The sequence below is a fragment of the Rattus rattus genome, chromosome 6 (assembly GCF_011064425.1).
Source record: "Rattus rattus isolate New Zealand chromosome 6, Rrattus_CSIRO_v1, whole genome shotgun sequence".
In the NCBI taxonomy this organism is placed as follows: domain Eukaryota; kingdom Metazoa; phylum Chordata; class Mammalia; order Rodentia; family Muridae; genus Rattus; species Rattus rattus.
The window spans coordinates 58,478,442-58,542,132 of record NC_046159.1 but is presented as its reverse complement, the minus strand read 5'-3'; the positions used below and the strand labels follow the sequence as shown (position 1 = coordinate 58,542,132).

At 48.0% G+C, this 63,691-nt stretch overlaps 3 protein-coding genes across 3 annotated transcripts; 1 reads left to right on the top strand and 2 right to left on the bottom strand.

The window, feature by feature from the left end:
• Window positions 1-1,282: 1,282 nt before the first annotated feature.
• Window positions 1,283-2,626, top strand: Gp9 (glycoprotein IX platelet). The gene is made up of 2 exons (XM_032905084.1): window positions 1,283-1,306; window positions 2,061-2,626. The coding sequence occupies exons 1-2, from the start codon at window positions 1,283-1,285 to the stop codon at window positions 2,604-2,606; spliced, it is 570 nt and encodes a 189-aa protein (XP_032760975.1). The 3' UTR covers window positions 2,607-2,626.
• Window positions 2,627-13,425: 10,799 nt separating this feature from the next.
• On the bottom strand, window positions 13,426-36,282 carry Rab43 (RAB43, member RAS oncogene family). Its single transcript, XM_032906150.1, has 3 exons — window positions 35,824-36,282; window positions 19,108-19,291; window positions 13,426-17,340 (listed from the first exon to the last, which is right to left on the bottom strand). Exons 1-3 carry the CDS (start codon window positions 36,019-36,021, stop codon window positions 17,090-17,092), a joined length of 633 nt encoding a protein of 210 aa, XP_032762041.1. The 5' UTR covers window positions 36,022-36,282; the 3' UTR covers window positions 13,426-17,089.
• A 6,736-nt stretch (window positions 36,283-43,018) lies between these two features.
• On the bottom strand, window positions 43,019-63,444 carry LOC116903535 (pre-mRNA-splicing factor ISY1 homolog). The gene is made up of 11 exons (XM_032906148.1): window positions 63,235-63,444; window positions 59,790-59,812; window positions 59,222-59,273; window positions 58,721-58,786; window positions 57,925-57,967; window positions 51,229-51,341; window positions 49,447-49,564; window positions 46,328-46,450; window positions 45,464-45,588; window positions 44,136-44,222; window positions 43,019-43,766 (listed from the first exon to the last, which is right to left on the bottom strand). Exons 1-11 carry the CDS (start codon window positions 63,235-63,237, stop codon window positions 43,659-43,661), a joined length of 861 nt encoding a protein of 286 aa, XP_032762039.1. The 5' UTR covers window positions 63,238-63,444; the 3' UTR covers window positions 43,019-43,658.
• Window positions 63,445-63,691: the final 247 nt, after the last annotated feature.

The window sequence follows — 63,691 nt, the reverse complement described above, 5'->3', positions numbered from 1 at the left end:
CAGGCCTTCCACAGGCCCAGATGGAGACCCAGTCGCCAGCCTCGTCCAAAGACCTATACAGGGAGGGCAGCAGCCGGTCTGCAGAGGTGCGAGAGGCCTGTGTAAGAGTAAGAGGAGACGCTGTCAGCCTCTGCCCTGATTCTGGCCAGCGTGACTTCTGCTCCTGAAGAGTGCATAGGATCCAGCAGCAGGCCATATTGGCGGTCTCTGTCCTGCTGACAAGATGTCAGCCTCTGTCCCTGCTGACAGGATCCAGTGAGCCTTGGATGGTGGCACTGCTGCTCCCTGCAACCCTATACCCATCTGAATCTCTCCAGACCAAGGAGCCAGGATCAACATCTTGGCCAACCCCAGCCATGACCACAGGGTTGGTCAGGGGTCCCTTACTCCCCCCAGTGGTCCATCCTTCCTCCCATAGTCCCAGGAGCTCCAGCAAATGTTACTCCAGCCCGGACTTCACCACTTCTGTGCCCAAGAACTCTGTCATCTGTTAAGTATCAATTGACTTGGTTAATATTCACAACTGTGGGGTTTTTGTGGTTTGTTGTAAGAACACACAGATTTAACTTTTAATTGCATGATGACTCTATTTCACCATTAAGCCCAATTTTTATTAATATCTTGTAATGCCAAAAGCATTCTTTAAACTGAAAAGAGAGGTTTCTTGAGTTTCCACGCTCAAGTGGAAGAGACTAGAAAAGTAAACGTGAGATAAATATTGGTCTTCTGTTGCAGTTGGGACCATGTCTCCGAGAGGCTCAGCCCTGCAAACTTGCGACTCTATGAGGAACAGGACCGAGAAGGGCCCAATAGGTGCGAAAGACGCCATAGAGTGAGAGGAGCCTCCCTCACCACCTTCAGAGAGAAGGAGGACTGGCTATAAATAGACATCCATACCACACCTCAGGAAGGTAAGCACCAGGACCATCACCCACATCTATAAAGGAAAACTTACAGCCAGACATCACTCTCCTCCTCCTCCAGGAAGCCCTTCCTTGCCAGCTACTAGCACCAGGCAAGGGGCACCTTGATTGGCCCACAGACTGATCACGCAAGACCACAGGCTGCTTGTGGTACAGAGGCACCCCTCCCTTAAAGTGAGGTTGGTCTGCAGTTCTGTGTCCAAGGCCCTAGGACCCTGGGTGCCTCCTGGCCCTGACAGGCCCTCGGGGCTGTCCTTAGGGGATAAGCCGGGCTATTTTCATCATTTCCTTCCTCCTGTCAGGCAACACTGCCAGCTCACACAGCTCGTACACACACCACCACCGCTGCCTTGACCAGGATGGCACCAGCCCAGGCCTCACAGGTAAGCAGTCCTCCTTTCAGCTGACCTCCTGCCTGGCGTCCACTCCCGCTGAGCTGGCAGAAAGAGAGGGGCACTTCTGTCTCTCCCTGGACTCTGCTAAAAGACGGAAAGTGGACGATCGTTTGCTCTAAGTTGTCAACCAGCAACTTGTCTGAATCGAGTTCACGAGTCATTCAGTGATCACTCCCAGAGACCTGTTGTGAGTTGGGCCTGGCGGGAGAGCAAATGGAAGAAACAAAAAGGCTGCAAACCAGGCAGAACCAGGTGGTCATGAGGCATTTTCCTGACTCTGGACTTTGCCATGGCTGACCCTGGGCAGGTGCTTTCCCTCTCTGAGCCTCCCTTTCCCAGTTCTGGGCATTAGCCTACATGAGTGACAGGTCTATGAGCTCCCCTCTGAGCTGCCACCCTGGGAGCCCTGCAGGTTTTTTGAATCATGGGAGAGTGGCCATGGTATTGAACGCATTCCCTGGCCTGACTCCTGGCCCAGGCAAAGGACTGGGTACAATCCAGAAAGACAGTTCCTGTTCTCTGTGGCCAGAGACTAAGACTGGAGTCTCTTAGCAGTCATTTGCTTCCCTTCCTGAGCAGAGACTCGAATCTCTGCCAGAGACCAGGAAGACCCTGCTCCTCTCTACCACATTTCCCCGGCTGAACCCAACACTCTGCAGAGGCCCAGAGAGAAGGTGCACACCCTGCCCGGCACAGGTATCCTGGTACACGCTGACAGGCACTAATCTTGTTCTACCCACAGTCCGTCTGCTGGACGCCTACCTGGGGGCTCCTGTTGCTGCTCTGGCCTGTGACCACAGCTACTCAGGATTGCCCCAGACCCTGTACCTGCCAGTCCTTGGAAACCATGGGGTTAAAGGTAAACTGTGAGGGGCGAGGCCTCACAGCCCTGCCCGTGCTGCCAGCTAACACTCGCCAGCTCCTGCTGACCAACAACAGCCTACGTTCAGTGCCACCGGGTGCCTTCGACCACATGCCTCAGCTGTGGGAACTCAAGGTGGCACACAACCCCTGGCACTGTGACTGCAGCCTCACCTACCTACGCCTCTGGCTGGAGGACCACATGCCCGAGGCCCTGTCACATGTGTACTGTGCCAGCCCGGACTTGGCTACCCAGCGCCCACTGGGCCAGCTCACAGGCTATGAGCTGGGTAACTGTGGCTGGAAGCTGCCACCATCCTGGGCCTATTCAGGGATCTGGTGGGATGTGTCACTGGTGGCTGTGGCTGTGCTAGGCCTGATTCTGCTGGCTGGTCTACTGAACATGTTTACAGAGTCCCGGAACTGAACCTAGCCCCAAAACCAGGGAGAGCCCAGACCTAAGCCAGGTCCCCAGAGGCATCAGCCCCAGTCAGCCCATGCCATCAAAAGCCCACAAGGGGTAGGCTGAGGCCACCTCATGGATAAAGGCACATGCTGCCCAGTCTAAAGACCTGGATTCGATCCTCAGAAGAGAACGGAATCTCACCTCCTCAGCCTTGCCATGCCCGCACGACAAATAAATAAATGTAATTTTAAAAGACAGCAATAAACCCTCTGCGCAGCCTTTTTTGTATGAGCCCAAAATAGTCATTTTCTTAAGTCTTGCTTCTTCTAGAAACCTGAGTACATTTTGTTTTAACTTAGCACCGAGGCTACTCTCTCCCGGAGGCTTTCCATCCAGTTAAACCAATTCCATAATCTCCAGACATCCTGAGCCAGGTCCTGGGACCAACTCTCATGGCCTCTGCGAACAGCCTCTTCACGCAGGCCTTCAGCTCCCACCCAGGCTCCACAGAAGTTCACTGGGCACAGCAGTGAGGGGGGCAGAGTGAACTGAAGATCCAGGGGAGGGGAGAGGAGAGGAGAGAGGAGAAGGCCTCTTCATGGCGCTTTACCCAGCTGGTGTTTGAGCTTCTTTCCAGCATGGGGGATGTAGGGGCTCCCTGCTTCTTCCATGACTTCTTTCCTCTTCTTCCTCCCTGCCTGCTTCTTTATTCGAAAGAGAAAACAATTCTTCCCAAAGTGCTGGCACCAGCAGCCCAAAGTCTGGGTCCCATCCTGCCTTAAGCAGTAATCATCAGATCTCTCTCTCTCTCTCTCTCTCTCTCTCTCTCTCTCTCTCTCTCTCTCTCTCTCTCTCTCTCTCTCTCTGAACTTGTAGAAGTTCCATAGTTACCTACGAGCTAAGAACTGTGCCAGCCAGGGTGGGCACGTGAGTCAGAAGTTCTGCCAGGAAGGCCAAGAGGACAAAGTGTACAGCAAGACCCTGGCTCACAGGACTCAGTAAAGAGCTTGAGCCAGACGCTCAGGGAGGAGACAATGGGGAGCGGTGGGGACTGTGACAACCAGACAACCTGAGCTTCACTCAGTGCCACTGAGTAGAAAGTGTCCCCTAAGCTCCAGAGGTCCTGACCATGTGTTCTTTAAGTGTTGGCAATCAAACCAGACTTTAAAAAGAGCAGGGAGTGGATCTATACCTGTAATCTCAGCACTATGGAAACCAAGTAAGACAATCATAAATTCAGGGCCAGCCTGGGCTACAACACAGTGAGTACCAGCCTAGCCCAGAGCACAGTGTGAGACCTTGCCTATGTTAGAAATTAACCGTTACACGGATACATATAACAACAACGAACTGTGGCATCTACTGCTGGGGCTAAGAAACTCCTCACGTGTTCTCAGGTATCTTGTCAGCAAGGTGTCTCCCCTAGCATAGAGGGGGATATGGACCCCAAGCCATTGATAGGTGGACCACCATGACCCTTTCGGTAACCAGAAGTGGTTCATCAAGAGCTCCCAGCATTCAGAAGGCTGAGGCAGGTGGTTTCCTGCAAGTACTGGACAGTCAGGGATACATGGTAAGACTCTGTTTCAGTGAAGATCTGAGCACGTGCAGATCCAAGGAACTTTCAGTTTCTGGCCCTATCATGGCGGGGACAATCCTCCTGCCCCTCCTGGTATTCTGATATGCACTTATAGGCCTTCACCCTACTAGCCAAGCTGGCTCTATCCAGTGAGAGCCTGCCTGCTACCCTCAGCCTTGTGAGGTAGGAGTTGGGGTTTGATTCTCCAGGAGTCCCAGAGACAAGACTCGAATTTCACCATAGACCAGGTGCTATGGTGAATCTTAAAAGTCTCCCAAAGGCTGGTGAACTGGGGGCTTGGGCCCCAGCGCGAGGCACTCTAGAGAGGGTTGGAACATTCAGGAAGAGGAGTCTGATGAGAGGAATGTAAGCACTGCGGGTATGTGGAGAAGGTATTGGAGCCCACACCCTGTCTCTGCTTCCCCAACCAAGAAAGGAGTAGTAACCACCTCAGGCTCTTCCAGAGGACCTAGGTTCAATTCCCAGCTGCCCTGTGTCAGCTCACAAGCATCTATAACTCTAGTTGAAGGGAATCTGACACCTTCCACTAGGCACACATATGTGTGCACAGACATACATGTAGCAAAAAATACCCACACACATAAAATACTTTTTATGTATAATGTTTTAAATAAATAAAAACAGCAGGGGCTGAGAATGCAGGTCAGCAGTAGAGAGGCTTGCCTAGTGAGGGAGTTTGAAAGAAAATAGCCCCCGTAGGCTTATAGGAAGTGACATTATTAGGAGGTGTGACCTTGTTGGAGGAAGTGTGTCACTAGGTTTTGGGGTCTTAGAAGTGCAAGCCAGACCTAGTGGCTTGCTGTCTCTCCCTGCTGCCTGCCTATCCTGATGTAGAACTCTCAGCTCCTTCTCCAGACATGGTGATGTCTGCCTGTGCGCCACCATGCTTCCCGCCATGACAAGAAGTGATTAAACCTATAACCTGTAAGCCAGCCCCAATGAAATGTCTTCCTTTATAAGAGTTACCGTGGCCATGCTGTCTCTTCACAGCCATAGAAATCCTAAGACACCTAGAATGTATAAGGCATTGGGTTCAAACTCTAGCACCAGGAAAAATTGTTTAAAAAACAATGTATCTCTTTAAGCTCCTGCTGTGGCGTTAATATCTGTCCCTCCAGTTTGTCTTCATATCAGCTTGAGCAGCATCTCTTCTGAGATGTGATCTGCTCAGTTCCTCTCTTATCATGTAGTGCCCTCCACCATCTCAGGCCACAGCACCGGGCCCTAACCAGACGCCAGAATTGCGGAACCTCTATCATTTGAACGATCCAACTTGTAGAATGGAGATGCACAAATGATGGCACTCCTCTAGTCAAAGACAAGCACAGCTGACAGCTTTCTAAGCCTTTTCTTTTCCAAATGTATTCTACAAAGATTTCCTCTAAAAATAAGCTAGTACCAAGTGACAGGAGAATCCCTGGGCACAGTGCTGTGGAGTTTCCTCTGAGAGGAGGCACCAGCACAGGGCTGCAGGGTTTCTTCTGGGAGGAGTCACGGGCACAGGACTGCGGGGTTTCCTCTGGAAGGAGTCACAGGCACAGTCCGGGGGTGTTTCTTCTAGTATTCTTTCTGAACTGTGTTGCTGAGACCATAACCACCTTTATTCCTATTTGCTTTCTAAAAGGGAATAGCTCTATCAGCTTTCTGACTTATATGTACTAAAGATCATTATCATAATCAATAGGTCAGAAAATAGAGAAAACTAAAGGGAAAAATACTACCCTCCTCCACACCCCAAACATTTATCACTCATCCAGGCTGAATACCCTGCCAAGCTCTCTCCCAAAAATGCATTTAATTATAATTTATAACACTTCAATCTTTTCCTTGATGGTATAATTGGAAACATGTTTTTATAGCTCACATGTATTTGATTATTCTTTCATTCTTTGAGACTAGATCTCCAGTAGCCAAGGTTGGCCTCAAACTTACTATGTGGTTCACGCTGGCTTTGAAATTTTCACCTTTCTGCCTGCTTCAGTGGTGGAGTTAGAGGTGAGTACCACCACATTTTTCTCAGTTATTATGATTTATAATATAATATATAATTTTGTAGTCATTTCAGTTTTATTCTTTTTTAAGATCTATTAATTTATGTATGAATGCTCTGTCTGCATATACACCTGCATACCAGAAGAGGACGTCAGATCCCATTATAGCTGGTTGTAAGCCACAACCATGTGGTTGCTGGGAATTGAACTTAGGACCTCTGGAAAAACACCAATGCTCTTAATCACTGAGCCATCTCACCAGCCCCTCGGTTTTATTCTTAAGGAACGCCTCATTGCATCACATCTGCCCCCCGATTTTATACATTCATCTATTAAAGATGAGCATTCAGGTCTGAAAGAAAGATTCAGTCATGTGCTTCCAAGCACGACACATTCCAGTGTTTGGATGAAATACTTCATGGAGGTCATTTCTACAGCATGCCTTTCCTGGGACACTCAGATAATTTCTAAGCCCCTCCTCTCACCTAAGAAAAAACACTAGAATTGAAACATCCATGCAATAAATAACATAAAAATGTAAAAGAAATAAAATAAAATAAAATTCTGGCTGACTGGAGAACCTGGGGTGAATGTGGATTGATGCTCTCAACCTTGGTTAGAGAAGTTTCCCTTCGCAATGAACGGCAGTCAGTGCGCAGACTCACAGCAGGTCCAAACAGCAGTCAATGCGCAGACTCATAGCAGGTCCGAATGCTGAAAATGAGCGTCTGTGAATGCTCAGCCCTAACTACACATAAGCAATCCTCCTGGGACTTAGGAACATTACAAAGAAGGGTGGGAATGACGTAAGAGCCAGAGGATCCGGAGGTATCGAGGACCGTGTAGGAGGAGTGACAGATAGTTTTAGAACTCAAGGAATTACCACAGCCATATGGGTGAGCCTCGGTGTGGCAAGGCCTGGGGACCATGTGTCCTGAGGACCTCATGCTGTTGTGGAGTTCTGCTCTGCTTGCTGCCCTCACTCCTCTTATCTAAGAATCCTATGAAAACTCTAAGGGGGGCTTCGAGGCTCTCACTGGGCAGTATCTCTGTCACTCACAGTAATAATACCTGACCTCTTTCAGGCATTGCTGCTGGAGCAGATTCATGATTCAATCACCACCCTAGGAAAGAACTTAGAGAAAGGGATTGTCAACAATGACCACCACCACCCTTAGAAAACATTTGGAAAGGGCTGGAGAGACGGCTCAGTGGTTAAGAACACTGACTGCTCTTCCAGAGGTCCTGAGTTCAATTCCCAGCAACCACATGGTGGCTCACAGCCATCTGTAATGGGATCCCGTGCCCTCTTCTGGTGTCTGAAGACAGCTACAGTGTACTCAGGTACATAAAATAAATAAATCTTTAAAAAAAGAAAGAAAAGAAAAAGAAAGCATTTGGAAAAATAAAATTGTTAGTAAAGCTAGGTTGAGATGTTTTCATTACTGGCTCTGAGGTAGAAAATCTTAGGAAACAATTTGAAGTTTATAAAGGCACAGTGTTAATAGTTAAGCTAGGGTCAAGAACAATGGCAGCGCTGGCTGACGTGACTCTCACTGAGGCTGGCCTGGTGAGGAGTGATTTCTCATACCCGTTTTTGCCCTCAGCTCCCTGATATGATTTAATAAGGATTGCTGGTGAGTCGATATGCGTTCTGAGTACTTAAGGTAGATATGACTGATTTTTACATAAAAGTGTAGATTTGTGATTCTTTTAAGACTCTTACGAGATTACTTTTAAAAATAAATAGCAAAATAATTACTTCTTTCTTTGTAACGGCAAACTGCTGCCTGCCAGTAAGAGGAGCTGGCTGAGAAAACTACCTTGCTGGCTTACACTTTGTTAATCTATAACAAGTTGCTTAGTTATGAATGTACGTGGGATTTGGAGAATAATTTGTTTTCTTTACCTGTACGACGTAATGTTTCTTGTAAAGGTCCATCAACTCTGTGTGTGTGTGTGTGTGTGTGTGTGTGTGTGTGTGTGTGTGTGTGTGTGTAAAGCTTGTCTGAGTGTGTTTGGAGCTGGCTCCATCTACCAATTGTGTATCTGTGTATGTAGATGTGAAATGTTTGGACCCTGCTTGTTGGATCTTTGCTCTAACGATTTTATGTGTGAATGTGTGTACGTCTGTAGATCTGTCTGTCTGTGTGTATGTGTATCAAGTTATTGGACTCTCTCTTGTTTTATCAACTTAGTGTGTGTGTGTGTGTGTGTGTGTGTGTGTGTTAATTTTTTTCTTTTTCTTTTTCGTTGGCCCCAAGGAGTTAAAAGAGTTTATTGTTTTTCCGCTGGCTACAGGGAGTGCCAGCCCCAGTAATTTAATCTTTATTCCCTCAGAAAAAAGTCTTTGAGTAACCTCTAATCGCTGGCTGCTATTGGCAGCAACCCCTGTAGGTATCTGGATCCACCCCCATCAGCAGCTCTCAACACTGACCCTTCGTCGGCTGCCTGCCTCAGTTTACCCACCACACAGATAACAAAGCTAGTCATCGGCAAAGAGGGATTCTATGAAAAGCTACTGTAGGGTATGATGTAGTCTTCGTGCTCATGCACTTCGGGCATCTGGAGTTATCCCACAAGATCAAGGCAGTCAGTGATTCTATTACGGATAAGTGAAGAGCTCATAAGCTAGGAGCTACTGACAACTGCTGAGGGAATCATTTTTCTTCAGTGTGGTTTCTGGCTGCCAATGCTCTTGCACACAGCAGTGTTTGGGCTCAGAGAATTATTAAACACACACATACACACAAATACACACACACACACACACAAAACGAAGACAGAAGGGGCACATGTTGGTAGGCTCTATAGAGAAGGAGAATTTAGGAAGGATATGATCAAAATATAATATACATAACATGAATATAACAAAGGAAAAATAAAAATAATCTCTAAAAAAAATCTGAGGAGCTAAGGGTAGTGGTACATGCCTTTGATCCCAGCACTCAGGAGGCAGAGGAAGTGGATCTCTGTGAGTTTAAGGCCAACCCAGTCTACATAGTGAGTTTCAGGACAGCCAAGGCTATGTCTCAAAAGAAACAAAAATCTGAGGGTCTAGACAAGTTGGCTTAGTGGTTAAGAGTACTCGTGGGACGAGGAGGGAGGAAAGACTCTCCCTGGAAAGGGAAAATAAAATGAATAGTTACAGATGGGTGGGAGGGGATGGGGCTGGAACAGTAGGATCAAGTGGAGAGGGGGTAAAGAGAGTGAGAGAGGGACTATGGGGAGGGACAGCTAAAACTAATGGCCATTTGAGGGGTCTCAAGGAAACCTAATATAGGTTCTTATATACGTGAAAGAAAGTAAATTGGAACCACCAAATAATGGGGAGACAAAGCTCCCACAAGACATCTCTGGCCATCAAAGGAACCTCCAGGGCTGGGAATGGGTTACATCTAATTGAGTTGTTGGCAAAGGGAGCATCAAGGAAACTCCCAAACAACCCAAGCTATTGCCAGGCTACTGGTCGCTCTCCACCAACCAGTGGCAAGGCCCTATTGGTGAAGACATCATCTGTGTTCTCACTGAACACAGAGAAACCCAGTGGGTACCTTCCTCCTGCCTGCACCCCTACTGACTAGTGTTGAGGATACTGATGGCTCTCTGCTCACTATCAAACGAGAAACACAAAATCAACCCAACTTCAAACCCTTTGATTTGCATTGCTGTCCTACTTGCAAGATATGCTAGTGCAAGCTTGTGGGAGTAGCCAATCAATATCTGACTGGAATTATAGTCATCCCACAGAGATGGAACCTATACACAGCATTGCCACAGTGGTCAAGAACCCAAGACTAAGGCAGCCATGGACTGGAGGAGAAACCAAAACTGTTCTAAAAGAAAAGTAGCAGTAAGAATTCTACAGAAGAGAAGGTAGAGATTGTAAGAGTCAGAGGGGATGGGAGACACAGAAGGAAGAGGACCTTGTAGACACAACAGGACAATGCACATACGAGCTCACAGGGACTGTGGTACATGCACAGCATCTGCACAGGTCCCCACAGCGTCTGCACAGGTCCCAGTTCTAAGATGGCGAGTGGACACGAGCTCCCATCCCATCAGAAGCCATCTCCAACTTATAACTACTCAAAAAGGAAACAATCAGGTTTTTCCCAGTGGAGACCCCTGGGTACACAAAGCACACTTAAGGGCACATCCCAGGCACAGCAGTAGATGGCCAATACAACATGAACTCCAAAATATCTTTGGAGCATTTTTTGTTTCTCAATGCTTTGTCTAGACATCTCTCTTTTTTAACCTTACAGGGTTTTGTTTTGTTTTGTTTTTTGCCTATATATTGTTTCCTGTTTTGTTTTTCTGGGGTTTTCTGTGTGTCTCTCAGCATCTGTATGATTCCTGTGCTTTTTCTTTGGCTTTTTTTTTTTTTCTGTTTGTCTTGTCCTATTCTAGTTTTGGTTTTCGGTGGATGGGGAAATGAGGAGGGTCTGGAGGAGGTGGGGGAGGAGAACTGTAATCAGAATATATTGTATGAAAAAATATATTCAATGAGAGAGAGAGAGAGAGGGAGGGAGGGAGGGAGGGAGGGAGGGAGGAGGAGGGAGGGAGGGAGCTTACCAGCTGCTCTTCCAGAAGACCCAAAGTCACAACCGTCTGTAACTCCAGTGCCAGGAGATCCTATGCCCTCTTTGGCCTCCCGGGACACTCCATGTTCATGGTGTATGGATATACATGAAGACAAAACACTCAAATAATAAAGGTAGATGTCAAGAGTTGAGTCAGCATGTTTGAGTACTTGTTGCTCTTGAAGAGGATCTGGATTCAATTCCCTGTACAACATGGATGCTTACAACATACAAATAAAATAAACCTTTTAAAAGTAATTAAATTGAAATGAAGAAAAGTTAGAAAAGAATCTGAGGTGGAGACTCAGAGTCCACATTTTGAACAAGTGCCTGGCTGACTGCCGCTACAAGCCTTAGGCCTGAGGCCACATGAGCAAGGTTGAAGCAAATTAGTCCCACTCCTGTCTCACAGCCAGCTATGGCCCCTCTTCTACCAACCGTCTCTCTCATGACTTCCTGATACACAGGTCCCTGGCACTTCCTCAAATTCAGCAAACATTTGTGATCATAAGAAACAAACTTATTCCTGGCGTAGCAGCACATGCTTTTAATCCCAGCATCTGGGAGATAGAGACAGGTAGATCTCTGTCAGTTCGAGGCCAGCCTGGCCTACATAGTGAGTTCCAGGCCAGCCAGAGCTATACAGTGAGATCCTATCATAGAGACAGAGACACAGACACAGACACAGAGACACACAGAGAGATTAAATGATTCTTCTTTGAATCTACTATGGAAACTCTTTGTGTGAGAACAGTCACAGAAGGGCACCATGTGCAAAGAGAGCTCTCTAAGCACCAGACAGGGTGTGGCAGGAACCAGACAGATCCATCTGGAGTGGAGGTGGGGCAAAGCACCCTGCCAGGGTCACAGCTGAGGACAGTTATCAAGGGCCTGTGTGGACTTAGTGACTGAGTCCAAAGCACCACTCTAGGTTTGGGTCTTTGCTACATATTGGGAACATCCTGAGACTACAACCTGGGCAACATGGGACCTGGGCCTCCTACCCTGAAGCTAGTGGGAACATCTGAAAGGTCAGTGTCAGGACAAGCAGTTATGCCTTGGGCACAGGGATCCAGCTGAGGCTTGGAACAGGAGCTCCTGCTTGGAGAAGCCCATCCCACATCAAGAGCAATGAGCTGTTCAGCAGTTGGGAGGGCATGTTGGGGCAACGTCATGGTGAATGGCAGAGCCCCATGGCTGCAGATGGCAGCCATGTCAGAGGACACAGAGCCAGCAGCTGTGTCGACCACTTGTCTAAAGCACCTGATGTCTAGTGAGATCTAGTCAATGTCTAACATGCTCTTGGACGCGCTCTAAGAGAAGGCTGGCAGGACCCACTGTGCCAAGGCCACTGTTGGAAAGGACAAGTCCCAAGTGGACCTTTGGTGGCCATTAGAGGTTGGCAGGTGCATACTCTGGGCCCAGAACTCAGCCCAGACCTAGCTCAAGTCATGATCAGGAGAGAACTCAGAGATTAGAAAAAGTCCTTGGGGTTGGGGATTTAGCTCAGTGGTAGAGCGCTTGCCTAGCAAGCGCAAGGCCCTGGTTCGGTCCCCAGCTCGAAAAAAAAAAAAAAAAAAAAAAAAAAAAAAAAAAAAAAAAAAAAAGTCCTTATGGGCTCCAGACTGTTTCCCTGCTCCAAGTCCAGGACTGCATCCACTATTCTTCAAGTTTGTCCCATAATCTTAGTGTCCCTGTGGTGTGGACAGAGGTATCAGAGAATCCTGAGGACAGACAAGTTTACATCTGAGCCCTGGGGGGTGAGGGGGGTATTGAAGTGGCCAATCTCAGGCAGGTCTAATTCTGGGTTTGGCATCTAGTGGGTACAGCGGGTTACGTCACTTCTTGCCCTAAGCAGGTATTACTTCTCCCTGAAATGTGTCCCTTCTGAAAGCCAAGGACTCTTGGCCTCCAGGGCCATGTTCTGCCTCGTGGGGTTTCCGTAGGGCTCCTGGGGAAACCACTGGACCAATCAGATCCTATACTTGTGGAAACTGGAGCCTTGCGAAAAGTACTAACTATCAGGTAGACTGTCCCACAGCTGGGTTTGGAAGGACAAGTGGGTCCTCTCAGCCTCTTGGTCCTTGGAGGACAGACTAACAGCCAGACATGTGAAAACTCCATCAGTGAAGAATCCCCGTAGTGACTACAAATGACCCCAGGTCATCTGGGCGGATACCAGCTATGGGCGTGTGGTCAGGCAGCTGATTCGGATACTCCTCACCTGGGCATCTGCCACGTCAGGGGCCAGCAAGCAATCTGGGCCCACTGAGAACCACAGCGCTGCTTCTTCCTGTCTTCCTCCAGCAAGAATGGAAACCCTGAGGCCTTCCATGTCCGGTGAAAGGCAGGGTAACTCCTCCCTCGTGGACTGGCCCCCACCCTCCAGGAACCCTCCCTGACATGACCCCATCTGTGGGGTCCAGGACAGAGTCACTGTTGCCCTTGGCAGAGATGTGGCCCTATCTCCGACTGCTTCTCCTTCAGAGGGCCCAGAACCAGAGGAAAGGTTAGTCAGGATCCTTTCTCCAGACCAGGCTGGGCAGTGAGATGCACCCACCACCCATCCTGAAACCCAGTCTAGAGACTCCACAAGGCATTGCAGGTAAGACCACTACACAGGCTCTATGCCCGGAGGTAATAGGACCAAGCTTGAGCACAGAGTCAGTACAGAAATGTTTAATGGTTGAATTGTACACTGGCTCTGACATATCCAGAAAGGCAACTTTTCATGTTCCAAAAATAGATTTTATAGAAAGACTTACATATTCATAAATAGGTAATGTGAAAATTTCCCCAATGTGCATGGCATCCTTGGGCTGGCAATTCTGCCCCTGCCCAGGCCCTGCAGGGGTGAGTTTGGCTAGAGGCCCACTGCTGGCAGTATCCTGGGGTAGGATAATCTATTCAGTGTGAACCAGGGGCTTCCAGTAGATCCCCTCCAGCTGGGGTCTGTGTCCTTGGGAACAGACTTCCACCCAAAGAGACATGAAGCCCCTCCTCTAGTACCTTTAGTGGGCAAGACCTCTACAACCGCTGTGCCCCCTGGCCCTACCAGCTCTTCTGTGGGAACTTCCTCACCAACAGCATCAACCTCCACCGCGCCTGCTGTTCAGTAACTGTTCAAAGGGAAGAGATTAAACTCCTGTTGCCGTTGCCCCAGAGGCCCTGGGCTGCTGCTGGCAGCCAGCCAAGCCTGCCCAGGGGATGGGAAGCAGCTGGCTTTGTTTCTTGCTTATTTTCTGGTCCTCAAGCCCTGGGCACCTTCTGACAAAGGCCCAAAGGTCTCTCTGAGCACTTTGGTGGGGCAGGTGCCTCAGCAGAGGGCCAGAGGCTTGGCACTACCGTAAGAAGGGACGGCTGCAGCTTCTCCATAGAAACCAGCTTCAGTCCAGAACTCAGGGCCCTCCCAGGCCACAGAATCAGGGGTCAAGGGAGGAACTGATCCTTGCCAGGATACTGGGCGTAAGGCCTGTAGCTGGGGAGGGGCTATACAGCCCCTCAAAGATGGTGCTTTGGGTCACGTGTGGGATTCTGTGCTGTAAGAAGGCAGGTTGGCTGAGAGATCTGGGAGAGGGGGGTCACGTTAGCCCCAGACGTGACAGTGAGCAGAGAGGTGGGCAGGTTGTGGAGGCCATGGTCATCCAGTGGCTGAGGGCCCTGGGCCTGGCCTTCCAGACCTGCACCTGGCAGTGGAACTGGAACCCGGAATGTGAGACAACAGGGTGGTTACAGGGCAGGGGTGGGGGAGTGCAGGGCTCAAGGAGACTGCTGTTTGGGCTAAACTCTTAGAGCAGGCCGCTCCTACGTAAGGGTACAGGGCAGGGCCTCCTCCACACTCTGCACCCAGCGACTGTAAAAGGGAAGTAAGGTTCACTTCCTGTGAATGGAGAAAGAATCTTCCTGGTCTCCAGGTGAGCCAAGGGGCCACGGGCGAAGAAGCCTCCCTGGCCAAGCAGGGCTTGCTGAATTTCGTTCCATTCCAGGGTAGGCCTACAGCCTCCTCCTCAACTTCCCTAGTGCCCCCACTTCATACAGTCCTCGTGGTGTGGTGACCCCCAACCATAAGATGATTTTCGTACCTACTTAACTGTAATTTGCTAGTTATGAATCATAATGTAAGTTTGTGTTTTCTGATAGGTGACCCCTGTGATAAGGTCATCTGAACCCCCTAAAGAGGTCATGACTCATGAGTTAAGACACATCGCCTTATGGGCTTCATGGCCTCCAGGCCTTGGAGGCTGGGAAGTAGGCTCATGGCCCAGGGGGGTGGGGGTGGGGCAAGTGAGCCCCATCACTATCGGTTGCCGTCTTGTGAATTCTGGGTAGAGCTCTGTTTAGAGCAAAAGGCCTCTGGCCTCCCTCCTCTAGCCCTAAGTACAGAAGAACCCTAGTGTCCTGCTAGGCTCAGCACTGGTAAAGAGCAAGGCTTGCTGGGTAGTAGTGGGTAGCTATGGCAGGGTCCGTCTATACTCAGACAGACAGACACATCCTAAAAATGGGACTTCCATTTGAACACCAGACATGGACCAAATGCCTGGCAAACTCCTCACCACCCAGCAAAAGAGCAGGGCTGTAAGAAGCCAGGGCTGCCTTCCTTATCGGCTCTGGAAACATCAACCCCACAGGTTCTACTCACAGAACACAGATGCCACACGGCTCCGAAGACCATGTGCAGTGCAAAGAGCCCTCTCAGTGTAGGGCATTCTCCACCCATGGGTGGGCCAGGCTCTGCAGTGCAGGGGTCAGGGAAGGAACCAGCTCTCCCCAGGAGGAGTTTACGCCAATGAAACCAGCAAGTAGGACCCTCTCAACTGCATCAAGCCCAGGAAAGGCACTCAGTCAGCTGTTTTCTGATAGGTGACCTCTGTGAAAAGGTTATTGCCTCCCATCAAAAGGATCATGACTTATGGGCTTCATGGCCTCCAGCCCTTGAAGCCATGCAGCCCCAACCTAGTACAGCCACAGTGAGCCCCACCTGAGCACTCAGAGCAGGCCCTGGCTCACGCAGGCCACCTTCTATGCTATCAGAGCCAGGCTCATCCACAGGCTGCCTCCTACCTCAAAAGGGCCCAGGAGTATTGCCCGTCTATCTAGTTACCCCAGCTCCATCTCCCTGGGTTGCAATGTAGCTGTTGCAAAGCCCTGCTCCTAGCCCTGTAGCCAGATCTCTCTAAGGAAGGTGCTGACAGGCCAGAATACTTGAGGTGGGAGGCAAGGGTAGGATGCCAGTGGGAAGGGAGACGCAGGGAACAACTCCTCCTGAGCCCAGCAGGAAGCACCCGATAAGGCAGGCAGAGAACCAGTGAGGTCCAAGATGGCCGGGTCTCAGGCCAGTGGGCACTCATCTTTTTTGCTTTGAAACTGTAACCCAGACCAGGACCACAGGGAACTAAAAGCTCTGGACAGTGGCAGAGACAGCTTCTCCACATGGGGCAAGGCTGGTGCCCACAGGGCCCTCAACCTCAGGGACACAGCAGAGGCTGCTGTTGTGTGGTTTTGGTGCTGAGGACTGAACTCCGGGCCTGGCACGTGCTCTACCCACGAGCTGCCCCTTGCGAGCCGCTCCTTTTCCTTAAATCTTCACTTTCCTATCTCACCCCTCAACCACACTGAAAGATTAGCTGCTTTTGCAACCTGAATGGCAACATTTTGGGCCTTAAGCCCACGGACAGTTCCCAGTTGGCCCTTGGCCATGACCCTACAATTGGGTCGGTGAAAATGAGATGCTACACAGGAAAGCAGAAACCTCTGAGAGGTCTTGGTAAGGCAACGAGTCAGGCCCAGGGAGCCAAGAGCTCCAAGCTGGCAGTGAGGACAGAGGCGCCTCAGGCTTCCCCGGGACAAGGCTCGGCACCAGTCTGTTGGTCTAATTGATGTGCTTTTTATGCTTTGGTAAGAGGCAGGAGGATGACCTGGAAGAAAGAACCTGGGGTACCAGCCACATCCCTGGAGAGCAGCAACCTGCGGCAGGCCTGCAGCAGTCAAGGCAGGAGAAGGTCAAAACCAGCACGTGGGGGCTGGGCCCCGCAGCCAGCCCATTTCCCACCACAGTCTGCTGGAAGGCTCAGGCTAGCCCTGGAATGTGACAAACACGGAGGCAGCAGATGCTGGCTGGTGGGATGGTCCACATTCGGCCCTGGGCCAATAGCCTTCTGCACAGGATACCCTCCCTGCATTTCCCTTCCTACCCAGCATCCAGGCTAGGGGTGCAGAATCCCTCTAGAGAAGCCAGTGCCCTGGAGGGCTGACTCTGAAGGGTGGGGCTTGACAGGCTGCAGACAAAGGAGGAGGGGAGGTCTTAGCCGGCCTGCCCTGCCCCCCCAGTCAGCACCCACAGCCCCAGCTCTCCGCAATGTCCTTGCTGTCCAGCTGAATGTGGTCAGTGTTCTTCTCACTGAACATGGGGCCTCCGTGCCTCATGATGAGTTCAGTGGCCACTCTGGTGAAGGCCTCCTCCACATTGCTGGAGTCCTTGGCAGAGGTCTCGATGGCACAGAGGATGTCATAGTGCTCAGCCAGGCTCTGCGCCTCCGCCAGCGGGACCTCCCGGAGATCAGCAAGGTCTGACTTGTTCCCTGTGGAGAAAGGCCAAGTAAAGCATGGTCGGACCCGCAGGAACCAGACCTATACAGTCCTATCCAGCAAAGCCACACAAAAAGTCCCCAGGAATGCCCCCTCCACCAGCTCCAGGGTAACACTGCTAGGTGTGGAGACTGACTTACAATAGTCCTTTTTAGTTTAACCTTTTGAAGAATGTTATGCATGGACGTTTTGCCTGAGTGTATGTCTATGAACCACATGTGTGTCTGGCAGCCACAAAGACCAGAAGAAATATCATATCCCCGTAAGTGGAGTTATAAATGGTTTGCGCCAAAATGTAGGTGCTGTCGGGGGAACTCAGGACATAAGGGAGTGAGTGCTCAAAACCACTGAGCCATCTCTCCAGCTACTACTTTAAGCTTTTTTAAATTTATTTTTTGACACAGGTATAGCTGTGGCTGATTAGAACACCCTCTGTAGACCCTGTCTGGCCTTGAACTCAGAGAGATCTGCTTGCTTCTGCCGCCTGAATGCTAGGATTAAAGGACAGCACCACCACACCCAGCACACTGTAACCAGTCTTAACAAGAGTTCTCAGCCAGGCTGGGGTGGCAAGCGCCTTTAATCCCAGCACTCAAGGAGGATTAAAGAGGCAGGTGGGTCTCTGAGTTTGAGGCCAACCTGGTCAACTGAGCAAGTTCCAGGACATCCAAGGTTACACAGAGAAGCCTTGTCTTGAAAACACCTAAAATAAATAAATAGATTAATTAATTAAGAGTTCTCATAGGTTGCCTAGGTTAGATTTGAAATTGTTGACTAGAACAACCCTCCTTCCTCTCAGCCTCTTGAGAGCTAAGACAAGTGTAACCACCAAGTCAGGCTGCCTTCATTTTTAAACTCTTACTTTCGACTGGCAAGATGGCTCAGTGGGTTGTGGTGCTGGCTGTTAGGCTAAGTAACCCGATCCAATCCCCAGTACCTACACGGTGGAAAACAGACTGTAAGTTGTCCTTTGGCCTCGCACATGTGCTTTGGCATGTGTATGCCCACATACATACACCAGATAGATGACAGGCAGACAGACAGACAGATAGACAGACAGACGTGAGTAGGCAGGCAGGCAGACTGAGATTTTTTTTTAAATGTTTAAAACTCTTATTCTAGGCCAACAAAATGGCTCAGCAGGTACAGGCACTGTTGCCAAGTCAAGTGATCTGGTTTCAGTTCCCAGGACCCACTTAGCCAAAAGGGGAGAACTGACTCCAGCAAGTCATCCTCTGATTCTACACGAGCACTGCAGTACAGCCTGCATGCTCAGGCTACACTCTAAATGCAATTGTAAAATCCAGATAAACAAGTAAAGCTCCTACTCTATGGCATCCTGATTTCTTTTTATTGCTTTTTCCCCTCTGCACTGCTGGGGATAGAACCTGTAGCCTCTCATGCACTAGCGAAGTGACCTCAACCTCTGAGCAGCCAACCAGCCACCTGGCTTCCTCTGAGCACTGAGAAGCTGCGTTTGCGCTGTCTGCAGACACACCACGCCTTACAGCTAGACGATCTGGAGCAGGGACAGCAGAGCCAACCCCAGCACCCTTCACGCCTTCCGATCTCAACCCTGAGTCTAACTTTGAAACTGACAAGGGGATGAGGGCTTGAAAGCTCCTGGTTCAACTTGCAGCTCCTTTCCTATTCGAGCTTAGCCCCTCTCTAGGCAGGCTTACCCTGTACTGGAAAAGAAAAAAGGGAAAGGCAGAGATAGGGCTTGCCCCAGACCCTTCCAGCCACCATCCCTAGCTCACCGATCAGCAACTGCACGATGTTGGAGCCCGCGTACTTCCTCACATCCTCGATCCAGTGAGGCACCGACAAGAAGGTGCTCCTCTTGCTGATGTCGTACGCGAGGATGGCCCCATTGGCACTTCGGTAGTAGCTCTGGGTGATGGTCCGGAACCGCTCCTGGCCGGCTGTGTCCCAAATCTGGAGCTGAAGGGGTTGACCCAACGACATGTGTCAAAGGGACAGGAAGGGCAGCCCCACAGACCCATGCCCAGAACATGTGTTCACAAGCCTAAAGATGGCTCACGGCGCAGTCCTGCCAGCCTTAGACAGTGACCCAGACTAGGGAGATGGCGCAGAGGGCTCAGAGCCATTGCTGTGCAATCCCACAGAGCAGAGCTCAGCCCCAGCTCTCACGTACAAACCAGACCTCCCACACACAGCCAGAACCTCAGCTCTAAGTGAGCCCAGAGTCACTAAAGCTTGCTGGCTTCTAGCCTCGTCTAGAAAACGTAAGCTCCGGGTTCAGGGAAAAGACCCATTCCACAAAAGGAGTCGATGGGAAGTGATGGGAGGACACCCAACTCTCTCTTCTGCCTCTGGATGTGCAGACAAATTAAAAAAAAATAAAGGGAAAGAAAGCAACTCAGAGATCAATATGAAGAAGGAGAGCGAATGGGTCGGGGACAAGGAGCCTGCCTTGAAACTCTCGGGTCCCTCAAGGCCAGGCAATCCTGACCTGCGTCTTCCATGGACTCTCCCTTAACCCTGATTACAGCTGCAGATGTTGACCGCCAGAGGCTGGAGGTGAGGAACTGGTTCCAAGGCTGCACTGAGGCTATGCATCTGGGTCTTTTCTCCTGCAAGCTCACTGGGTCCTGGTCGTACAGCAGGGCCTGATTATTCTACCGTCGGTGGTGAGGAAGCTGACTGGGCAGTGGGTGCCTGCTGATCCACCCTGACCAAAGCACAGGGTGAAGGGCCTTTCTCCACCATTTACTTCTTCACTTAACAAATGCCAGAGCCCTACAGTAGGCACCTTGCTGGACGGGCAATGGAGAGGGTGTGTGCATGTGATGATCCCTGCCAGGGATAGCTAAAGAACAAATGACCAAGGAGACCGACAAATCCCAAGCTGAAGAAACACAACAAATTATAGTGGATCATAGTCAAACGATGGGGGTGGGGGAGACCACAGAAAACAGAAAACAAAATAATAAAATATATGCTTCTTCCTGAGTTCCTGGGTCACAGCAGCAAGGCTTTTGTCCTAGATGGTCACTTCCTTTTTCATTGTAATAAACGCTCAGTCAACACCTCCACGGAATAGCCCCATCTACTCCCTCACCCCAGTTTCTTTTTCTTTCCTTTTGGACAGGATTGGGAACTCAGGATCATGCACACGCAGGCAAGTACTCTATCACTGAGTTGTAGTTCCAACTCAGACCCAAGTAAATACCCTTCGCTGTACTTTACAGTCTGACGTAGACACACAAACTCACAGACACACACATGGACACGCACAGACACACACACACTGACAGACACACAAACATACAGACACACAGAGACACACACATGGACACAGACACATCACACACTGATGGACACACACACACACAGAGAGACACACACACACGGACACATCACACACAGACACATGCACACACACACATACACACACACATACACAGACACAGACACACACACACACACACAGACACACACACACACAGACACACACATACACCACAGACACAAACACACACACACACACACGGACACACATACAGACAGACACACAGACATAGACACACACACACATACAGACACACAGACATACAGACACACACACAGACACACATTCTCTCTCTCTCTCTCTCTCTCTCTCTCTCTCTCTCTCTCTCTCTCTCACTGCCCCACCCTTCACATGAGTCCTCTAAGGACAGGCCTATGTCTATCTGGTTTTCTATTCTCAGCCCCTAGCACAGTGCCTAGCATGAGAAGGGGTCCAATGCCAATAAAAATGGGAGGATGGATACTGTGTCTGTCCCAGGAGCCTGACCTGTGATCAGGCTCAAAGCCACAGTTTCTGACAGCTAACTGCTGATCAATTTGAGTGTTATGAAAGCTGAGAACCCTTTTCACTGCCAAGATCAGCCTCAAACTGCCAAGAATACCTATCAAACTGACACCACCCCAGTCCCTATCGCCACATGGAGGCCGGCGGGGCTTGGTTCTGCACCCTCTCACCTGCCACACCTGCTTCTCAATCCTTCCCAGCCGAGCCTTCTCAGCCTGCATTTAACCTTTAGGAGAAATTCTCCAGGCTGCTGATATCTAGAGTTGTACCCATGAGCAACTGTAGGGCAGAGCACTTCTGAGTCCCAGTAAGGACAAAAATGGACTCCCAGAACACAAATGCTCATTTTTTTCCTTTTTTTTTTTTTTTTTTCCGGAGCGGGGGACCGAACCCAGGGCCTTGCGCTTCCTGGGCAAGCGCTCTACCACTGAGCTAAATCCCCAACCCCACAAATGCTCATTTTTAAAAAAGAAAAAAACTTGCCTCTCCACTGCCACTAAGTACGGTTGGTTGGGCGAGTGAGGCTCAATCCCTTCGTTGGCCCTGTAATGGAAAGACTGGGAATCATCCTCCTCCATGGGGGTGGGGCTCCTAATCACTTTCAAGTTCCACCCTTAATGACTCTCAGCCAATGCTGGCCCACAAGTCTCCATGAGCCCCAGATGAAGCAATGGTATCTGTATCGTTTGGTTCTACCTTAGTATTACTCTTCTACCCACCCCTTACCACCCTGGGGTAGGTCTCCCTGACACTCATGCTCCAGCCCTAAGCAGAAGGAACTCCTCTTCCCTTCATGTTCCTGTCTCCCTAACAACTCATGCCATAGAAAGCATTATCTATTTACCAAGTATCCATCAGGATGACTTTAGGAGCTAAGCCAGGAATATCAGCCACAGCAACGGGCGCGCACACACACACACACACACACACACACACACACACACACACACACACACACACACACACACACGCACACGCACGCACACAGGGGCTGCGAGTTGCTTTCCAGGGATTCATGGCTCAGTCCCACTGAGTAAGTCACATGGCTGCAGTAAATCAAGCCTGTTTATTAGGTTAAAAACACTGCTGGAAGTTCAGTTCCAAGACCTGTGTCCTGTCCCGCCCACCCGATGGAAAGGGAGCCTGCCCTGAGCAAGCAGACTGTGGAAAGTTCCAGCCTTCTTCTCCTTAGAAGAGAACCTTGGAAAAGTCAGTTCTCAGGGCAAAAATTGAGATGGTCAGGCTGACCCAAATACAAGTTCCTGAGCTATTTTTTATGATGTCTTGGGACGTGAGTCAAACCAGGAGGTAGCGTCTGAGGGCTCCTCCTCCAGCCGGCCTCCTCTGCTGTGCTCTGTCCTCCAGGGAAGAGCTTGGGTGCAGCAGAACCCAGTGTGTTATACTAGCTGTCAAAAGGCAAGAGCACTTTTGACAAAGGGAAGTGCAGTAGGTGGGCAGGTTCAACCTGCTGTCTGGCCTCCTGCTTTGGAAAAAGAAGTGAGTAGGTGATGAACGCTCCCCTGGGGCTGGCACTGCAGCCTCACAGCTCAAGCTAGTGACCTGTTGCTCCAACTTCAGTCGCCAAAGGCTTGTGTCTCCAGGTCCTGAGGCTGGAGGCTCACTGCTCTGGGTTTTAGTTGGCAGCCACTGTAACCCTCGTCTCCCACAGCTTGCTTTGCACTCCTTAATGAACCTCAGTATTGGGAGCCTTAGCTCCTGCAGTGGTTGGTGTCACAGCTCTCAGGCTTAATGTGTCTAGAACCCCTGGCAGCTCAGGCTGGAGAGATGGCTCAGGGGTTATGAGCACTGACTGCTCTTCCAGAGGTCCTGAGCTCAAATCCCAGCAACCACATGGTGGCTCACAACCATCTGTGATGGGATCTGCTGCCCTCTTCTGATGTGTCTGAAGATAGCTACAGCGTACTCACATATAATAAATAAATAAATCTTTTTAAAAAGAAAGACCTGGCAGCTCCTTGAAACTCTTCAAGCAGCTGAAGCTAGCAGTTTCTCGTCCCTGCTTCTTCAAAGCTTTCTATCTCTCTTCTCCTTTGACTCTCGGAAGGTTTTGTCTGCCGTCTCTATTCCCATGTTTCCAACCAAAAGAAGGCAAAAGAAGGCAAGAAAAGCACCTTCAGGAGAAGCCTTGCATTTGACCTAATGCTGCAACCCCAGGTTCAGTACAAGAGAGTGTCCTGCAGCTGAGTGTAAAGTGAACTGAACTGACTTCCTACATAGCCAGAAAGGTGCTGTGCCCAGAATATCTGCACCATCACAGTGTGGTCCTTCAAACAAGCCAAGGGCCATGCGTGCCTCAATCACAGGTCTTCTGCTGAGCCACCAGTGGAGGGTTCCCCACTTCTGTCCTGTGGGGAAATGGCTGCTAGAGTTCACCAAGCTTGTGATGGCAAAAGTCTAGTGCAAGCTGTTCGAACAGTCAAGATGGGGGTGATGACTTTGGAGCTGGAGGTCTGCTTGGGCAGCCAGCAGCCATGGCTGCTGTATGGCTTCTTCAAGAAATCCATGAGTCCAATCAGAGCCAGCTACTTGCTGATAATCCTCTTCTCAAAGGCAGACAGGGTACCAGGGAAAGTTTAAAAGCTATCAACTCATGTTGGCCCCCACGGTGGTTTGAATAGGTTTGGCCTCCATACGCTCATGTGTTTGAATGCCTGGCCCATAGGGAGTGGCCTTGTTGGAGTGTGTGTGTGGTCACTGTAGGGCTGGGATCTAAGGTCTCCTATGCTCAAGCTACGCCCAGTGTAACACACAGTCTCCTTCTACTGCCTGTGGATCAAGATATAGAACTCTCAGCCCCTCCAGCACCATGTGGCCTGCACGCTGCCATGCTTCCCACTATGACAATAACGGACTTAACCTCTGAACTGTAAGCCAGCCCCAATTCAGTGTTGTCTTTTGTAAGAGCTGCTGTGCTCATGTCTCTTCACAGCAATAGAAATCCTAAGACAGCCCCCAAATCTTAACTTATTTAAAGGAAAAATACACATTATAAAAGGGTGCTTATAATAAGGATCTATCATTATCATTGATGGTTGGTCGGCCGTATTTAACAGCACTTAACTCTAACCTGTGCTCAGAGGCAAGTCTTGATCTGACAAAGAACAAACGAGAAGAAGAAAAGTCAGAAGAACACATTGTCCTGAGGACACTGGCAAGACAAACAAAGAGAGGTTGAAGGAGTCAATGTCAGAGGGATATGGACAGCCTCTGCATACAGAATTCCTCCCAATCCCTCAACATGGTTTGGTCAAGGCATTAGAAGTACTTGAGTCCCTTGCAGTAATGTGGCTCTCCATGGGAGTTTGTGGCAACGCAAAGAAGCATGTGACCATGTGACTAGGGGCAGCTATGTCAGCCTTCTGCAGGTTTCCTCAGCACACTAGACAGTGTTACCTCATCTCACAGCCATACTGAAAGGTCAGGTCCATGCCTCATATCCAGACAAGCAGAACTCAGCAGAGTGCCTAGAGCTGTCTCCCCAGGATCAATCTTTTCTTTTTTTTTTTTTTTTTTTTTTTTTTTTTTTTTTTTTGAGACAAGATCTCATATATCCAAGCTGGCCTCAAACCCTCTATGTAGCCAAAAGTGACCCTGAACTTCTGATCCCTTCTGTCCCCATCTTCTCTGAGTCTCAGGATTACGGGCATGTGCCATCAATCCTAGTTTTATTTGGTGCAGGGGACAGAACCATGGCAGCATGTCCAGCTACAAGATTACTCCTGCCATCTTCAGTGTCACAGGAGAGGTTGTGGCAATGGTATCCTGAGCCTGCAGCCCATGCCCCTCACTACGTGCAAGTCTCCCACAGCACATAGACGGTTTTTTCAGTAAATCTCCTCAGTGAGTTACATCTCCCACAAGAATCAAACCCTTGCCTGAATGTCCATGACGTGATTGCCTTTGGCAAACAGGTCCTGCCTCAGTTGCCCCCTTCTTCCCTTCCTGGAAGCTCAGACCACCCACCTACTACTAGCCACGGGGCCACAGCACCAGAGCCTGAAACACAGGATCTCTCCCGGGCATCTGGCCCAGTTCAGATGGGCACCTCGGGGCCAGAACAACACCCAGTAGAAGGGGCTGTCAGTTTCTCGTGTGACCATGCCTGTCAGAAGAGCCTTTTGTAACAAGAGTGGCATTCTTAAAGTAGAGGCCTTGAGTTCTGCCCTCATTGGCCCTCCGAGTCTCCACAGTTAAGTCTCTAAACTCGAGCTCTCTCTATTACCAATAAGGCGGTTTGTTTTAAAATAGGGGCTGGGGAATTAAGCTAAGACTTTGTGCACGCTAAACAAGCTCTTCTACCCCTAGATGTGTCCTGTCTCCCAGGCCGACTTATTTTCCCAGACATCCTCAGTCTAATGTACATATCACAGGCTCAACTCACGCCCCCCTCCACGCCCTCCCTGGGCCCTGCCGCCTTGGTAATAAGAAAGTGACACGAGCTTGGGATCTCCGCTCGGCCTTGGGTCCTCTGTCCTCCCCCATATCAAAGCAGTGCACGGCAGTCTCCCAAGCCTCCCAGAGAAAGCTGATCACTTTGTTTCCTGCTGCCCTCAGAACACAGTGGACACAATGCCAGCAGGGTCCAGCTGGCCTGGGAGCAGTCCATGGCCTCATCCCCATTCTCAAGTGTACCCACACCTTTAGCGTGTTTCTATGGTCTGGCATACATACATCCATGACATCTGAAACCCCTTTTGTCTCCCATGTAGGAATGAACACACCGCCATTTTCTAACGCCTCCCTCAACCCTCCTGTCTCCATAACCCTGGACACGGTGGACTGCTGCTTCCTCTGGGCTTGCCCAAGCATGCAACATACATCCCTGTGTGTCTGCAGCAGCTACAGCACCACAGGGCTCTGCACTGTAGTAGCTATCGTCGCTATCAACACTCTGCCCTGCTGTGGCCCTGTTTGCACCAGGTGTGTCCACTGCCTGGCTCAGAGTCTCAGCCACCACGGTGACAGCATTAATAAGTACTGGGTGCTGTCTGAGATGAGGCCTGAAGAAAATGGACCACCTCTGCTGTACCTTTGGCAGCCAAGTCCTGCCTCAGTTGCTCACAATGGGTTGACTGCTCCCAACACCCCTCTTCCCTTCCTGGAAACCTGGACCACCCACCTACAACCAGTCATGGGGTCATAGCACCAAGAGGAGAGCGTAGAGCACAGGATCGCTCCCAGGTGCCTGGCCCAGTTCAGATAGGCACCATGAGGACCACCATTCCCAATAGGTAGAGCTGCCCTCTTCAGGACCTGGACCACTGTCTGAGAGGAGGCAGGCAGGTACTTATAGAACCATGGACAAACCATGAGCCAGTCATGGGAGGATTATTGTCCTGATTCAGAGCTGAAGCCCAAGCCTCTAGTCAACAAGGAATCCACAGAACACCAGCTAGGTCAAACATAGCTTCCCCATAGCTCTTACTTCAACCACCTACTGCTCCATCAAGAGCCTGAAACCTTGGAAAGATTTCTTTCCCTTCAGAATGGAACCCTGGGCCTTGAACAGGCCAAGCACGGACTAAAAAGTAGGCCATCCCAAAAGCCAAGAAGCAGTCAGAACTACAGAGTTAGGAGTTTACCCTGGCGCTTCAGAAATAGAATTATTTTTGTATGATTTTTTTCTAGGTATTTCACAGAAACTTTTGTGTACTTCCTACAACTTTTTCTACATATTTCACTTAAATACAAATATAGCAGATATTAACAAGTCATAGTTACCAAACTGATGCTTATTCTGACAATCCTAATTTTTTTTCCTTTTTGGTCATTAGTATACCTAAGTGGGGGGAATCAGTTTTTCATTGAAACTATACAAAGAGTATTTTTAACTTTATAAAATATTGTGCTAGGAATTCGGGTCGGACGTAGACAACTTGTGCAGCAGGCACAGGGCTCTACGCTCAATCACTGCAAAGTTAAGCTTTCAAAAGGTAATGTAGGAGCTGGCCGAAGAGCTTACGTTAGGCCTTGTGTTTGTCCCCAGCACCAAAACTCACCCAGTTTCTACACTCCTCAGCCACAACAACGGCAACAAAGCAGTTAACTGGTGTGCAAAGACAAGAATTCTTTCAGGGGTCACACCACATCCTCATAGACAGCAAACTGCCCACAGGGACTGACCTCCCTTTGCTGTTACAGTCTGACCAGCCCGTGGCACTAATGGTAGGCGGTAGAACTTTAGAGAGTAGAACCTAGGGAAGGAAGTTGGATCACTGGGAACGTGATACACACACACACACACACACACACACACACACACACACACACACACACACACACACACACACACACACACACACACACACACACACTGACGTTTTGCCTGCATGTCTATATGAGGATGTCAGATTCCATGGAATAGGACTTACAGTTGTGAGCTGCCATGTGAGTGCTGGGAACTGAACCTAAGTCCTCTGGAAGAGCAGCCAGTGCTCTTAATGGCTGAGCCATCTCTCCAGCCCTGAGGGCGTGAACTTAAGCTCTTTCTCTTTCTCTTTCTCAAGTCTTCCTTAGTTACATGCTCCCATGATGCACTTGAGTTACCAGCCCAAAGCAGCCAAGGAAAACACATAAGAGTCTCTGAAAATGTCACCTAAAGTAAGCCATCCTTCCTCTGACTGACTCATTGATTTTTAGGTTTTCTGTTACAGTGATAAAAAGCTAACCCATGCCTGTGGGCTGGAGGCCAAACTGGTCTCTCAAGTCAAGATTTGCTTAGTCCCCTTAAAGAGTTGCTACTTCAAAAATTAAAACAGGCCAGAGTGGCCCAGGGTTAAGAACACTGGCTGTTCTTTCAGAGAACCGGGTTCAATTCCCAGCAGCCACATGGCTGCTCCTAACTGTCTATAATTCCAGTTCCAGGAATACCATACCTGCTTCTGGCTTCTGCAGACACCAGACACATACATGCACATGGTACATACACAGGCAGGTCAACATTTATACATAAAACAAAATAAATAAATGTTTCAAATGTAAAAAGAGCCAAGTACAGTGGAACATGCCTTTAATTCCAGCACTCAGGAGGCAGAGGTAGATGGATCTCTGTGAGTTCAAGGCCAGCCTGGTCTACACAGCAAATTCTAAGGCAGCCATAATTACATAATAGAGAAACTCTATCTCAAAAAATAAATAAAAATAAAGGAAAAAGGATGAGACACATTTAGTAAATGCCTGTCACGGCCCACCACATGTCAGAATTGTCTTCGGGGTCTGGGGCTGCCCTCGAACCTAAAGTGAACCACCTGGCTGTCCCAGTGCTGGGAATGGAACACAGGACAGGCGTACTGAGCAAGTAAACACTGTAGCAATGAGCGAGAACCCCTAGAGCTGGCTTTATTTGTTGGGTGGGTTGTTTAGTTTCTTGTTTTACTTTTATTACATTTTATTTATTTACTTTTTATAGATTAATTTATTTATTATACATAAGCACACTGTTGCTGTCTTCAGTCACACCAGAAAAGGGCATCAGATCCCATTATAGATGGTTGTGAGCCACCATGTGGTTGCTGGGAACTCAGGAACTATGGAAGAGCAGTCAGTGCTCTTAACCACTAAGCCATCTCTCCAGCCCCATTTTATTTATTTTTGTGTACAGGAAAGGCCAAGAGATAACTTTTGGGAGTGAAATCTTTCCTCCCATCATAAGATCAAACTTAGGTCATTAGGCATGGTGGCAAACACCTCTAACCACTGAGCCATCTCACAGACTCCTGCTGGCTGCTTTTTGAGACAGGCTTTGAACTTACAACCCTCTTGCCTGAGGCTTATGCGTAGCTGATATTACAGGCTTGTGCAATCAGACCTGATAAGCATCCGTTCTTAAGCTTTTACATGTGTTCATGATCAGTGATGCCATCCCAAATATGGAATGTTAAACTAGCTGCCTTTAATCCCAGCTACCTAAGGGCTGAAGCAGAACAATCCCTTGAGCCCAGGAGTACCAGGCCAAGCCAGTTACCATAGATCCTGTCTCAAAATAAAGCTGGATGTGGTGGTACAAGCCTTTAATCCTAGCATTCTTTAGGCAGAAGCAGGCTGACCTCTAGTCTACATAGAATACACACACACACACACACACACACACACACACACACACACACACACACACGGGGGGACAGAAAGACAGACAGCAAAAGCATATACAAGTGTGACTAGCAACATGACTGAATTTTTGACATCACAGAGGAGAACTTAAGTGTTTTCATGGGTGCTGCTCCTTGAACTGATAGTTCTGAATGTTCAATCGGCCACGACGCTACATCCAGAGTCTTTTTGGAAACCCTGTTCTTTCTCTTTCGGCAGGTCTTAGGGGTAGATCTGATGACTGCAGGCAGTGCCCGCCTGGGCCTCTAGGGCCTGCCTTTGTGTCAGTAGTTAATTCTGGTCCAAAATGAAGCCTGATGCCAACACGGTGGCTCACATCAGCACAGGAAGGCTGAGACAAGAGGATACACAACACTGAGGTCAGCTACGTAACAAAAACTAAATTAAAAGAAAAGAAAATAGGGGGCCAAAAATATAGCTCAGTGGTAAAGCACACTGCCTGGCATGTGCAGGATCCTGGGCTCAATCTCCAGTACTGTAAATGGAAGGACCAAGTGTCCAACACCACACTGAGGACTGGCTCCCCCTTTCCCATCCAGGAAGGGAAGGTCTCAAAACAAGGTGACACAATGCAGGGTAGAAGAGACCAGGGGCAGGCAAGCTCACAATCCCAGGTTGTAAAGCAGGAGGGCTGTCCCAAATGCAAAGCTACCCTGGGCCGTACAGCAAGTACAGGTCAGTCAGGGTTACATAAGGAGACCCGGCCTCTTCTGATGACAACAAAGACAATATTACATGGGATTTAAGAAGCTATTAACGACAAAAGGTCCTTCCTCATGAACTCACAGCAGGCTACAGGTTCCTTATCTAGAAGGATTTGGTTGGTCTCTATTGCAACGTGAATAAAGCATTTTGTATTCAAACATCAGTCTCCAAGACAAGTTTTCTCTTATTCACAGTGGCCATTTTCAACACTGCCCAATTCGACCGAACGAACATTTGTTTATAATAAGTACCTGGTATGACAATGCTGAAACAATACTGCTCATCAAAATGTACAATGCAAATGATCTATGACAACCAGATTTATTTTTTTAATTTTTATATACCACTGATTTGGGAGAGGGGAGCACAGGTGTGCCACACAGCCAGTATGGAGGTCAGAGGACAACTTTCAGGAGTTGACTCTCCTACTGTGTGGGTCCCAGGGACTGAACTCGGGTTGTCAGCCTGACACTTTTACCCACTGAGCTACCTCACCAGCCCCCAACCAGATTCTATACTGATCCCCGCCTCCCTCACTGGCTGCTCTGTGTGCTTGCTGCTGGGGGTGGAAGGTCTAACAGTTCAAGGACAGAAAGCTCCTGATTAGGAGCTGAAAGGCTAGGTTCCCGTTCTAGACTTCCACATCCAGGCGACCTCTCCTCCCTTGTACAATGGAGACACTCCACCCCCACCCCCAGGGGTGGCGGCAACGTTCAGATGGAACACTTCGTGAGGAGGGTAAGGTGCACACACACAAGCACTGCTCCTCCTGCTGCTGACCTTTAAACACCAAGTGCCCAAAGAAACCTTGAAGGAGCCATATGAGGTAGCTAGCACCCAATATACCAGCACCGGAGAGGAGGAGGCAACTTCAAGGTCATTCTGGGCTACAGAGTAAGACTTTAATCAAAAAAAAAGGGGAGGGGGACAGAGGGGGGCAGGCCAATAACAAATAAGCTGAGCGGCCACCCTTCCTGACTCCCTGAGACACTTCCTCTCTTAGCATCACTTCCCACTCTGCTGACAATCCACTAGGGCAAAGTCTGTAAGAGCTAACTAGGGGCTTAGCTTGTTTCTGCCCACCCACCTCTGTCGCTTGAGCTCTCTCTCTCTCTCTCTCTCTCTCTCTCTCTCTCTCTCTCTCTCTCTCTCTCTCCCCCACCCCCTTTCTCCACATGAGCACTGCCTGAGGACAGTAAGAATCCTCAGGAGACAAGGTTTAGTTTAGTTTACAGTGAGGATGGTGGCCATTGGTATCAAGAACAGATTTCTTCATAAAATCACCGTGACCTAGAACGTCTCTTATCTAACAGTCCTTTTGCTATTTCTGAGCAGAACCGAAAAGTCAAATTGATTTTATCTGAATAGGAAATGCACAGACACAAAACTAGATCCTAGACTGGAAAAACTGGGAAGGCAAAAAAGAAAAAAAAGAAAGAAAAGAAATTCTGGGTTGGGAGTGCAGCTCAGTAGGAGAGCACTTGTGCATGGGTCCCTGGATTCCATCACCAACACTGATACACACGATACACACAGACACAGACAGACACACACAGACAGACAGACAGACAGACACACACACACACACACACACACACACACACTCGCGCACACACACACTCGCGCATGTTTCTTTCTAAACCTTCCCTATCCCTGCTTGGGAAGTGACAGGAGGAGCTAGGAAAACAAAGAGCACTTAAGAGGCCCAAAACAGCCTGAATCAAGGACAATGAGCTAGAAGGTCCTAAGGCACCCATTCCATGAGGAGGGGTGCCGGTGTCTCCACCAAGTGGCCAGGAGGCCTGATGGAGCCATGTAAAGGGACGAACTCCTGAGCAGGTTCCCTGTACTCACGCAGCCAAGTTTACATAACAGGCTGTGTCCACGGGAAGGAAGTGAGAAGCAGTAGGCATGCACTCAGGGCTTAAAGCTGAGCTTTCCTAGGGCCGGTGCAGCGGGCAGTGCGGTGAGAAGCAAGCTGACCAGCCCTGCTCATCCAGAGAGAAAATGGCGACAGAAGCAACAAAAAAGCAAATCTTTTTACTTGTTTGCATCATAAAATTTGGCTTTATTTACAATATACTTGGGGGATAAAAAGGAGATGGGTAGTACTAATTGTTTTTTGCTTATTTGGTTTAGGGTAGCTTGAGGGGGACAAAGGAGTAGGAGAAACTTCCCAGTGTGTCTCTTTAAGTCTTTGAGGTTTTGTACTTTAAACCATATGATTAGATCATCTATTTTAAAAAAAAGCTAGGAAGGGGCGACAAATGGCTCAGTGAATAAAGGAGCTTGCTGCCAAGCCTGGTAACCTGGGTTCCCTCCGAAGGACCCACATTGTGGAAGGAGAAGGGACTCGCACAGGTTAGCCTATGACCACCACAAATCTGCTGTTGCACAAGTGTATGCACATGTGTGCACATACACACAACAACAACAATAATAATAATAAATTTTAAAATATAACTGAAAAAAAGCCAGGAGAATTTTAAGTGTTTTCAAACATGTCCAGTTTTTCAACACCCTTCACAAGTAGGTGAGTGGTCACCAGTCCCATTTCAGAGATGAAGAGGCCTGAGGCTACCAGAAAGAACTCCCGCCGTAAAGACAGAAAGAAGACCCACACCTTCAGACTCTCCAATAAATGGCATTCAGATTCATGTGCTGCATCCAGCCCTCAGGCCTAAAGCAAACCCTGGAGACTCCTCAAATGACCGTTAAAAAGGCTATGCACAACAGCTTGTGAGACCTGAGTGGGCTATTTTTGTGTCTATATATGATGTGCGTCACACGTGCATGCATGCACCATGGTACACGCATGCCATGGCACAGGTGTGGTGGTCAGGAGTCAGCTTTCAGGAGTCTTTTCTCACCTGAGACCCTGGGTTCGGGCAGCCAGGGATTTTTAGTAGCTGAGTCATCTGACCAGCCCAAACGGGGCTATCTCAGTGCTCCTACTAGCTGATAAACACCCCGAAATATTCTGGTGCCAGCTCTTATCGAAAATATTTATATGTATACCAGTATAAAAACTGGTTGTAGTGATAGCTGTCTGAAGCTCCAGCATTTGGGAAGTAGAGGCCAGAAAAAGGACCACAAGTTCAAGGGTATCCTTAGCTACATAGTGAGTTTGAGGCCAGCCTAGACTACATTAAGCTCTGTTTTTAAAACAAACAAAACAGAGGGGAAGAGAAGAAAGACAAAGAAAAGCGGCCCCAGAGCTCACTCTGCTCAGTGAGTGAAGTACTTCATCCGGGTCATCAGCCTCCGGAACTTTGGCGCGGCCTTTCCAGGCTCAGAGGGAATCAGAAAGTAAGCACTCTACCCAGAAGCCAGCCAATTCCAGAGTTCAAATCCTGATTTTGTCCCCGACTTGTAGGAGACCTCGGGTAAACCTGTTACTTCACTTTCCTTGGCTTCCGCTCCCTCTGTAAATATTAACCAGTAAGCAAGCATATAAAGAACATATGTGTCTGACGCTGCCCAAAGGGATCTGGGTCTTTAAGGGGCTTATCTTCAACAGGAAGAGACAAACAATCCAGGTGAGTGCTATAAGCACATAGACGATAGGGAAAAGACACCCGCGAGGGCAGGGGAGGACTCTGGGAAAGCAGTATTCACGCTAGGACCTGAACAATAAAATATCAGTCACACAGGGATCTAGGGGACACAGTATGACAAGGGGAAACAGATGCAAAGGTCATCCAATCCAGGGATATTTAAAGAAGCAGGCTATAGAGGTTAGAAAATAGGGTTGCAGAGACAGAAGACCCATCTCTTCAAGTAGAATGAACCACAGTGGTTGTAACGGGAAGTAACTATAGAAAAAAAAAGAACTTGATTGAATGTGTTATTTTCAACTTTCCACTATAGCAGAACTCTCCAAACAAACAAGTAAGACTGAAACACAGAAGTGGATAAGATGGTTTTGCTCTGACTGGTGGGGAAGCAGAACCTCTGTCTTCTTGGCCTTCCCAACTCACTCCTGGGAACCTCCAACCTCAGCAGAGCTACAGCAGCAGCTGGCCTGTCTCTAGGGTTCCTCAAACTCTTACAAAGCCCAGATGAGGTGGGAGACAGGCTTACTGGCAGAGCTTATGCAAAGAGTCCCAAGTTCAACCCACAGCACCACAAAAAGAATAATTATCAGTAACAATGGGCTCCAGTCTGTAGAACACACCATTAGACAGCTGACTCACAATAGCTTATAGAAAGGACAAGCAACACAGCTCTGAGGTATTACCACACTGACACCGCTCTGCTACTCCCAGGCCCTCGAGGCTGCCTCCTAAGAGGAAAAGCTGGAGTGACCGTAAGGAAAAGAAATAACAAACTGCCTGGTAGTATATTGCATAACCTGAGCTCAAGTGCACAGTCCATCCAGGCTTGCACTGGGTAACAGGTTATCTCCACAGGTAAACAGGAATACTGCCCCCTCCCTGACCAGTCAGCACAGGCCAACAGCTCCCAAAGGGGACCCGTCCTCCATATGCTTCTGTTTTCACACTGCACGTTGAAATGTTCGCTCCTGGCATTATCAGAAAGCACCAACTTGACCATGGACATACTCCACCCATGACAGCCCTTCTCTAGCCACCTGCTCCAAAGGGACGGTCCAGAACAACTCAACCTGCCTGCCTGCCTGCACTTGGCCCTTTTCCACCTCATGGAAACCAAAATATACTGAAACCCAAAAGACCGTTTAAAGCCTTGCAAGCAAATCTCTAGAGGCACAGTGGTCATAAAAATGACTGTTGACTTGCCTTTTTTTTTTTTTTTCTACACGATGGGACAGGAGAGAGAGGCAACACCCAGAAATTATCCCAACTTTATAGAAACAAAGAGCTAAGTATCCCAGCCAAGGACAACAGAGAACAGGCCTACTGCCACCCAAATGAGCAGAGAGCCACAACAGCAACAGGGTGAAGAGGCTCCCATCCCCAGGCTTCACTTCCTGAAAACACAGGACAGCCCCCACCCAGTTCTCTTTAAAGTTGTCTTGAAGATCCTTGTGAACCTGAAACCATAAAGAGCGGCAAAGGATTTCTGTAGGGTGCAAATCAGGAAAGTTACTGAGGGCCTCTGTGCTCAAGAACAATGCTGTGTCCTGTCCAGGATGCTACCGTTTTAGGGAGGACAGACACCTAGGTTAAGAAACTTGATTTCATTCATCACAAATATTATTTATCAAATCATTGCCAGGACACTGTGGCAACCACATCCTGCTGTTTCTGCTGGGGTCATTGCCAAAGTTTGGTTCTCTCCCCCACCTTCCGGTATCTGTGATGAAGTTTTCGGTTTCTATCAACCCTTAGTCGGGGAGGCCCCCCACCCCCACCCTGTGCTGGCTGGCCCTGCTGGAGTCAAGTTCCACCACCAGGTCCATAAAAGAGACTGCGGGGAGGCGTGGTCAGGGAGGAAATTCTGACAAAAACTTTTGGACCTCCGGTCCTAGCAGCCACTACTTCCTGGTCCCTCCCGGTCACGGGGATGTCGTTATTTGGCTGAGTGCTCCCCAGAGGGCCGCGCAGGGAAGGGTCTGTCCCGGCATGCGTGGCGCTCACAGAACGGCCCGCAGGTTGCCTTCCACCGCAAGTTGTTTCGGAGTCCCCACGCTGTGAGCGCGGGGGGCGGGAGTGAGGTGCGGGCTTCCTCCTCCACGCACTGGCCCACTGTCACCATTCCCAGAGCCCACGGCGGTGCTTTCAGACCTGAACCCAGCGCGGACATCAAGGCCCAAACCCGTTCCGAAAGAAGGGGAAGCTGAAGGATTGGCCACGAACCGCCCGCCCGGAGCAAAGCAGCGGGCCGCGCCGCCTCCCACCTTGACCCGCTTGCCCTGGATCTCCAGCGTCTTCATGGTGAAGTCGACACCGATGGTGCTGCCCTGACGCGCGGAGAAGGCGCCGGTCTTGAAGCGCTGCACCACGCACGTCTTGCCCACGCTCGCGTCGCCCACTAACACCAGCTTGAACAGGAAATCGTAGTGTTCGTCCTGGTCTCCCGGGCCAGGGCCCGCCATAGCTCCACGGGAGTCCTGGGACCCAAGGGCCCGGCTTGGGCTTACGACAGCCGCCGGCCGAGGTCCGTGTGTTCTAGCCGGCTCCGCGCCGGGCTACGTGGAGCGGCCGCAGCACCTGAACGAGCTGCGCGGCGGACCGATCGACGGCCCCGCCCCGCTCCGGAGCCCCGCGGACTCGGCTCCGCCTGGGAGCGCACGGCCCGGCCCTCCGCAGAGCTTTCTGCCAGCCGTCGGTGCCGCGCCGGCCCAGGGCTACATCAGGCCCGCTCTTGCGCCGCCTTCAGGGCGGGGCGAGCCTCCCTGATCCCCAGTACCGCCCATCTCCCGCCACTCCGCGTTTGGGTCCCGCCCCCAGGACCGCCCAGTTGCCCCCTCCCGTACCAACGCCTCCTATCCTGTCACTATAGTCCCGACTTCCCCCCGAAACCCTTTCTAGGCTTCTCACCACCCCGACCCTTCTCCGAGCACCGCCCGCACCCCACCATAGCCAAAGCCTCCGACCCTTCCCTCGACACCACCCTGATCTCTCTCACTTCTCAGCACTTCACTAACCTGGACTTAAGCCTGATGCTGATCCGCTGTCAGAACTGCCTAGATCCTCTATTTGGTTCTGACCCCGCCCTTAACACCTCTCGCCCCGCCCTAATCCTCCAGAGCACGTCTTAGCTCGGACCTCGCCTAAGGCACTGCATCCAAGACGGAAATCCACCCGCACCTTTTCAGAGCCCTCGAGCTAACTCCTCCCTAACGCCTCTCAGTTCAGCTCTCCGTCCCTTCTCAACTCCGCCTCAGTCTGCTGTGCCCCATAGCAAGATGTGGCCCCTATTAGGTCAACAACTCATTATTGCCAGTTCAACATTCCCTAACCTCCAGCCCTCCTCAACGGTGCCCACGTCCACCCCTCACTGGCCTGCCTCTGTCCCTCACCTGGCTCGAACCCAGTTAGAAGCAGGCAAGAGTCCTCGATAAGGTAGTTCTGGGATGACGCAGAACCTCACCTCAATGTTCCCACTTCGGAGAATCGAAAGCCCTGGTGACACACAGCCAAGGCAACTTCCCTTAGGTGAAAAATAAAGACAAGAGGAAATGAAAATCCTTGAGGGTAGAATGGCCCAGAGTCCCATTTGGAAGAATGATAGGGCAGACAGACAGGAGTCCAGCCAAACCTGGGCTGGCTGGAAATTGGAGGTCAGGTACCAGTCAAACACCTGCACTTGAGAAGAGGCACAAGGAAACCCTGTGGGCCAACCAGCTCCTAAGTGTGGCCTGGAAAACCAGAGGTCAAAGAAGGGGGACCCAGATATCTGTAAGCAGTTTGAACTAGATCTAATAGGCCATCCCTAAAAATGAGAGAAAGCTGAGAATATTGTAGCTTCTGTGGACAGCCCTTTAGGCCCTGCACAGCTGTTTGATTCAATTGTTTTTAATAACAGCTGTTAAATCCATCCATGAACGAAAGACAAAATTCAAGACAAAACCCAAAATTACCCAGTAGGGAAGGAGAAACTTAAGGAGACCAGAGAGAGCAAGTCCACTGACACCATGACCACAGGCCCTGTGACCAGCCTCACTGGCCAAGTAGATGAAAGGTGAAGGCTGACCCTTGGAGAAAGCAGAAAAGTTGTGTGTTCTGAAACAGTGGGAACTCCATGGCCTTGAGAAATGCCCAGCAGGTGCAGCCTGGACCCCCTAGAGTGCTGTGCAGAGGAATTCCAAGAGCCATCATGCTTTGCACACTTGTGGTAGTGGAGAACTGCAACCTCAAGAAAATGCTTCCATGCCAAGATGAGCACTGAATCATAGTGGTTTCCTCCCTGAAGCTGACATGGGGTGGGAAATACCCCTCAGCCCGGCCTAGCTCACAGGAAGGGAAAAAGCCAGGAGAGGCTTGGGAAAGCAGGAAGGGTAGTTAGTCATGACTCGATGACCTCTACTCTGCCCTGGGCTGGAATTGGTATAGGAAGGAAGGTATTTTGGTTTGGATGTGCGTTTTGTCAGCAAAAGCCAATCCACCACTTTCATTTATGGAGTGCTAAGACATTTTAAAATTAGGCTGTGAAACTAGGTGTGGTAGTAAACACCTGTAATCCCAGCAATTGGGAGACTGAGGCAGGAGGGTTGCCTTCAGTTCAAGGACAATTTGGTCTATATAGTAGCAGGCTGGTCAGGGATATACAGAAGACATTGTCTCAGAAAACAAAAACAGTGTACCCATGGTGAGGGCTGCATAACTCAGAAAATGTATTAAAGCCATTAAAATGGGAGCCGACAACCACCTGTAATGAGATCTGATGTCCTTTCTGGGGTGTCTGAAGATAGCTACAGTATACTTACATATAATAAATCTTTAAAAAGAAATGGGAGCTGAGGAAATGGCTCAGTGGATAAAATGCTCGCTGTGAAGGCATGAGGGCCCAAGTTCAGATTTCCAGCAGCCGTGTAACATGTCTGGTATGGAGGTGTACACCTGTAACCACAGGCAGAGAACACACAGATGGATCCTAGAGGCATGGTGGCCAGCCAGCCTAGCCAGGCAAGCTCCAAGCTCAAATGAGACCTTGTCTTAAAAAAGAAAACGAGGAAGGTAGAGGACACTCAGCATCAACTCTGGCCTGTGTGTGAGCGTAAGCACCTCCCAACACACACACACACACACACACACACACACACACACACACACACACACACAGAGTAAGATGTATACTTTCAAAGAGCATTTTCTATGCTGTGTAAATCACACCTTGACAAATCTGCAAGTCCTTTCTTTTGGTAGTGTACTTTTTTTTAAAAAAAAAAACAGCGGGTGTTTTTTAAATGTATTATGCTTGTTTGAGATAGGGCAGTTTAAGAATATGTATTGAATAAACTACTTTTCCTATAGAAATACTCTTATTTTGATAGCAAATTTTAAAATAATACACGTCTCAAATTTAAGCAAGCCAAAGATTTAACATTTTTAAAAAGATTTTGTTTTTTATTCATGTGTATGTCTGGATGCCACATGTGTACAGGTACCTGCAGAGACCAGAAGAGGGCACTGGATACCATGGAGTTGGAATCGTAGATGCGTGTGAACTGAGAACCAAACTCCTGACCTCTGGAAGAGTAGCAAGTGAGCTTAACTACTAAGCCATTAAGCTATATCTCAAGCCCCGGGCCACCCCCCCCCCTCCTTTTTTAAGATTTATTTATTTAGCTGGGCGGTAGTGCTTTAATCCCAGCACTTGGGAGGCAGGAGCAGCGAATCTCTAAGTTCAAGTCCAGCCTGGTCTACAGAGCAAGTTCCAGAACAGCCTGGGCTACACAGATAATGTGTCTGGGGGTTGGGGGTGCAGAGTAAAAAAATGTAATAATTTATAAGGGCAGATGAGATGGCTCACCCTTATAAGCCCCCAATAAAAACAGGAATGGAAAAAGCAATACAAAGATGACCATATACCAACCATGACACCCTGTGTCCTTAATATAGAATGGTTGCTGCAAAATATTAGAGAAATAAATGCAAAATTAAAACAGAGGCCCTGGAGCAGCGGGGACCTTGGTGACCTAGGGTGCGGCTGGCCAAGGCATGCAGCATCCCTTTGGGCAGGTTTCAGCTCACCCAGTAGCCACAGAAAGGGCAGGCATCTGACTCTCTCCCCCTTCCCAAATACCCGAAAGCCATAAACACAGGCCAAATTCATCCCTTCCCATGATGTTTCTGATGGTGGTCTTAACCTGCATGCAGGCTTAGTCTCAAAATATCCAAGCCATCTGCCTCTCGGCTCGACCCCTCCACCCTCCGTCAGTGCTATGTAGGGTCCCAGTTTTACTGCTATCCCCCAGACAGGCCCAGCCTCAACTTCTGGCCTATCCTACAGGCTCGCACTTCTTACCAAGTCTGCCTACCATAGGAGATCTCACTCTGGCATACCCATTCACAGGACTCCAAGAGACACTTTAGACCCTCGGGAATGTGCAAACACTCAAGACACAATTCTCCAGCATCATCTGCTCCCCCCTGTCCCTCAAGTCCTCAACACGCCTGCCAGAAGGACCTGTGGTAGCACCATCCCACTCACGTTCCTGAAAAGGAAACTCAGTTCAAACACTTCAGTGATTTGCCTCTAGGGTCACAGGATGCTCTGAGAGAAAAGTGTCCAGTGCAAAACACAGGCCTGAGTTGGAGGGAAGAAATGGAGCCAGCCTGACACTGTCCACCGTAGGAACCTACTGCTCCTGAGTCAAGACGGCCTGGGATGGGACCAGGACTGCATGTCCCTGGCAGCTTAATGTATACGTGAGAAACCCTCACCTCTTCAGCCTCTTCAGCCTGAGGAAACAAGAACAGGCTGCTGCCATTTATCCAACCTTTGACCCAGTGTTCTAGGTTAAGGGCAGGCACAGGCAGGCAAAGTTTCCATCCACTCCTGATGTATACAGTCAAGGGTGGCAATGTGGAGTGAGGGGCTGTCTTAGCTATGGTTTCTGTTGCTGCGATGAAATACCATGACCAAAGACAAGTTAGGGAGGAAAGTTTCTTTGGCTTATATTTCCAAATGGTAGTCCATCATTGGAGGAAGTCCAGACAGGAGCTCACACAGGGCAGGAACCTGGAGGCAGGAGCTAACGCAGAGGCCATGGAGGGGTGCTGCTCTCTGGCTCACTTCCCCTGGTTTGCTCGGCCTGCTTTTTTTTTTTTCTTTCTTTCTTTGCTTTGCTTTCTTTCTTCGCTTTCTTCATTTCTCTCTTCTTTCTTCCTCTCATCCTCTCTCTCTCTCTCTCTCTCTCTCTCTCTCTCTCTCTCTTTCTGATTTTTCAAGATAAGAACTTCTCTGTGTATCCTGGCTGTCTAGAACCCACTGTAGACCAGGCTGGACTCAAACTCAAAGATCTGCCTGCCTCTGCCTCCTGAATGCTGGACTTAAACATGCGCACCACCACCACCTGGCTCAGCCTGCTGCTTTCTTATAGAACCCAGGACCACCAGCCCAGGGGTGGCCCCATCCATAGTGAACTGTATCACTATGAAAATCAATCACTAAGAAAATGCCTACTGCCTGCAGCCTGATCTTATGGAAGCGTTTTCTCAATTGAGGCTCCCTTCTCTCTGACGACTTTTTTTTTTTTGTCAAATTGACATAAAACCAGTGATGGGAGGAGGGCAGTTGGAGTCTTGGCTAAGGTGGGAGGCACTCGTCCTGAAGAAAAATAGGAGATACTGTGTTTGAGACTCACAGGAGGATTAGGCTAAAGACAGGAGTAGATGAAAAGTCAGTGTGGTGGTTTGAATAGGTGTGTCCCCCATAGGCTCATGTGTTTGAATGCTTACCATAAGGAGTGGCACTATTTGGAGGTATGGCCTTGTTGGAGGAAGTGTGTCAGTGTGGGGGTGGGCTTTGAGGCCTCCTTAGCTCAAGCTAGGCCAGTGTTATAGCCTCTGGCTGCTTGCTTCTGATGGAGATGTAAAACTCTTGGCTCCTCCAGCACCATGTCTGCCTGCATGATGTCCACAATGCTTCCCATGATGACAATGGACTAAGCCCCTGACCCTGTAAGCCAGTCCTAACTAAGTGTTGTGCTTTATAAGAGTTGCCTTGGTCATGGTGTCTATTCACAGCAATAAAACCAAAAAAGACAGTCGTCTTTTCAGAACTGGCAAACAGAGTTAAAGCATGCATGCACATTAAAATAGACTTTGTTGAACAATGTTTACCAAGGCTGGTTCTGCCCCCTTAAGCAGAGTCAGGCCAAGAGGACCACGCCTACATCAATAGTCACACCAGCCCAGATGGCTTCCCACTGTTCCTAAGCCTGGGTAGGAGCCATGGACAGACCTGCCCTCAGTACTCAGGCACTGCTGGGGCCCCTACCAAGGACACCAGTGGCAGGCCATTCACCTCTCTATCCTGAGCCTGTTTCCATAAATGTGAAATCTAACTGGTCTACCCTGCACTCAGGACGCACCAAGACTTCGCAGCGGAGAGCTTAATACCCTGAAGGTCCTGAAAGCCCTCAGTTTTCCAATAAGCCTGGCTACCCCAGGGTCTTCTAAAGGCTCAGACATATACTAGTCTGTCCCCAGGATTTTCTGATGCCTATGGCCATGCCACAGGACTGCTAAGACCACAGGGCAAACACCAAGTGTCAGGTGCTGGAATTTGAAATACAGAAATCAAGGCAGAGACCCATCAAGGATATGCTCCAAGCTCCAAGTTCTTTCCTAACCCCAACTCAAAACCAGGTCCTGGCTGTTGCTAGGCCCTGCCCTCCTGCCTCTGAGGGCTGCCAAGGCTCTACACTGGACCTGCCTTCTCCCTGTACACAGCAGTCCTGGCTCAGGAGTCTGCCAGTCCTCCCCTCAGGGAGGAGCCAAGAGAAGTTTCCTACTAACTAGGTCTCACCCCCTTTGCTCAGAACCTTCTAGTTTCTCATGAACAAAGCTTCTTTCAGAGTCACCCAGCACATTCCCTGTTTGGTTGACTCCAACATGGCCACTTATAGCAATATAGCTAGCTCTCCTATCCTCCATGATGTTGCTCCCCAGCCTCTGAGAAGCCCACATCCTTACCACGGGGTGAGCTGCTCCACCCCGTGTCCCCTCGACTTGGGTTAGTCCCTGTGCCAAGGGAGAGCCACTTACCACGCCTCTGACCTCCCAGATGCTCCCGCCATCCTCAGAAAAGGAGGCTTAGGGCTCACAATGCTTGGGCTTAGAGGCCTTGCAGGGGGTTCCTGATAGGTAGCAAAGACTCAGCTCAAAGAGGAGCTTTGGATTCAGTCACTGAGTATCTACCATGCGCACCCATGAAGGACAGCACACAGCCATCCTCAGCTGGGAACATAAGCTGGTGGTATGTGCGTGCCGGGTGCAGCCTTGGGATCTGTACATTCCTGGTTATCACCAAGCACTCTGTACCTTCCTCCCTCTCCACCCCCACACTGTTCAGTGCCTTCATTACTGATATCAACTCACCACAGTCTAGATAGGCCACAGAACAAGCTCCAGGCACAGATGTTTCTTTTCTTACTAAAAACCTTTAATAAAAGTACCTTTCTCTGAAGCAGGTTATAAAAATAAAGTTGCTAACTCAAAACTCCTGTCCACAGGACAGGAGAAGGTGAAGCGGCTCCCCAGAGGGGGGTCACAGCAGGGAAAGCAGTGTCCAGTCAAGGGGATGGCTCCCCCACTGACCATGGAATTCCATCTCAGGGTAGACATACCATCTCAGTCTCGTGGAGATGATGTGTCCCTGACTCTGAATGTGATTTGAATAAAAATCATGTATTTTTAAAAACTGGCTACTAATTGATCCTTCTCAATTCCCAAAATCATAGTACAGAATAAATTTTCAGAACAGATTTTACACATTCCAAAATAAAAATAAATGGATCCATATGGTATCAAAAGCATCTGTACGAAATGATGGTTACTAATGCATTCAGTTCCCTGGCAGCTTACTGGGAAGGGACAGGCCCTACCATCAGGCCAGCTCACATGTCCAGAGAGGAGGCAAGACGAAGGGTGAGAAAGGCCCAGGGCATCCCAGAGCCAGCCAGCCTAGCCACAGCCCAGGGCAGCTATGAGGATGGCGTGCCATGGCGTACCAAGCACACCCACCAGATCTTGCAGCGCTCAGGAAGGGCTCTGGCTCGGCCTAGTACCCCAGGAGCCGCTTGGCTTCTTCACTCTGTGCCTGCAGAGTCTCACTTGCGTATTTCTGGAGCAGTTCCATTTTCTTCCTCCGTACAAGCGCCTCCTCAATCTGTGGACACCCACAGCAAAGAAGTCACCCCTCGGCAAGGCCCCCACCTCCACCACAACCCAAGCAGGGAATGCCTGCAGGGACATGGCCAACAAGCCTGACTTTCACCAGACTTATTCCAAGGGTCTGCAAGAGCCCAGCCACTTCCCCCTAGGAACATCGAAGCTCCTGCTGATCAATTCCATCAAGAGGGTCCTGTCCTTCACAGTCCCACACCCCTCTGTGAACCCACTGATGAGTGCCACACGGTCAGGATTAAAGAGTGCACAGTGGAAGGGAGGGACAAGGGACACCCGGGAAGGTGAGCTGAGCTGGAGGACTGGCTCTACTGGCAGCACTAGCCTCCAGGGCTCACAGCATCCAGCCTACCTCCTGCTGTGACGGCACCGGAACATGAGCAATGAACTTCTGCTGACCGTCTTCCCCTGCCTTCTCCTGGCTGCCTTCCTCATCAGACTGTGGAAGGCAAACAGACAAGCCTTGAGCAGATCACTAGGGATGTAAGCACTGACACCTCTGTACAAAGGGTCACCCAGCTCGGCCTGGTGCCACAAACCTGCAATCCCACACTTAGGAACCCAAGGCAAGAGGCCTGCCTCAAGTTCCTGCCAGTCTGGGCTACGGGAGTAACCCTGTCTCCAAAAATTACAGTAAAAACAAATCACCATGGAGCTGGAATGTAATTTTGAGGCCTGCCTCAACAATGGAGTGAAACCCTATCTCAAAATAAAAAGAGGCCTAGGGACAGAGCTCAGCAGCAGAGGGTTAATTCCCCAGTACCACAAAAGCAAGCAAACAAACAAAACACCTAAAACGCTAAAATTATTTGAAAGGAAAAAGAAGTCCTTTGTCTTGTGTTTACAATAAAGGAAAAGCCTGCTGGGTGGGAGCCCTCCTCAGCCTATCCCACCAGCCACTCGTCCATGCACAGCCGCTGTCCTCACCCATCCCAGCTTCTCCCAGTACGCGTGCTTGCTTTGCTCCTGCAGCTAGCTGAGCACGGTGCGTCTCGGCCACCGACTAAAGACTTGAGGAGTCAGGTGAGCATTTATTTGTAGCCTGAGAAAGCCCAGGGCATACTGCCATCCTGCTTCAAATGCTTTACTGATCCCTATTCAGGTCAGCAGGATCTGTGCAGGGACCTCCATGTCTGTAACACACACACATTCGCGGAGTCATCAAACTGCTTCTTTGCCAGTGATGTACAAGCAAGTTCCATCAACTACACATGGAAAATCTGCCTCATCTCCCCTGTCTCAGAGGTGTCCTGACCAGTCCATGCTGGACCCAATAGAGACTCGAGCCTAGAGGCTCTGCATGAGAGGTATAGACCACAGCCCCATCCCTGGTCACAAGCCTCTGCAGAAACCCATGGGCCTGTTTCCGTCTGTGAAATGGGTATGGAAGTCTACACAAGCGTTCCTGTTGAGTCATAGAAGGTCATGGGCTAAAGCTTATATGACCTCAACTAGGTTTATAAACTGTCTTACATCATTCGAGAGAATTGGCCTGTTAGAAGGAAGCTAATGATTGCTCCCTTAGCCCTTCCTGTCTGGAACCCTCCCTGTGCTCCTGTGAAGGGTATCACAGGCATCCTGCAGGTGAGAAGCTGGGCTCTGAGCCATGGCCCAGTCCCCTCCATAGTGTACTCTGCAGCTCAGAGGACCCTGAGCACCAGACTGGACCCATGCTCGTACCTCCTCCTCGGTGACGGCATAGATGTTGATCTCCTCTTCCTCCTCCTCCTCCTCCTCTTCCTTTTCTCCCCTTGCCAGCCGAGCCTCTCTCTCTGCTTTCCATTTTTCCACCAGCTCAGCCCTGACTGAAGACAGCAGAATGGAGGATTATTTAAACACATTTCAGTGGGCTGGGAGGCCAAGATGTCCTCCTTGAAAAAAAAGACACCCTGATTCTGCCCTGGAGGGTGAAAACCGCTGCACAGAACAGTCTGTCCTACAACGCCTCTAGCCTTAAGTAGGGGAGGTAGATACAAGGCAGGCTTTGTGACAGTGTCTCCAACCTCTCCAGTGGCTGGCTGACATGCATATGTGAAAAAGGGAAGGACATATGCTGGGTCTGCTCTCACCAAGCACTCCCAAATTCCTATGGGAATTGCCACGAACCCACTCCTCAGGCTGGTATGGTATATTCTACAGGGAAGAAGCAACCACTGGTACACACACCACCTCCCTTCCCATCAGCAAGCTGTCAGCTGAGCAAGAAGCAGATCTAAAAGCTACTGGATACTACTAAACGAGTTCAAGAAAAGCTAGCTTAGGATTCTTAGATCAAGCCCTCCCAGAAACTGGAGCAGGTCTATGGTTTTATCTGCTGTTCCGGGTCCAGCATGACCCTGACTGCCTCACCTGCCACCTAGATGTCAGATCATTGGCAATCCCCTGCAGACCCTCAGCAACAATAAAGCCAGTGTTTGGCATGATGCTCTGTTGCATTTGCAATGGAAAGAACAACAAAGCCAGCGTTTGGCATAATGCACTGTTGCACTTGCAATGGAGAGAACAAAAACCAGGTGCCAGCAACAGTGGCGCCCGCAGACATACGTCTCTTCTCGTACTCTTGCTCCAAGGGCACAATCACTCCATCATCTTCATCCAGGTAACCATAGTACTCAAAATCGATTGCCTTCATGAGCTCAGCACGTGTCTTTCTGGGAGGAGGAAGGGCTACAAGAAATGGAAGCAACTTAGTTGAAATCCCAATGAGATCATCCTTGAGTCAAACGTTTTCTCCACACAGGACACACCTCTCTGTGTCATATGTGGGACTTTCCATTCCTAAAGCTGAAGCTTGGTCCAATGAGTGGAACCTAATTGAAAAAGTTTATCCTTAGGCTACTGGTCTAGGCCAGTGATTAGATCCCCGTCCCACATGCCCGAGGACCTTGGTTCAACCCTCAACATTACAAAAATAGATACATACCACGTAAATAAATGGACTGTGTATGGTTTAAACAGACAGGTCTGGGAATGTAGATCAATGGTGCCTCTGTTTAGCCAGCCCTAAACAACAGACCTTTTTCTAGCAATACCCTCAAACCCACAGGTTCATAATAAAGTCTTATAGGCAGAGAACTACATCACAGAAAACACTAGGGATAACTAAGATTATAAGTCATGGAGTGGGGTGTCCTGAAACCTCTTTAATGCTGTTTTACAAAGTGTTTTAACAACCCAGGAAACTGTACAGTGTTGTCTGACACAAAACAAATACACGGAAAAGAAAGCACAAGAAGGGCAGACGAGAGAGCTCTGGGGAAGGTGTGTCAGACCAGACAGCTAACTAGAACACTAATGCAATTAGCAAAGAGAAAACAATTGAAAACTAACACTAGTCAAAGGCTAGAAGGTGACCACTAAAAAGGAAAAATGTGGGGGTTGGAGATGGCTCAGTGCTTAAGAGCACTGCTTCCAGAGGACCTTCACCCAGCATCCACATGGTGGCTCACAACCATCTGTAACTTCAGGTATGGGGGGGATCTAATATCCCCTCTAGACTTGGTGTGGTAGTGGTGGGGAATGCATGCATGGACATACATGCAAACAAAAATACCCGTACACACAAAATTAAAATATAACCCCCCAAAATTTTTAAGAACAAAAGAAGAATGTATGAACATTTCCACTGGTAATCAAATTTAATTATCAACATTATTAATACCAGAAAGAAGTGGTGAATGATATTAAAAAAAAAAAAAACCCTGATCCCAGGACATGGAAGGCTAGCCTGGGCTACCATACAAATTCCAGGCTGGTCTGGGCTGCACAGTAAGACCCTGTCTCAAAACAAAGCAAGAAGACAGCTCAGCAGCTCAAAGAGCTTGTTATGCAACTTCGATTCCCAGAAGCACGTAAAGGAACCAGATGCAGTAGCATCTGTAAATCCAGACTCCTGCATCAAGATGGGAAACAGAAACAGGAGAATTACTCAGGAGCTTGAGGGTCAGCCAGCACAGAGTGCATAGCAGAGAGACTTCAACAAGAAAGACCCTGCCTCAAATACAGCAGGAGAGAACCAATTCCCAAATGTTGTCACCGTGCATGCATACGGGAGCACACATGTGCCTGCACTTACACACAAACACGTACACGTCATTTTTTATGTGATAAAAACTTTTATGTGAAATCACAAAAATCCTCTAGCTATAAGAACTAGAAACACAGGCCCACCAACAGAAGACTGCCTAAAGAAAGGCTAATTCACACAACGACCCTTCTCGCTTTCCTTCTGGTGCTAAGGCCCAAGCCTAGAGCCTCCCCACAAAGGCTCAGCGTGCTTCACCATCAATACCCCTGTGACACACTTCAACTCCTCATGACCAACCGTGCATGCATCAAGGGTGTCACAACCTCCATATCTGATAATGGCCACGTTCTCTGCCACTTTAGTTCCTGTCCTGTGAAGGGGACACATCACACGGATGGAGCAAAAACACTGCCATCCTCCTGACCACAGGGGCTAGTTTTTAAAGAGCAATCATGTGAAATAGAAGAAAAAACAACTTCAGTCAATGGGGATTAATATTTTACCTAATATAGAGAAAATAAGCCTTGGAAGGGCCTAGAAGGAAACACAAAGATGATAGCAGGTCCCAGTCGCCTCTAGAGTCCTGCAGTGGGACAGCAAGGGGACTTAAACCTCTCTTTAACTCTACTGATAAAGTGACTTATACACACCACTCTTGAGCCAGGCCTGGTCGCACAGGAGACTGAGGCTGGAAATTACTTGAGCCTTTGAGCTCATGAGTTTAAGGCATGCCTGGGTAAAACTGAAAGGCTCTGTGTCAACAACAGCAAAGCCTACCACTGAAGTAAAAATACACCTCCAGGGCTGAAGATGGAGTCAGGCGCAGAGGGCTTGCCTAGCAAGTGCAAGGCCTTGGGCTCAAATCTTACCAAGGCAGAAAAATCCAGCACAAAGTGCAAGAGTGAGATGGCTCAGTGGGTAAAGGCGCTCACCAGAGCCCTGGTGACACACACGGACCCTCACACACTAATAAATGTCAATTACAATAGAGAAAAATGAAAGGTAGATGAAAACAAACAGAAAAACAATCACAACAAAACCCAGACACAATGATGCAAAAGTCTGCAATCCCAGAACTCTGAAGGGTGAGACTGAAGTTAGATGGCAAGTTTTTGGCCAGACTGAACAATGTTATTTTTTTTTAAAAAGGAGGTGTCTATAATCCTAGCAGGTGGAAGCAGGAAGATCGGGCATTCAAACCCTGGGCTACATGAGACCATGTTACAAAAATATAAAATAAAATTAAGAATAATTTTAAAACTATTTTTTTTTCTTTTTTTTCGGAGCTGGGGACCGAACCCAGGGCCTTGCTCTACCACTGAGCTAAATCCCCAACCCCAAAACTATTTTTAAAAATCTGGGAACAATAATTCCTTCACAGCATAGTGTACAGCACAGCATAGCGTACAGCACAGCATAGCGCACAGCCCAGCATAGCACACAGCACAGCATAGCGCACAGCCCAGCATAGCACACAGCACAGTATAGCACACAGCACAGCACAGCACACAGCATATCGTACAGCACAGCATAGCACAGTATAGCACACAGCACAGCATAGCGTATGCAGCACACGTCTCTCACTCAGTAGCACCAATTCAAGGCCAATGCATTCGCAAACACATGAGCTACTTACGCTCTTTCTCGAATAGCTCTCTGACACCAGGCAAATCTTTCGCTGCCCCAAAGTACTTGTAACCTCGGTTTCCTGGGACTTCTTTACCTTCGTGATCCAGCATCTTGGGGCCAACTTTCTGGTTGGGAAAGAAAGGAAGAATGGATCTGATACACAAGCCTTCTTTTCTGTTTACAATACATTTTGAGATAATAATGTCACACTTGAAAAACACTCTATGCAGAAGGACATTTGTGCATTGTTTTCAAAACCCAGCACCACGAAAAAGTTAGTTTTAAAAATAAAAAATACTGAGCTGACATAGTAGCATTTTTAATTTCAGCACTGAAGGAGCTAAGGAAGGAGGCCTGATGACCTAAGTTCAATTCCCCAGGGTCCACATGGTAGAAGAGAAAAAAAAATGACGTCTACTAGTTGTCCTCCAACCACTAAATGTGCATTGTGGTGTGTACATGCACACATGTGAATGAATGGATAAATAAATAAATGGCATTAAGAAAAATTAAAAACAGAAAGGAAAACAATCAACGGGGCTGAGGTTGTTGACTCCGCACTGTGCTTCCTGAGAGCCGAATACAATTGGGTGTGGTGGTACATGCCTAGAATCTCAGCACTTCAGAGCCGGAGACAGGAAGACTGTCAAAGATCCAGGGCTAGTATTAGTGTAGCCCGAGCTAGAGAGTGAGGCTTGGTCTGAGAGGAAAAACAAAAACAAACAAGAAAAGAAAAGATACATCAAGGGTCCTTGGGATGCACCTATATTAGGAAAGGCCTTGTCGACCTGGCGCAAGGTCCTGGGGTCAATCCTCAGCACCACATAAAACCAGGCATGGTGGGTGGTACATGCCTGAACCCCAGCACTCAGGAGGTAGAGGCAAGAGGCAGACATGTGAGGGCAACCTTGGATATTTCTAGGCCAACCTAATGATAGCCTGTCTCAAAAGGTTGCATACTTTAAAAATAGGAATAAATATAAAAAAAAGGATGGAATGCCAAAGTACATCACTGAATTTCCTCAGCATACCTTGCGTGCACTACATAGCAGTATAAAGTGTGTGTGCTTGAGCTAGAAACACATCCTGTGCTTGCAGAAGCAAGCCCTGTTTTACAGAGAACCCAAGTTCAATCCCCAGCATCCCCATCAGGAGGCTCACAGGTATTCTCCAGAATACAACAACTGCCTGCAACTCCCACTCCAGGTAAATCAGACTCTTTCTCCGACCTCCATTACACACTGCGCTCTCTCTCTCTCTCTCTCTCTCTCTCTCTCTCTCTCTCTCACACACACACACACACACACACACACACACACACACACACACACACCCCTACCTAAATTTCAATTTCAAATAAAGTACAGGTGGCAGGCTGGTGGTACAAGACTTTAATCCCAGGAGAGGCAGGTGGATCTCTGTGAGTTCAAGCCATCCTGGTCTACATAATGAATCCTAGGACAGTCAGAGGTCTCTATTTAATAGAAAGACATTGTCTCAAACAAAGTGTGGATGCATGTGTCTTACTATAATCATGATATATGGAGGACCAGGAGACAGGAATGTCTCTGGGGAGCTAAGCCAAGGCCTGAGTCATGTGGGATTTCAGGATGGTGCCACTATTCTTTTCACAAGCGTCCTGCCTGCCTGTAACAACTACCTCTCAGCCCTATCACGCCAGCAACTCTTGGACACGCATGGACTGAACCTAAAGGCAATGTATACGGACACACTCTTAGACAAGCTCATTAGTTTGTCCCAGGAGGCCCTGGGACTCTGGCCTACTTACTCCATAGTCAGGGCCGCCCAGCTCCTTGATCCGGACCTCCCAGTGTCCTTTCTCCCTCAGCAGCTTGTTAATTTCATCATTCAGGTCTCGGATTCGGAATTCCCCTAAACCAGCTGGAAAACAAAATGTTAATATCATTTCTTCAAGATGCCATGCCCTAAAATAAATGTCAGTACTTCCAACACTTAGTGTTCTTAGTGTTCCGGCTTTAAGATGGAAGGCTCAACCCCAATGCTATACTGCATAAAACTACTCATTTAAATTAAGAAGAAAAGGCCTGGGATGGTGGTGTGTGCCTTTAATCCCAGCACTCAGGAGGCAGAAGCAGGCAAATCTCACTGAGTTCTAGCCTAGCCAGGGATTCACAGTGAGACCCCATCTCAAAAATAAATAAATGAAATTTTTTAAATAAATTGATTAAGAAAAATCACCAACACCCAAATAAAGGAAGACCAAGTACTATAAACGAAGATTCCCAATAGTGTAGGTTTAAAAGTTCTTTTAAAAACTTCATCCTCACTAAGTGATGGTGACACCAACTTTAATCCCAGCACTTGAGGGGGCAGAGGCAGGTGGGTCTTCCAGACCAGCCTGGTCTGCAAAGTGAGTTCCAGGACAGCCAGGGCTATGCAGTATCAAAAAACCTTAAAAGTTGCAACAACAACAAAAGAAAAGAAAAAGGAAGGAAGAAAGAAAAGAAAAGAAAAGAAAAGAAAAGAAAAGCCTTCTATATCATTTACACCCCTTCAGAATGAACAGTTAAGGTTATAGGCAACAGTTACTTTCTGAGGTGAGCAAAGATTCCTGGAGTCTGGCATAAGCACACTGTGCAGCACCAGACTATGCTGCCTTCAGCCCTTTCAGGAAAGCAGGCCAAGACTTGACAGACAGCCTAAGACCAGCTGAAGAATAGGACCAGCACAGAGTGGCTAAGCACTGGACACAGATGGAGACCCCAACAAAGATGAGAGAACAGTAGGTGACCACACAAGTTGAGAGTCTTCAAGGGTCCCAGCAAGGTCTGTGTAAGGCAAAGCTAATGGACTGAAGCCGAGAGTGGTAATGTGGGAACACTGTGCAGTGACAGGTGACAGCTTACCCAGACACCTAAGTCAGCCAAATTCACTCACTTATGTTAGAAATGGCCTGCTTCATCCTGAGTAAGTCCACTAACAAAGAAGAAACGGTAATGGAGAGAGGGCTCAGTGGTTAGGGCATTGGCTGCTCTTGAGGACCAGTTTGGATGGCAGCATCCACATCAGGCAGCTCACAACTGCCTGGAACTCCGGCTGCCGAGGGTCTGCGGCACTCTGCAGTCTAAGCAGGCAACAGCACCCACATGCACATATGCGCACATCAAACACACAGTTGAAAATAAAATAAATCCTGAAAACCAAAAGAGATCAGCACAGCCATCCCACTGTTCTGAAGGCTAGGGCAAGAGGGGCAAAAAGGTTCAAGGCTTGCCTGGACTAAAGTTCAAGGTCAGCCTAAACAACAGTAGAGCAAACACACAAACACGCTTAACAAACTCTCATTCCCACATTCTAGCCTCTTAAGCAAGAAAAAGACCACTACTTCCATTTTAAGGATGTGCAATCCTATAGTCAAAAGAAACTCAAAACAACAACAACAACAACAACAAAAAAAACAAGCAAGTCTTCCCAAAACAAAATAATGCAGGGAAGGAGGAGGAGGAATCATCACCACCATCATCATGTGTATAGTATCTTCTCGATGACACTGTGAAACTCTAACTGGGAGCTGGGTGTGGTGGTGCATGCCTAGAAAGCCGGCAGTAGGGAGATGGAGGACAGAGTTCGTCCATCATCCCTAAACATTCTCTCATGCGCCTCAGCAGGCAGCCTCAGCCCTCCATACACTCCAAACTACTAACACCACTGTTTTCTGTTTCTATGATTTTTCTTATATGTCACATAAATGAAGGCACATGGAGTGGCACTTTGAGTTAGATATCTGTTGTTCTGGGTCTCACTATGAAGCTCTGTCTTTTCTGGAACTCACTATGTAGACCAGCAGGTTAGTCCTGAACTTGCAGAGATCCTCCTGCCTCTGATAGGATTAAATGGGTAATTAATCCATTTACCCATTCCCAGTAAATTTGGAGTTTTTACACTTCTGGCATTTATCCAAATATTCGTGTCCATAACAAAATAGCACTTCAGCATATGGACAGACCCTCTGAGGCTTTCCCGGTTCATATGAAATTAATTAGGGCTAAAGCCGCTGTAATTATTAGATATTTTTATTGGAGAATACAACTGTAGGATAACAGGCTACAGTGTTTACCTTTGTAAGAAGTTATCAAGCCACAGTCTGAGGGGGTCATCACTCTCCCTGCTGGCAGAAGAGGAGAAGCGCTCCACATTCTCGACTGCACTTAGCCTGCTTGCCTTTGCTGTGCAGTACAACACCCTGTAGTTTTCATCTACGCTCTATGTTGAACATATGGAAGGAAGTTCATCTGCCTCTACATGCTCTGTGGTAAAGTGCTTAAATGTTTATTTTTAAGAAGAGTTTATTCTTTCTTATTGTTGACTTTTGGCAGTTCATTCCTTACTGCTGTCTTCTCCCCTGTCGGAAGTGGACTGATGTGCCTGGTGTGGAGTGCATGACAGAACAATCCTTAGGACGCTAAGGCAAGATCAAAACCTCTGGGCAGGCCTGAGCTACAGTGAGACTAGCTAAAAGAATGAGACAGAGAGATGGACGGGGCGTGCTATGCACCCAGGAAAGACTCCACTATTCGTGGATGCACTCTACCTTAGTGCCACACAGCTATCCTTTTACCAACATGGATTTTTTTTGGTTTCTGTTTTTTTCTTGTATGTGAGAGTGTCTCTCAATGTAGCCCTAGCTCCTGAAACTATGTAGACCAGGCTACCCACTCTTGCCTCCAGAGCGGTGGGATTCGAGGTGTGCATCGCACATCTGTCTCTCTCTCACCTATATGCTTGTTGTAGTAGCTTTACTGTATACTAAGCTTTTAGATTTAAGGGGTAGGCATGTGCCAATTCTGTTCCTTTTTTAAAGTGGTTTGCAATTATACACATACACACATATGTAAAAAAAAAAGTAGGCACTCATGCTTATTTTGGAGATGGTCTCTTGTGGACCTGGCTGGCTTCAAACTCACTATGTAACTGAAGATGATCTTAAACCAGAAGAGATCTCCTGACTCTTCAGCCTGTACATCCCAAAGCTCAGATACCCAGCTTATGCACTGCTAAGAGTCAAACCCACAGCTATGTGTGTGTCAGGCAAACCCTCTATTACCTGACCTACATCTTTCTTAACATTTAATTTTTTTGATAAAACTGTCAACATTAAAAAAAATACTTTTTTTTAAAAATTTTTCTAGCATTTGCAGGAAAAAAACTGGTGGCTACATAGCAAGACCTTATCTCAAAGAGTAGCAACAAAAACACTGGGTGTGATGGTCCATGCCAGTAACCCTAAGGCTGAGACAGGAGGACAGCTGTGAGTTCCAGAACAGCCGAGGAAGAAGGAAAGGAAGGAAGGAGAGATGGAGGGAAGAGGGATGGTAGGACTATGCAGGGTCCTACAACACAGCCTCTCTTTATATCATTAACATCTTTTTGCTCCTTTCAGCAATATTTTATTGTTTTCAGCAGACAAACTGAATATATGTTAGGTTTACACACAAGTAGGCTGGAGTATGTCTCAGTAGTGGAAGATCAAATGTAAAGACCCTAGGTTCAATCCCCAGTACCACCTAAATAAGACATATACTGTGTAAATAGTCCTGTGGTTTCCCGGTGGGCTTTCGACTTTTATGTATGTGTGTCTAACACCTGTGTGTGCGTAGCAGCAGAGTCAGAAGGATCTTGGACCCCCAGGAGCTGGTGTTAAGGCTGGGTATGAGCATCTTCAAGTGGAGACAGGTAACCGAGCACAGCTTCTCTGGAAGATCAGAGCAGCAAGTGTTCCTAAGGGCAGGCTCCCCAGCCCTGTGCAGTTATCTGTCTGATTGGTTTTCTTTTCTTTTTTTCTTTTTTTTTCTTTGTTTTATTTTCTTGTTTTATTGTCTTGTTTTTTGAGACATAGTTTCTCTCTGTGTAGTCCTAGCTGTCCAAGAACTCCCTTTGCAGACCAGGCCGAACTGGTGATCCGCCTGCCTCTGCTTCCCTGTATGCTGTAAAAAAAAAAAAAAGAATCGTGGGGGTTGGGGATTTAGCTCAGTGGTAGAGCGCTTGCCTAGGTAGAGCGCAAAGCCCTGGGTTCGGTCCCCAGCTCAGAAAAAAAGAAAAAAAAAAAAAAAAAAGAATCGTGGACCATCTCAAGTATATTTGGTTAGTTTTCAAACCGGGTCATGTCCTTAAACACAAGGTTGTCCAGCTTGACCCTCTCAATTGCTGGTTTTATAAATGTTAACAACACAAAAGCTCTTGAATTTCATATATGCATGTACATTTTCATTTTTAAGTATATAGGCCATTTTATTCCTGTTGTTATAATCAGAAAACTTAATTTGTAAGATTTCAATTATTTTGAATTGTCTGACATCTGTCATATGGCCCAGGAAGAATATGTTCTATTTTGGTGAATGATTTGTGTACCCTTATAAGGGAAACAGAATAGATAGTCAAAGATGGGGACTGGAATGAGAGGATCAGTGGGAACAAGAGAAGGGGGTTGTGGGGGTACAGGGAGAGACAGCTAAAATTGAAACGCATTTGAGGGGTAATATGGAAGCCTAATACAGAAGAAACTTCCTAAAATACACCTATACTGAAGGCGATCGCCTCTTATCACCAACTAGGCTCCCAATACTGGGATTGTGTTACATCGAATTGAGTTGTTGGCCAAGGAACCCCATAGGAACCATTAAACCACCCAGGTTATTAACAAGACTACAGGTTGCTTGTCCACAAACTGACAGCAAGACTCCATTGCTAAAGACGACATCTACATGACTCACTGAAGATGAAGAGGTCCAGCCAGGGTTACATAGAGCCTTCACCCTACATCCAGCATCTTTGGTACAGGACCATACTCTGCATGCTCTCAAAAGAGAAACGTAAACACTATTGCAGCTACAAACTCTTTACTACAGTGCTGGCCTACATGCAAGATCTGCTGGGGCAAAGGTGGCATGAAGCCTGTGGGAGTGACAACGATGACTAGCTTGACCTAAGGCCCGCTCCACAAAATGGAAATCATACCTGACACTACGTGGGTGGATGATCAAGAACCTGAGACTAAGACAGCCCAGGGACCAAGGGCAAACACCAAATCATCCTAGTCTAAAAGGGGGCAGGGAGTGCAGTGATAAAATCAGTCCTGCTGACAATCTGCTATACTCATAGATCAGTGCCCTGCTCAGCCATCGTCAGAGAGGCTTCCCCTGCAGCAGATGGGAACAATACAGAGACCACAGCCAGACATTCCACAGAGAATGAACACTCAGCCCTAAATGCAATGTCTAGGTCAAATCCCATCCCTCCAAGGGCCATGGTGACACATGCTTTTAATCCCAGCACTTGGCAGGCAAAGGCAGGTTGATCTCTGAGTTGGAGGCCAGCCTGGTCTATAAGAGCAAGTTTCAGAACAGCTAGGGCTACACAGAGAAGCCCTGTCTCAAAAAAGCAAAAACAAGACAAAGCAAAAACCTCAGAAAAGGAGGCAAAAAGAAAAAAGATAGAAGGGCCAGGGGAGAGAGAGGACACTAAGGAAACAAGACGCTCTAACCCAACATGAGCAGAGCTCATATGAGCTCACAGGGACTGAGACAACACGGGGCCTGCACGGCTCCCATCATAGCATTTACAGCACGGCTTCCAGTTAGGTGTTTGTGGGATTTCTGAGTGAATGAATGGGTCTCTGATTCTTTTGCCTTCTCTTGGGCTCTTTTCCTTCTGTTGGTTTGTCTTATCCAATTTCACTGTGATAGTTTTTGTTTGATTTTCTTATTTATTTCTTATATTATTTAAATGAATGAACAAATTATTAAAAATCTATCCACTACAGTAAAGGTTAACAACAGGACTGTCGCCTATGCATACTGGGAATGGGAAAATCAGTTTTCAACAACAGAACAACACTAGATATAGCAACCACTCCCCGACAGGCCTCATGTTCAGGAGCTGTTGGCTGCCATACACACTGACTCCACCGTTTTTTAGTGCACTTACATTTACATTTGGTTGCACTTTAGTGGCTTGTGTCTTGTTCTGTTTGTTTGGGGGAGGAGGTATTTTGTCTTTTTGGTTTGGGGGATTTTGTTGTTGTATTGAATTACTGTTTGTTTTTAGAGAAAGAACTTAAAAATTGGGTGGGTAAGGAGGGGCAGAGGATCTAGAAGGATTTGGAAGAAGGGAAGAATATGATCAAAATATATTTAAATTTAAAAATTGTTCTAAATAATGAAAAAATATAATAAAGTTAAGTGGAATGTCACTAGATGCTGCATTCTATAAATGTCAACTAGGTCAAACTAACAAAATTATATTTAATTATTTGCTGTATTTTAATTGTACTTAATTTAATTTTTAGCCTCCAGTGTGCTGTGTAGCTGTGAGGATTTCCTTGAGCTCTGGTCTGCACTTCCCTGACACTGGGATTGCAAGCGTGTACCACACCTGGCCAGTGTTCACATCTGGTCCCCACATCTGACTGTGCGTTCTAGGACACTTTAGAAGGTAAACAGCTTACCATTCTGAATCTGAGCAACTTTTTTTGAGATCTCTCCAATGATCTGTGGGGAAAATAACAGGCAAATGTGGACATATCTGAAAGTACAGGAAACGTGTAATTGACAAGCAACAAAAATACAACAATGTGTGTGGCAGAACACACCTTTAATTCTACTGGGGAAGCAGAGGAAGGCAGATCTCTGTGGGTTCAAGGATAGTTTGACCTACACAATGAATTCCAGGTCAGCCAGGACTATAGAGTGAGACTGTGTCTTAAAAAATAAAAAACAGGGGGCTGGGGATTTAGCTCAGTGGTAGAGCGCTTACCTAGGAAGCGCAAGGCCCTGGGTTCGGTCTCCAGCTCCGAAAAAAAGAACCAAAAAAAATAAAAAATAAAAAATAAATAAATAAAAAAACAGGGCTGGAGAGATGGCTCAGCGGTTAAGAACACTGACTGCTCTTCCAGAGGTCCTGAGTTCAATTCCCAGCAACCACATGGTGGCTCACAACCATCTGTAATGAGATCTGATGCTCTCTTCTGGTGTGTCTGAAAACAGTGACAGTGTATTCACATATATGAAATAAATAAATCTTAAAAAAAGCTCACCGGGCAGTGGTGCAGCACACCTCTGGTTTGAGTACTGGGGAGGCAGAGGCAGGCTATCTCTGTGAGTTAGAGGCTGTCCTGGTACATATAGCAATTAGCCAGAAATACAATAAGAGACCCAGTCTCAAAAAAACCCTTAGAATTCTGGTTAATAATCATTGATGAGGTAAGAAAGAAGCAAGCAGAGGCCTATTTCTACTGAACACACCTGCCGTCTCCACTTCTCTGCTTTCGGCAGCTCTGTGCACTCGGAAGCAAGGAAAGGTCTCCGTTCCTAAAGGGGATGAGAGGAACACACGGTGTGGTGAGGCTCTGTACATATTTGTGTAACATCCACAGCCTTGAACCTGAAATAGTCACTGTTATAAATACTTAAAGTCACAGTGCTGGAGGACATTCAATTCCTAACGTCACTCTACAGTCTCTTCTTAGAAAACTATACAACGTACTCAAGGAACTACGTCTGGTTAAAGTAACTCTATGCAGATATTTAGTCTCTCCAGGCCCGCTCTCTGCCTTCTTCTAGTCAGTAGTAAAGCTGAAACAATAAGGGAAAAACAGGAGCCAGAGATCACACTGCCAACAGAAAAGAGGCAAAGCAAGTGTACAGATTCTTCAGCAAACACAGCAGGAAGAGTGGGGTTCGAAGCCTGCCCAAGGAGTTTCCATGCATTTGCTCCTGATACTTCCCAGAGAGCACGCCACTCACCTTGACCTTTCCCTCTTCCAGCTGAGCTTGCCGGAATCTCGCCAGGGCAGTCCTGCAGGCATACAAAGAACCCCATTAGAATTCTTATGACTCAAGTTCCTGGAAGGGGTAGATCTGCCCCCAACCACATCGAATATCATACGTGTAAGTGGTAATAAAGAAACCAGAATAGTTAAGGATTTTCACATCCCAAGGGATTGGCCTCCACTTGTGTTTCTGGGCACTCAAGTATCTACTTTATTTACATTGCGTATATAGGCTATGGGGAAATTCTATTCATCAGACTGTGATAAGCAATATACAGAAATGTTAAAAGATTAGCATCAGGTTGCCCTTGCTGTCATTTCTAACCTATCCCCAATGAGAAAATGTTTACACATTTTAAGTTCTGGAAGATGTCAGACAACATTAATGGGGGGAAAAAAAACAAGCAAACACAGAAAGGTTATTTTAATATATGGAGAGAAGAAACCACTTCTAGAAAGATTCCTACCAAAGAGATCATATATAAGTTCTGTGCTGGCTACTAAATCTCAAATTTTTCAACCCCCAGGAGGGAGATACTCACATGGCTTTTTCTGCATTTCGGGCCTAGAAGGAGACAAAGGAAGAAAACACCAAGTTTAGAATAACTGTCTTTTCTTGTGATTGATTTTTTTTTTAAGATTTATTTATTTATTATATATGAGGAAACTGTAGCTGTCTTCAGACACACCAGAAGAGGGCATCAGATCTCATTACAGATGGTTGTGAGCCACCATGTGGTTGCTGGGAATTGAACTCAGGACCTTTGGAAGAGCAGCCAGTGCTCTTAACCACTGAGCCATCTCTCCAGCCCTTGTGATTGATTTTAAATGGTATTTTTAATTCATAAACACATGCCTGCTTGTCTGTCCATGCACCATATGTATACAGTGGTCAGAGGACAGAAAAGAACACCTGATATGGATGCTGGGAACCAAACCTTGGTCCTCTGCACGAACAGTAAGTGCTCGTAACCTCTAAGCTAATCCCTCTGGCCCTAGACTATCTTTCATCACTTCCATTGTTTTGTTTGTTGGTTGGCTGGTTAGTGAAGTGGAAATTTCTGGGTTTTTTGGAGACTCAGTTGTGTCTCATAATGTATTTCTGGAAATTGTCTTATGAGAGGATGTTTTTGCTGAAGCAGACACATGGGAGGATGCTTTGCTAAGAACCACCATATGGTGGTTTTCTAGAGGCAGCCTGGAAAAAGGGCATATAGTGTTTTGATAAAGTGGATGCTTGAGAACATGTGACGTTTGGAAAGGATATAATGTAGCCCAACAGACAATAGATGACGCTGGGTGGCATTGGTACACACCTTACCACTCTTTGTCAGTCATTGTTTGTCAGGACTTTATAGAGAAAAACACACCGAAAAATTCCGGTGGTGTTCCAGCAGCTTCTAGCAGCTTCTTGCCGCTTCTGCATATTCGTGCCGGTTGCTAGAGCCTGGTAGTTTCTTCTAGATCAACCTGCTACTGCCGATTCATGAATGCTGTTTTCCAGTCCTGCCACTGCTGATTCGTAAATGATGCTTGCAGATGGATCAAGCTGCCGCTGCTTATCTGTATAAACTGCTGGTATCCTGGCAATGCAGCTTGGATTCCCTCCAGAGAAATATTTCTAAATAGGTTCACATCCTCCTTTGCCCTATTAACCTTTCCTTTCCACTACCTCTGATGGATGGTGGTCTAGCAGGGACATTAAAACATTTAAGAACCCTTATTAAAAATAGGTTTTAAGGGGGCTGGAGAGATGGCTCAGCAGTTAAGAGCACCCGACTACTCTTCCAGAGGTCCTGAGTTCAATTCCCAGCAACCACATGGTGGCTCACAACCATCTGCAAAGAGATCTGATGCCCTCTTCTGGTGTATCTGAAGACAGCTACAGTGTACTTATATATAATAAATGAATAAATCTTTATTAAAAAAAATAGGTTTTAAAAAAACAATCTGGGTTGGGGATTTAGCTCAGCGGTAGAGCGCTTGCCTAGCGAGCGCAAGGCCCTGGGTTCGGTCCCCAGCTCCGAAAAAAAGAAAAAACAAAAACAAAAAAAAACAATCTAAGCCTACAGTTTGGTTGGTTAGTTTTTGGTTTTCTCAGACAGGGTACTCTGTGTAGCCATGGCTGTCCTGAAACTTGCTCTACAGATTAGGCTGTCTTTGAACTCAAAGATCAGCTGCCTCTGGCATCCTACGCTGGAATTAAAGGAGCACACCATCAGCAGGCTGGTTTTTTTTTTTTTTTTTTTTTAAATCATACACATGTAGAATGTACCGTGATCATATCCATTTACTTCTCTGACCCTCTCTCATTCCTGTTAGGATGACAAATGACTCACTATAGACCACTCTAACCAGAAAACAGCATAGTTATCTGTTTCCTGCTAGTGGCTCTCAGGAGACCATGAAGATTGGCTTTTGCAAAGTGATGTTTATTTGAGTGCTGTCACACCAGTGTTAAGTCAATGGTCCCTAAACCACAGGGTCAGGAAAAGAACACATTTTTATCTTTTCAGTTGGATTGTGAATTGCACAGAAAGAGCACTTGCTAAATTTGGAACTTAGATTTCGCTCCCAGCTCTTCCTCTCACCATCGCTGAGACACACTCTTACTAAAACCTAAGTTTCCCTTCACACCAGATATTACAGCTTTTGTCTTACAATGTTGTGATGTCGTATTCAGATAAATGCATGAAGACAAGCAGAACCAGACACACAGTTTACGGTAGCAGCAAGATGAGCTTAATTTAACTTCAGATTGTCCCTTCCAATCAACTCCAAAGAGAACCTGGCCAGTGGAGGGTAGATATCTGAACATGACAGCGATATAGGACATGCCCTCCTTCAGCAGTAGCTGCTTCAAGACCACTGTGTTCTCTCTTTTTTAGGTTTCTGTTCTCAACGATCTATAGCTTCCAAAGCATCCTCTATGGTCATTCCATGGCTTCCTTAAAATTTTATGTATCTATTTTATTTAACAGGAGTATGTATTTGTACCTATGTGTAAATACCACACACACACCTACACACACGCAAAGTGTATTAATGGGTTTTTTGTCTACTTAGTATTGTAAAGCAAAGACTGTCGAGGCCTATATACTTGAATGTGTCCATATTTTGCATATGTATTTATTTACATGGTTATGCATATACTTACACCTGTTCCTTAAAGATACTTTGGTATGTGCATACATGAAGATAAATATCTACCGAAATGGGCTGTTTTTGTGGATAAGACTATGGAGATCTCAAAGACATCAACAAACCTCAGAGGTATGAAAGCCACTCTGTGTGCCTTTAAGGGGACTTTTACCTTTAAATTTTTAAAATATTTTTGTATGTGTATGAGTGCTTTGCCTGTATGCAGATGAGTGTCTAGTGCCACTTCACAAGTGTGTGTTGGATCCTCTAAAACTAGAATTTTGTATGATTGTAAGCACCAACCATGTGGGGGCTAGGAACCAAAGTGAAGTGGTTCTTAACCACTGGGCCAGAGATTCATGGGGACTTCACTTTGAAAATACTACAATAACCACGCCTCTTTGTACTAACACTGTGTCTGATCTCATATTTCCATACTAAACTCTTCTTGAGCGAATGAAACCAAGGATCACAACCTCTCAACATTTCAGCCCATCCTAGTCATTCATTCACGGTGATGTCACACCTGTTTAGAGAATGCCAGACTCTGTCGCCCGCATCAGGCAAGCAAAAGTGTGAAGACCCTGCCTTTTAGAAGTTCCTATCCCTGGAGAGAGAGAACACCAGAGCGGGTCCTCCGTCCGTTCAGTCTCTACCCATAATGTGCTTCACCCGGACTGAACCACCGAGACGCAATAGAGCTCCCAACCTCAGTTTTCTCCTGCAATTTCTAACAGCTACGCCAGGAGGGAAAAGAATCTCGGAATAGGCCAGGGAGCCCGAGGCCACATACAGGCCCGGAACTCCCATCACCCATGGGCCCGATCCCTTCCCCACTGCACTCACCATGGTGCCGGCGAGGGCGCCCCGGCGCCGCGCCGCTACACAACGTGCTTAGGCGCCCGGAACGAGGCAGGCAGGCGCGGGAACGGAAAAGAGAGGACCGGATGGCCTTTTTTTGTCGGAAGAATAAATGGAAAGGACCGGAAGTTAGGGACCGGAAGCGAAAGAGAACGGGGGAGGGGAGAGAAACGCAGTGGTGCCTCGTTGGACAGCTTCCCGCCGGCGCATGCACAATGCGTCATCTCGCGCGTAGGTCGGCGCTTGCGCGGCAGGAATGTGAGTGTCATTCGTCGTTTGGGTTCGTTCTGGTGTAACAGCGATCAAAGATTCGTCTGCCTCAGTCCTTCCGGAGTCTTCTATGACAGCAGATGATCTTTTTGAAAATGACTCCACCTCTCTGAATGCAGTGTTCACAGGCCGAGTGGAATACTGTCACCTCCCTGGACCCGGGTCGTTGGCA

What these genes read in the sequence shown, in the direction of transcription:
- Gp9 (XM_032905084.1), top strand. Translation starts at nt 1,283, where the DNA reads ATGGCACCAGCCCAGGCCTCACAG. An exon ending in CACCAGCCCAGGCCTCACAG is followed by an intron (nt 1,307 to 2,060) that starts GTAAGCAGTCCT and finishes TTCTACCCACAG; the next exon opens with TCCGTCTGCTGGACGCCTAC.
- LOC116903535 (XM_032906148.1), bottom strand. An exon ending in ATGCCGTCACCGAGGAGGAG is followed by an intron (nt 44,223 to 45,463) that starts GTACGAGCATGG and finishes TGCCTTCCACAG; the next exon opens with TCTGATGAGGAAGGCAGCCA. An exon ending in CGGTGCCGTCACAGCAGGAG is followed by an intron (nt 43,767 to 44,135) that starts GTAGGCTGGATG and finishes GGGTGTCCACAG; the next exon opens with ATTGAGGAGGCGCTTGTACG.
- Rab43 (XM_032906150.1), bottom strand. Translation starts at nt 36,021, where the DNA reads ATGGCGGGCCCTGGCCCGGGAGACCAGGACGAACACTACGATTTCCTG. An exon ending in TCCAGGGCAAGCGGGTCAAG is followed by an intron (nt 19,292 to 35,823) that starts GTGGGAGGCGGC and finishes CAACCCCTTCAG; the next exon opens with CTCCAGATTTGGGACACAGC. An exon ending in CATCGTGCAGTTGCTGATCG is followed by an intron (nt 17,341 to 19,107) that starts GTGAGCTAGGGA and finishes CTTTCTCCACAG; the next exon opens with GGAACAAGTCAGACCTTGCT.